Source organism: Ochotona princeps, chromosome 23 (assembly GCF_030435755.1).
Source record: "Ochotona princeps isolate mOchPri1 chromosome 23, mOchPri1.hap1, whole genome shotgun sequence".
In the NCBI taxonomy this organism is placed as follows: Eukaryota; Metazoa; Chordata; class Mammalia; order Lagomorpha; family Ochotonidae; genus Ochotona; species Ochotona princeps.
Genome location: NC_080854.1, coordinates 37692066 through 37764154, shown reverse-complemented (window position 1 = coordinate 37764154; position 72089 = coordinate 37692066).

Genomic DNA, 72089 nt, shown 5'->3' with positions numbered 1-72089 from the left:
GATTACTTGATTTAATCATGTGGTAATACTTTAGAGACACGATTTTTAATTGAAAGGTGTGTGATTGATCTAATATTTAAAACATAAATCAAAAGAAAAATCTGTTAAGTCAAGAGCAGTCTAATTAATGTTATTTTCAAAAGAATCTGATTAAAAACCACACACATGTAAAATGCACAGAATGGCACAATTCAAGACTTTTGCAATTATGCCATAATAGAAAAACTGAATTTGACTTTTCTTTGTTTGTATTTCAAATGCCTGCAAGTACATACGCTACAAACATGCTTGAGACTTTCAAAACATGCACTCAATTATCTAATATGTGATAAAATAAGACATCTTTCTGAATCAAGGAATTTACCAAATTACAGAAAGTTACAATTTTTAAACATTTTATGTTTTTTTTGCAATTGGATATTTTACCCATGTAAAATTAGTCATCATTTCCTATTCAGAATTTTTATTTAATAAAGATTTCACCGCAGAACAATTAAGACTTACAGCACTTTCCACTTCATGTTAACTTTTAACTGCACAAGTTATTAAAACAAACTCCTTAGAAGTCCTATGTGCGTCATTCCACCACACACGGAATATCTGAGTGTCCCCAAAGTCAGAGTTCTGTAAGTCTCACCACCACAACGCACAGCAGAGCTATGCCACGGGAAAGAGCTGTAAAGAGACCAAGCTGCACCAAGACACTACAGAGAGCCTTTCTACGTTCTTCCTGAGTAGTTCAACAACTGGGGTCCTCCTGCCACCGGCTTCCTTATTGCGTGACTTTGCATGTAAATAGGTATTAGAATAACTTCCTAATTAAAAAGCACAAATCATGCTCCAACAGCAAACTCAATGGAGAAGGACTCAGGTAATTTCAGGCCCTTATATATTGGTTTGGAATCCTGGAGTGCACAAGATTGCATTTTAAATGGTGTCATTACGCTGGCCCATGGTCATTTGGGGAGCGACATTCCAAGACACCCTCCCAGGTCCCCAGTGTGGTACAGCATGAGGAGTCCGGAGGCAATCCGCTGTCCTTGTGGCTGACTTCTGAATTCGAATATTAGCATACACAGCCAAGGATCAGAAACAGCATTTACTGGGCCCTCTCCACAGGAATGAGATCTGGAGCAAACCGGCAAGACAGTGGTGATGACATATGCGTTCAGCTCCAAGCCAGGAGCCCCCACCCGGCCTGGAATTGATGTGCTGAGGACTAGACAGATCATAATGAAAAGAGAAAAGTCACCTGGCATTTGCATGGCTCCCTCCAACGGGAGCCCTGACTCGGAGACTCCGTAATTAGAGCGCTCTCTGTGCGGGGGAACAAAGGCCTGTCAAGATGAAGAAAAGCCCCAAGCCAAGCAAAACTCCAAGTAGTTACATCGCTCAGCTCCTTCTCGCTGCCTTGAAAGGAGGAAGCCTCAGAAAACAGGTGCAAGATGCCTGTCCCTAATGTTTGTATTGGAAGGATCCCCCTTTCATTCATGCTATTACACAGAATAATTATACCTTTGTCAGGCCAGAGGACAAGCCATGGCTCAGGAGGCCGAAGAAGCGTGGTAATGGGATTAGAAGGGTAAGTCACAACACAGCGCACTCCCGGGTCTTGCTAATTTTTCAAGATCTTGAGGAGGGGTTGATTGCCTTCTCTCTTGAATTCACATAGTGTTTTTCTCTCAACAGCACAAAGTTCCATGGCATATCCGTGCTGTCAAACTGAGAACAAGGAGAAACACGAGTGAACTGGAATATACACATTGCCAAACAAACTTGGCGTACTTACTCCACTGACCTCAAGTAATAGCAACATATGTTTCTCCAATGAATCTGCTATCAGTTTTATGTATGTATTAATGACTTCCCTATATTCATTTTAATTCTACATCTCTCAAGATAAAAATCTTCTGTTCTCAGAGTATGCAGATAACAACATTGTGACTGAATATTTCTTACTTTAGTGAATTTCAACAAGAATAACTTATTCTCAAGGGACAAGAGCTGACTATGCACGAGCTCACGGCAGTCATGGCCAGTTAAAAGCGTGGGTAATCGTCTCATTGTATTCTCTACATACATACTTAGATCAGTCAAACAAACATTTGTAGTATCATCTCGCTTCACTTTCCAGGCGACTGGTCACGTGCCAACACAGAGATTCCTCCTCTAGGTGCTCCAACAGGCCATGCATGAGTAAAAACATGCACAGGGCTCCGCGTTCAGGAAATGTGGACCGCCAGTGTGTTCAAGTGCAGCGCCCATCGCATCTGCCTTTCCAATTCCCATCACCCTGGAAGAAAGAGTTCTCACGCATTCCCTCCGACTCTGCTTAGGAAGGCACAGCATGATTGGGGTCTAAGGTGATGTTCCTCGCAGATTCAGTGGCAGAATGGCCACATCTTGGTAGACACACATGAACTGCTCTGGACTGATACAGGCATGCATGGTTTCCTTCGGCAATGTTCCTAGGGCTGGGGCGCTTGTACTACACCTGAGTTTTGAAGCTGCTCAGCATCCTAGCTTTAAAGATACAGAGAAGATATTTGGAACAAATTTCTAGCACAATTTGTCTTGACTTTGGACTCTTTCAAAGGCCACATAGCATGCACAACTTGGTTGGTTGGTAGCTGGCCATAGGCAGTTTCATCCTAGGAGCTGAACTTGAACATCCTACAAATAGAGTTAATGAGACCGACCAATTCCACTCTGTTGGGAGCAAAGGTAGAAGAAGGAGAGATAGCAAAGCCATTTTTCTGCATGTTGTCAAAAGATTATTCATGTAATTATAATTTCATTCCAGCAACATTTTATATCAACTAAACAAAGGTCAAATAAATAAAGCAAACTAGATAAAACAACAATGCATTCAACATAAAAAGACCAGTATGAACGACCCTGATGTATGTACAGGAGCATTATCTAGGTGACAAAATTTGGGGGTAAATTTTTCTTTGTTCAAGTACTTTCTACTGCTATTTTTTTGCATAAGTTTATGTGTAGATAATTAAAATATTTGATGCATAAATTTTTTGTCTTATCCAAAAATAAAACAGATTGAGAAATTTAATCAAGTTTTATCTACATGTGCATACACACGCACAACCTGTGGGAAACCTTCTGGTCCCGTCCCAACAATACTCAGGCTGAGGCAGATCACTGAGCCTCTATGGACTGGCACTTTGATTTTTGTTTTTAAGAATCATTTGTTTGGGCCCGGCGGCGTGGCCTAGCGGCTAAAGTCCTCACCTTGAACGCCCCAGGATCCCATATGGGCGCCGGTTCTAATCCCAGCAGCTCCACTTCCCATCCAGCTCCCTGCTTGTGGCCTGGGAAAGCAGTCGAGGACGGCCCCATGTGATGGGACCCTGCACCCGCGTGGGAGACCCGGAGGAGGTTCCTGGCTCCTGGCATCGGACCGGCATGCACCGGCCCGTTGCGGCTCACTTGGGGAGTGAATCATCAGATGGAAGATCTTCCTCTCTGTCTCTCCTCCTCTCTGTATATATATCTGACTTTGTAATAAACATTAAAAAAAATCTTTAAAAAAATCATTTATTTTTATTGGAAAGTCAGATCTACAGAGAGAAGGAGAGACAAAGATCTTCCATCTGCTGGTTCATTCCCCAAATGCCTGCAGTGGGAGCTAAATCCAGGAGTCAGGAACTTCCTCCAGGCCTCCCACATGGGTGTAGGATCCCAAGGCTTTGGACCATCCTCAACAGGCTACAAGCAGGGAGCTGGAAGGGAAGTGGAGCAGCCAGAATACAAATCCACATGGGATTCTGGTGTTTGTTAGGGGAGGATTATCAAACTGAGTCATTATCCTTAGCTCTGAATTTTTGAAATCTAAGTTAAACGAAGGTAAAACAAAATGATCCTTAAGATTTTAAAATTCTAAAATTTAGACATTAATAGCATAGTGCAATATAAATCAACATGTGGCAAGTTATAAAATTTGAATATATGACACAATTTTATATATAAAGTGTTTTATAGGTATACACATTATTCGTTTATATGATACTGAGCTAAATACATTTGCCTAAGTATATATATATATATATATATATATATATATATTTAATTATTTATTATTTAACTTCAGTAATTACATTGTATTATGTGACACAGTTACATAGATACTTGGGTTCTCCCCACCCCTCCCCAAACCCTCCCACCATGGTGGATTCCTCCACCTTATTGCATAACCACAGCTCAAGTTCAGTTGAGATTTCCCCATTGCAAGCGTATACCAAACATAGAGTCCAGCATCTTATTGTCCCGTCAAGTTCAACGGCTTCTTAGGTATACCCTCTCTGGTCTGATGACAGAGCCAGCAGAGTATCATCCCAGTCAATTGAAAGCTCCAACATACCATCAGCAAAAATTTACATCATTATGGAATTAATTGACATAGTAATGAGTAACCAATATGTTAAAAGTAAATGCGGGTTCCCAGCCACCTTCTGTGACCACCTCACCTATACTTCAATTTTAGTTTATACACAACATATAACATTCAAACCATAACATGTTATACATAACATCATATCATCTTAAATTAAGGCAAACATGTGGTATTTAACCTTTTGGGATTGGCTCATTTCCCTTAGCATTATGGTTTCCAGTTTGGCCCATTTGGCCACAAAGAACTGCATTTTGTTTTTTTTAATAGCTGAGTAGTATTCCATGGAGTAGATGAACCATAGCTTTCTTATCCAATCCTCTTTTGATGGGCATTTTGGTTGTTTCCATGTTTTTGCAATTACTGATTGTGCTGCTATGAACATAGGAGTACATGTTGGTTTCTCATAGAACAAGTGTTCTGGATATATTCCTAGGAGTGCTATTGCTGGATCATACGGTATGTTGAATTTGAGTTGTTTGAATATTCTCCATACTGATTTCCATAGAGGCTGTACCAGCCTGCAGCCCCACCAGCAGTGGAGTAGGGTTCCCTTTTCCCCGCAACCTCGCCAACAAGTGTCGTTGGTGCTTTTATTCATGTGGGCCAGTCTTACTGGCGTTAGGTGGTACCTCATTGATGTTTTAATTTGGATTTCCCTTATTGCCAGGGAACTTGAGCATTTTTTCATATGTTTATTTGCCATTTGGGTTTGTTCCTTTGTGAAGTGTCTGCCCATTTCCCGTGCCCATTTCTTGAGTGGGTTGTTTGTTTTGACATTTTGGTTGTTTTGTAGCTCTTTGTATATTCTGGATATTAGCCCTCTATCACCTATGTCGTGTGCGAAGATCTTCTCCCATTCTGTGGGTTGCCTTTTTACTTTGTTGATTGTTTCTCTAGCTGTACAGAAGCTTCTTAGTTTGATGAGGTCCCAATTGTTTATTTTGGTCTTGATTTCTACTGCTTTTGGAGTCTTTTTTAGGAAGTGAGGGCCTACCCCTAAGTGTTCCAGTGTGTTTCCAACATTTTCTTCCAAAAGTTTGAAGGTTTCTGGATGTAGGTTTAGATCTGTTATCCATTTAGATCTGATCTTAGTGTATGGTGAGAGATGTGGATCTATTTTTTTGGTTTTTTTTACTTTTTTTATTTATTATTTTTAATTCATTAATTACATTGTATTATGTGACACAGTTTCATAGGTACTTGGGTTCTCCCCACCCCTCCCCAAACCCTCCCACCATGGTGGATTCCTCCACCTTGTTGCATAACCACAGCTCAAGTTCAGTTGAGATTCCCCCATTGCAAGCGTATACCAAACATAGAGTCCAGCATCTTATTGTCCAGTCAAGTCCAACGGCTTCTTAGGTATACCCTTTCTGGTCTGAAGACAGAGCCAGCAGAGTATCATCCCAGTCGATTGAAAGCTCCAACATACCATCAGCAAAAATTTACATCATTATGGAATTAATTGACATAGTAATGAGTAATCAATATGTTAAAAGTGAATGCGAGTTCCCAGCCACCTTCTGTGACCACCTCACTTATATTTCAATTTTAGTTTATACACAACATAAAACATTCATAACATAACATGTTATACATGACATCATATCATCTTAAATTAAGGCAAACATGTGGTATTTAACCTTTTGGGACTACTGATAAACAGAAAAATCCCTAAAATTCCAATTTGTCACAAAAACACTTTGTGCATAATTGGGCTGGAGTAGGGATGGATGTCTAGAAGTGCCATCCAAGAAAGGGAGTTCAGGTCACAGAGTTAAGTGGGAACCCTCAGAATCCAGACTGAACAGAGAGGGACCAACACAATGGCTCCCATGGCTAATCCTCCTCCTGCAAGCACCAGCATCCCACAGGGGCGCTGCTTGGTGTCCCAGCTGCTCCATTTTCTAGCCAGCTTCTTGCCCGTGGCCTGAGAAAGCAGCCACCTCTGCCCCGATGGTACTCACCACTGGCCGATTTTAAACCAAAATCAAAATAATTGCAGAGTTCGTTCAGAAAGAAAATATATAAATGCACTAATGAGAATTACGAATGGAAGTACATGAAAGCTTGTGTGACTTATCAGATAGCAAAATGCGTGTCAAGGTAAGCAGCTATAATGGTGTGTATGCCTTGGCGTTCTCAGAGGTGGTGGAAAAGAAGTGACCATGAGTCCCAAATTGATCGTGTTGCACATGCAGACCCTAGATTTGACAGAAATGGCCTTTCAGCCCCAGGAAGGCTCTCATTGTGTGTGCCTGGACTGCTCCGTGCAACACGCACCCAGCATTCACAGGAGACTGGACCCCCTCAGGGAGGCTGTCACTGTGTGTGCCTGGGCTGCTCCGTGCAACACGCACCCAGCATTCACAGGATCCACTTCCGGGATGCACACTATTTTAAAGGACAAAAATAATTGCATGCTTCTATTTTATTTGTGTTAAAGAGTAAAACAGATGTGCGACAGTGATAGGTCATCCACAAGTTTACTCTCCAAATGACTTCAACAGTCAGGCATGGCCAGGCTCAAACCTAGAATGTGGAACTCCACCCAGGTGTTCCATGTGGGTGGCAAGGAGTTGGCACTTGGTCTAGCGCCTGCTGTGTGGCAGCAGGATCCAGCACCCTGGCCTTGTGGCCCTTGGCCAGCACTACCACAGAGGAGGCATGTTTTGGGGACCAATTACTAATTTATCTGTGTTTCTTTCCCATAGAATATTAGTAGTAATAATAACAACAGCTATTGTTACTCTTGTTGATTACTGCAAGATTGTGGCCAGGAGCAGAGTAGATGATATACTCCCTAAGCTTAAGAGAAGGTCTGGTTTACACAGCAAAACTGAAAGAGTTTGTGGCACAGTGAACCAAGCCTCTGATGGTTACAGTAAGGCATTATTGATTTCACATTTTTAAAAAATTGAGAGATCAAAAGTAACATCTAAACCTACAACAAGGAATTCAGAGTCAGAGTGTTAACTTCAAGTCCCATTCCATCCTGGCGTTAACACCTGGCTACCAGTGGAATGCCAGTACCCACCACATTAGAAAATAGCTCTTATATGTATTTACTTCAAATACGTATTCTGAGGATTGTAAATTCAGCATACTCACTGTTGACCACTTCCCTTTAAATTTGCATAAATTAGAGGACTTTTGTAAAACTAATCCCAATATGAAAACAGTGATATTTTCATTGGAGTGTTGTCCGCAGCCCTTGCTATCTTTCATGCCGAGCTGGGACCTTTCCACTTTCCTACTTGTTGACTCTTGATTTAATGGCGCTCTAAACCTCTGATTATTATAACTCATTATTTCAAGAGGTAAGAGAGAGAAGAAAGGATATCACATTCTTAGAATTGTACCTAGAAACTGTAGTGAATCTTCTCTGTTTATGTTATCATACAAACATGAGAATTGAAGAGTATGGCCTTGTGGTTATGATGGGTTTGCTCTGATACTGAGAATCTAATGTACTAGTAAATTGGTTAAGTAAAATTTAAAATTTATGAACAATCCAAATAGTTACCACTCTGAGCCATAATTCCTTTGATTTTTATCAAATTGTTATGCAGTAGGTAAGTACAGGCACAGACATGTGCACAAAGTGGTGAGGTTTAGTTGAGTGATGAGAAGGCAAACACACAAGGTGTGGCTGAGGAGTGGGGCGGGCCAGGAAGGGAAACCCAGGCAAGAAGGAAGTGGCAGTAGAGTGCCTAAGAACCCAGTGTTGGTCCTCCTCTGCAGAGAGAGAGCCCACCTGCCCTCCCACCTGCCAGCATCTTCTAGGAGGCTGGATGGGAACAGCACATTGCAGCTGCCCAGTGTCTCAGGGGATGGGAACTACATCCTCAGAGAGGGGTTATATGACTAACAGATAGACAGCTTACACAGGCTGGGGAAGTGTGGCTTCCCCTCCTTCGGGCCCAAGCCTAGCTACTTGTCTTACCCAATATCACTTCCCAATACGTCGGGGTAAGTACAAATTTATAAATTACAGGTGGTTTATGAGAATACAGCAATTATTTTCAACAAAGAGCCAGTATCGGATCACTGATTCCTCACTGAGCCACGTCATGTGGATGATCACAACAACGTTTTGTTTCTGCGAAGAGCAAGCCTCAGAACTTCAGCATAACACCCTAACCATGTAAAAGCAGGACCTGGCCTCTTGGCTGTCCCCCTCAGCCCAGGATGTCCTTGCCTGCCCTTTGCTCCCCTCCTCTGACTCATGGGAGTGACCCAGCTCATCTCAATGTTCTAACCATCTTCTTCTCTAACAGACAAGAACTTTGATGGCCAGTGTTGTCTGAAGGGGTGTGGGGAAATGTCAGGACTGGGCAGAGTGCAACTGCCACCTTCAAGACACTGCCAGATCCAATTGAGCCCACCTGCCATCAGAGAAATTCCATGAAGAGCATGCATCACTGACCAATCCAATGAGGATCATGAGCATCAGTGACCAATCAGGAACTTGGACACAGCTGATCACAAGCCTCTCACCCCCGATTTCAACCTGTAAGAATCTTCGCCACCATTCCGTGGGGAGCCTGTGGGGAGCCCATGGGGGCTGGGTCAGCGAGAAATCACCCCCATTTGCAATGAACACTTGCTTTCTCCCACCAGTCCCTCAGAGATCAGCTTCCCATAGGAGGACCCCGTGGAGGGTCTACAGCAATGCCTTTGCCTAGTGTAGGGTGTTCCCTGACTTGGCCTGCTCCATGGTGAGACATGCTGGTCTTACCTTCTGCTACTCTATGCAGTTTTTTTTTAAAGATTTATTTATTTTTATTGGAAAGTCAGATTTACAGAGAGAAGAAGAAGAGAGAGAAATATCTTCCACCCACTGGTTCACTTGCCAAGTGGCCACAAAAGCCAGAGCTGAGTTGATCTGAAGCCAGAAGCCAGAAGCTTCTTCTGGGTCTCCCACACAGGTGCAGGTCCCCCATGTGGGTGCAGGGTCCCAAGATTTCCAGCCCTCCTCTCCTGCATTCCCAGGCCACAAGCAGGGAGTCAGAAGGAAAGTGGAGTAGCTGGGATCCAAACCCACGGCCATATGGGATTCTGGCAGTTGCAAGGCCCTACTCCGTTCAGTTTTAAGTCAAACAACACTGCAGGGTGGCTCCTTGCCCCAGTTGCCTATGTCTGCAGAGCTGCTGGGGTCTGCAGCCTGAGCCACCTTCCAGTTGAGGCCTGGTGTGATCCTGGCTTCTGCATACACAGGGCCAGGGTGTTATAGAGCAGGAGGGGTCGAAACCTCGTGGCTTCCTTTGAGAGGGGAGGTAGCAGCTGTTCTTGGGGCTCCATCTGTGTGAGCGGACATGGCCGGCCACTGGCCACAGAAGACAGATAATGGTGGCTGAAAGGCCTCAGCGATGGAAGGCCCGGGATGGGAGGCCCCAGGCTGGTCTTGGCGGCGGAAAGCCTGGCCGTCACTGCTCCTCATTAGGGGTGACCTTGGCGACACAAGCTGTGGAGAAAAGCAATTTCATCTTTGAAATTACATGCCACTGTTCCTCATTCGTCTTGATAAGCACTTTTAAGGAATAAGGAATAATAAAAAGAAAGAAAGAAAGAAAGAAAAGAGAGGTGGGAACATTGCTTCTTCTAGGGTTATAGGGGCCAGCTTGGACTCAGTCAGTTTAAAGTGAATTTAGATGTTGAAAGATGCATTTTATTTCTATTGTGAGTGAAATTGGCCACCTTAAAAAGGTTGAAAGGAGAAATAAAAGAAAGAAAAGATTTTCCTTAAAACAAAACAAAATTGCATTGCATTCTGTTTTTAAACTGCACACATATTCTGATTGTAATGTTTATTTAATCCCAAAGCTATGGCTAAATACTTTGTTCTACATAGAGCTGAGGTGTGTGTGTGTGAAGTCACAGCGAGCCTTTCCCACACCTGCCCCTGACCCAAGATCTGCCGTCCCCTGTGGTCAGCCTCGTGCTGCTGCCAGATTGTGCACCTGCCTTTCCCACCCTCTCTCCTCCTGTTGTCTCGATTGCTTAGAATGAGCAGCTGAAAACTTATATATACTTTTTCTTTATTAACCTAGAACAGGCTGTACAGGAGACGTGGAGGAGAGGAGTTCTGAATAGTACCTGCCGTGGTCGGAAGGGGGTCAGGCCAGCCCTGGGCTCGTGCCCCACAGTGCAAAGCCTGCAGCTGGTCTCCAGGCCTCCAGTAAGAAAGGCAGCAAGGGCCCTGTGTGGAAATTCTCATAGTTAAAGGAGAATAGAAAAAAAGACAGCTCTAAAAATGGTGCTAGTTTCCTGAAGGCCCCTTTGGTGAGCATTAGAAGGAGCTGCAGGGACCTGCCAGGGCTTCCCGATCACCAGCCAGTCCCAGAATTGCCTGTCCTACTGTGCGTGCTGACCCCCATACTGAACGAAGGCGAAGAGTGACAGCTGCTGCTCAGTGCAGAGTAGAAGACAGAAAGCCCAATAGGCTCTGGCATACCCCACCTCCTATGCAAAGATCAGGAGGGAGGAGGAAGCTTCTGGAGCTGTCTCCTAGTACATTCTGGGGTGGACGGTAGTATCTGCTCTGCCATGCACCTGGGAGATGTTTGCATAGATCAGCTTGCTGATACAAAGATTCTCTCATCATGGGCAGGAGCCAGGCAGGACAACCCTCCAACCAACCCAGAGTCATGCAGGTCTCAGAGAAGCTGGTGGTGGGAGCCATCCTCCTAACTGCCGGTGCTGCAGAGGCCATCTATGTGACCAAAAAGCAAAGCACAGAATAATTTCTTGGCTGATGCTTTCCCAGATTCTTCTGCCAGCCACCAGCTCTGGGATTTGGAACAAAGTGCGTAATTTTCTCCCGATCTTCTTTCTTTTGTGTAATGGGGATAAAATCAGTTCATGTTGCACAAGGTCCTGTGGATTTGAGTTGCCTGGGGTGGCATAGGAGGAAGGTTCGTAACATGAGAGTCACTGCTTTCTTACAGAGATGCGTTAACCTAAGGGGAAATCCCTTGCATGAAAGAACTTTGCTTTTTTCCCTAAACTCAGAACTTTAGCCTAACGATGGTAAGAGTGAGGAAAGATAAAAGTAGAAGAAGGGCTGCTGGAGCAGGTGTGGTGGTGCAGTGGGCTGAGCAGCCGCTGTGAAACCAGCGTCCCACACCGGAGTGTCTAATGGATTCACATTTCTGTGACTGCACCAAGGAGGGAAGCAGAAGATTGTCTAGCTGTCTAGATTCCAACACCCACATGGGAGACCTGAGCGGAGCTCTCAATTCTGGACTTCAGCCTGATCCAGCATTGGCTGTTCTGGGCTCAGCTTGACCCAGTAGTGTCTGCCGTAGGCATCTGGGGAGCAGACAGGAATCAATCTCTCTCTCTCTGCCTTTCAAATAAATTAATCTTAAAAGAGAAGAAATAGGAGTAGGGGAAGGATGAGAAGGAAGAAGAGGAAGGATGAGAGGGAAGGAGGACTAGAAGATCAAAGCAGAACCATAGCTGTGACCCTCTGCGAAGATGCCCCCTTTGGACATTGCTGTGCTAGATGTTTCCCAGCTTCATCTGGCACCATTTCTTCCACAGTGAAGGAGCGTGTGCAACACTGATGGGAAATACAGATAATTATTTTAATCAGCTCTTCTATTCAGTTCATTCTTGCGTGCTTAAGAGACTTCGGTTTTGAAGTGAGGAGGAGCATCCAGACCCTTCAGAAACAATGCCAGGGCTTAGGCACCTGCTAGCGGGAGTGTATTCCCGGTGAAAGAAGTAGTCCTGGGACTTTGCGCCACTTCCCAGGTGACTCCAGGAATTCCCCATGGCTTTCTTTGCCTGGGATTTGTTTTGACACCTTGAGATGCCTCAGCAAGTGTTCTCATAGGAGAAAAGAAGGAAGGTTATTTATTGTTGGGAAAGAATTTATTTCCCTTTGAAGATAATTATCCTTTTCAAAAGGTAAGAAGCTGCTCTCTCCTTTAAAATCTCTAAAAACTCTGTTCTGAGAGCTCAAGTTGTGCATGGCACTCTCCACGGCGGTTGTGGTTGACGAGTGATTCATTTCTCAAGAATCAGACATAAGGAGCAGATGTTGTTACACTGGGAATCCAGGAGCTGGTGAGACAGGCACTTTATGAGTTGACTGAAGAGATAATCTGTAGACAGAACTGGAGAGATTAGGAAAAGAAATGACTTCTTGGATAATAGGATATTAATTTAGTGTTACTAGGGCATGTTTAATATCCAAAGAAGTATTTTCATCATATTTTAAAAACATTTTTCATTTAAACTGTCTACACAGTGACTCATCTTTGATGACTGATTGGAATAGCATGGGACTGGGCCTTGATTTTGTGTGAAGCTGAGTGAGTTTGTAAGATGTGTAAGGCAGGATTCATTCCTAAAGGTTTGATCTGATGTGAGCAGCACACACCCTAGCTCAGATGGAGGCTAGTTGTTGCAGCAGTGCAGTAGAGACTTTAGACAAGGTACCAGTGGGAAGGAATAGACCTGCCCAAATAGAACAGGGATTTGGAGATGTCTAGTGGAACAGTAGACCAAGCACTTGATCCCATGACAGCCACTGATAGCTACAGCGAGGGGATTACAGCTGTGTGTGAGGTCAGGAGGTCTCCTTCAAGGCACGCAAAGAATGTCTCCTCTCCTAAAAGGAACAGAAAATCCTCAATGCTAAGCCCGGGATACAGTTGCCAGAGTGGCTGAATGTAATTAAAACAAAAAAAAAAATAAACAAAACAACAGCAATAACAATAAAACTGTGCAAATACCCAGCTAGAGCTGGTGTGTTTTGCCAAGGTTAGAAACTTGGCTGGACAAAACCCGGGGCTCTGCGCCATTGTCTAGAGAAACTCCTTGGAAATTGGTCCCATGTGTTTTTATATTCAATCTTCAGATGGCCGTTTCACCCCACTACACCCATAAGGGAGGCAGTATGTCTCCCTGTGTAGGGAGAAAAGGACACGAGTCCTTCCCCAAAAGGCAATTTATATACCTTGAATCATATACACATTTGTGTCTTCAACCCTCCCACCCCCTCAATAAATTGAACACCTAATCCCCAGGTGGTGATGTTTAAGGCATGATCCAGCATTGAGGGAAAGCCCTCTTGATGATGTTAGAAGCATACAGAGGTCGGAGGCGTGGTCCCTCACCTTCCACTAGGCTAAGGAGATGCAGCGAACAGCTGCCAGGCATCAGTGGGGAGCAACCAGACCCACCAGCACCTCAGTCTAGACTTTCAGACTCCAGAACCATGGGCAGGAAGTGTCCGGTATTGATGTTGCACAGGCATTCCCAGGAGACCAAGATTAGCTGCACTGCAGAGGAACTTCACTGCTTTGCTTGTGGCCTGGGTTAAGTTTCAGCATAACCCATCTGGGATTCTTATGCTAGGTGTCCTGGATAGAAATGTGTCCACGAAAAATAGGATATGCGCAAGTCATGAGTAGGATAACGTTAAAGTAATCTCTGCAGGATGGCTCCTAACCCAGTGTAACTGGTGTCCTTTTTGGATAGGGAAACGCGCGATGGCATGCAGGATAAAGCTGTAGTGAGACGGGGCAGAGACTGAACGGAACACCTGAGTTCTAATGAGCACCTGCTGCTTTACCCAGAAGCTCCGGGAGCGGGCCCCACTGACACCTTGGTCACAGACTCGAAAACTCCAGAGTGAAGACACAAGAGATTTCTGGTTTTTTAAACTGGTCTGTTTCAGAAAATTTGTTATAGCACCCACAAGAAACTAAGAGGAAAGGGACTGAACGTCAAAGCTGCTTTCTAGCTGGTTGCAGCAGGTGCCAGAGAATGCGGTCAGAACTGAGTTGTGAAGGTGTTTAGACCAGGACGCTAGAACATGTCTGTAGGAGGCAGTATTGGCTGCTCCTTGCATTCCTTTGTCAGACATATTCCTTTGAAACTGCAGGGAATTGTAAAATACATTACTAGAATTGCTCATGGGAGCCCAAGCATAGCATTGGCCCAGTCTGCAAACAGCCAAGGTGCCAGAACAACATGGCAGGCTCAAGCAGTGGATGTGCTACACATACCAGGCAATCTGACATCCTTCCAAAAAGGAAAGAAGACTGGCTCTTCTCCAAAACTGAGAAGGGTACGGACCAGTCAAGGTTCCAGCGGTGGCTCTCCCCTGTAGGCCTGGGCTGATGGCAGAAGCAGAAGACAAAATGGAGAGATGGGTATGGCAGGCCCTGAAGTGGCATCATCTAGAGCCTGGCACACAGATGGTGAGCAGCCTACAGCTGCCCTGGATAGGCTCTGGCTAATCCTAGAACATAATGGGGAGGGTCCCAAGGGTGGGTGACAGGGAGTGTGCGGACAGTCACCATGCCCTGCCAGGATTCTTGCAATGAGTCAGCTGAAGACTCAGGATGCGCTGACTGAGAGGTGGTAGCTTCCTGCAGAAAACTCCTGGGGATGGCACTGCTAGTCCTTCTTAGAAGACGTGCAGCCAATTACTTAGAAATGGGGAACACAGGGCTATTTTGCAATGACTACACTCTGTAGCTGAGACCATGTTGATATCCAGAGACCAGAGCAGGCATACATGGTATGAACTAATATCCTCCAAGATCCGAATTATACTCAGCCTCTTGGGTCAATGACCCCAATCTATGTCAACGAGTAAATCTGTAATTGGGATCAACAACCCCGGCAGTTGATTCACCTGTCAAAACGTGTCCTTGGTTTGTGCAGGAAAAGCTATAATAGGTAAGGGCAAATGAAAGCCCTTCCTCATCGACCACGGCCAAGATAGAAAACCATGGGCACTGTTGCATCCGCAGTATATTTGATGCACGCCGATGACAACACTGAGGTCAAAAGGAGGGAGCAACAGTGACCTCCCTCCCAAACTCTGTACAAAGAGGAGGCATTTGGAAGATGACATAGGCTGTAGCAAGCCCAAGCATGCAGTCCACCCTGCCCCAGTCACTCTATCCCATTTGACAGAGCAGGTGCACGTGGCACATGGTATATGGTCACTGACTCAGCATTTTCCCCATCACCAGCATGACAAAGTAACTTGAGCGGTTGTTTGTTTTCATATGGAAGTGACAACAGTGTGCATTCACATCTTTTGCCCAACAGCTATATTCGCTAAACCATCTGCCATCATGGAGCCCATAAATTCTGATTACTTTGACATTAATCTGTTACACTGAGACCATTATTATGTTGACAAGGCCAGTCCCCCCCCCAAAAAAAAAAGGTGTTTGAAGACAACTTGCACACCTAGACTGTTGGATAAGTCCTCAAAGCTTCGGAGATCTGCCATGCCACAAGCTCCCTCTAGTCTGGTGACCAGGAGCTCACTAGGACAAGAGCTTGCATCTTGGTCTCTCCCTTGCAGAAGAGGCACCACACCAGCCGGCCAGTTCAGCTGTGCAGGGGACATATACGGTTCCTTGGCACACTTCTTCAGTTCAGAACCTGAGTGGCACCAGGAGCAGGAAGGAGACTGGAACAATTCTTCAGAATCAGAAGCCTCCTGTCACACGCGAGGGCAGATAGCGATGACGGGAACATGTTGTTTGCCAATCTGAAGTTGCAGAGAGGGCTCTGGGGGTCTGACCCAAAGCCACAGCCCGCGCAGCAGACAATCGTCCCTTTTTGTCACATGGTGGGTGTGCTGTGGGCTCTGGCAGAGAGGGCGAACTGGGTGTCAATGACTGACCATGCCTGCAGACTGCTAGGGGACCTCATGGGCTGTGGAAGAACTCGGGTGAAGAAACGGAAAAGTGTTTAAAGGTTTATGAAAAATTCAGACGATGAGAAAATTATTTGTGCCAAAACAAAATGTCTTTTAATTCTGTTATCCATGAACTCTTTGAAGTGCGGAAAAAGATGGTTTACATCACACTTGGCATAGCCTCGCACCAATGCCTAAGTATCATGAATTTAAGCATTGTATTACTGTATGGATATCCTAATTCCTACTCTAATATCCTATTTCCCTGTAAGGGAAATGACACTCCCAACTTTGACCCAAAACAATGCAAGTGGAAATTCAAAGCCTTCAGTAAAACTCATTATTTGCTATCTCATTTTTTAACTAAAACACTGCATTGAAGTATGTTCTACGCTCCTTTTGTTCTAGCCTGTCAAAGTTACTTGATGATGAAAATTTCCTCCTTACTTTTCTCTGTCATAAGGGCTCGGGGCAGTCTTCGAGACTGCAGCCCTTGCGGGAATTCAGTGAGACCAGGCGGGGTGAGGGAAGCAGGAGCCAGGAGGTCTGAGCTGCCCACAGGGGCTGGGGTCTGCCCCTGCGGAAACCCAGCTGAAAGACAGCACTGTTTGCAGGACCTGGAAGGGATGCAGAGGGGGCACTGGACGGGGAGGAGCAGCTCCCTGATGAGTGAGGGAGCTGGAACACTCGAATAGTCTTTCCTAAACTCACCTAGTTACCCACTCTGATGAAGGGGGCTGCAGGTCAATTCCTGCTCTGTGGAACAAACTCTATTTTTCTGTGGCAGGCAGGAATGGAGGCAAGCTTACACTTTTTTGCCTAAGCTATTGACATGCATGGAACAAAGCATACCTAAGATGGGGCAGTAAGACAGGCTGTCATCCCCATCAAACACTCTTGCTCGTGGGTTCCCAGCCCACAAACACCTCTGATGCCATGCCCAGAGTGCCTGTGACATGCCACATGGTTGCTCCCCAGCACTGCTGCTCTCTGATGACAGCCAGGAAGTGAGTGCAATAATGATGGGTGTTTGGATGGAGAACTGTGGGCTCCGATACAATGAATGCCGGAGAGTTGCCGAGCTCATCCTGCACGAGGAATCGGGCTTTACTTTCCAAGGAGGATGTGGGTCCCAGTGAACACGTGAAGGCACCCGCTGCAAGCCTCTGGTAGGAGGAAGCCCTGGTGACCCCTTCCTAAAATTAGCTACGGACACAGAGCGTCTGCCATGCATCTGGGTTCGCAGCCCCATGCTCAGGCCAGTTGGTCTCGGATTCAAGGGCAGACAGCGTTGTTTTTGAAAGGAACTTGATCTCTCCTGGTTTTACTGCAAACCAGGGAACCCAGGTCACAAAAGACTCCTTTCACAGACAGGAAGAGTTTTCACCTGGAAAAATAAACCGACAAAGCCAACATTTACATATTGCTGATGATATAGTGCCCTCAGAGGAAACCCTACACTGCCTGGCCGCTAATGGTGCATTCTAAAAGATGAAAATGCCGAGACGCATGGTAATACATAATCTGTCTGTTTCCTGTCCAATGTCTGTGTGTTTCCCACTGGGCACACTTGGGGAGACGGCCTCCCTTGCCTTGGCTCGGCTGAGCCAGCTTGTCTTGGAGAGCACAAGGCCTGTGCCTCTCCCAGCAGATCTTCAAACACTTGGCCTTGGCCTCTCTTCTCACGCTTCCTTCAAAAGGTAGGCACCAGCTTCCAGTATGGAAAACCTCGAAGGGTGGTTAAGACCCATGGGAAGCGTGTGTCCAAAGTGAGGAATGCCTGGGTGCGGCAGTCCAGCAGGGCAGCATTAGCTAGGTCCTGCTGCAGAGGAGGGACCAGGGCAGTACACATCACCGGCGAGGACAGGACCCTTGGACTCTCATGGTCTACCCAGGACGGTTCTGTGTGAATACAGGAGCATGTTGAAGATTGGCTACTGTGGGCTGACCTACAGATGGCACACCTCATCCTCGCGGGATGGTGAGGGCTGCAAACTCTGCTTTCATTGATACTCATCAAATCTGACCTTACTGTTTCACAAAATCACATGCGTATTTTCAAAAGGCCTCGTGAATTCCTGCTGTAGCAAATACACAGGTTTGTGCTGAGAGTGATTCGAAGGGAAAGGGTGCTGCAAAGCCCCGTGACTCCCCTGGCCTCACTCTGACCCCAGAGGTCCTGTGCTGTTCTCTCACTGGCACTTTAAGGCGCCATGCAGAGCAGCCAGCTCCAACAGGATCCCTCCCCCCCAGGAAGCCTTGGGAAGCTTTCAAAGCTTACATCAAAAGCCCAGGTTCAAATCGACAGTGCCTGCTTCCAGAGAGGCAACAAAAGTTCTTTTTTATCCCTTGATCACGGAGCTCACCTGTAGGAAATGTTACACCTTTTTATTAAACCGATGAATTGTCTCTTCTGCATGAACTGGAGACACTCTTGACAGGCCGAAAGTCATTAACACCTCCCAGGAATGCCGGGTGCAGCCGGGAGCACTCTCCTGCCCTTGCCTCTGCATGTTTGGAAACCAACCCCGCTCAACCCGCAGGACCCTCCAGCATATTTTCCTCTGGATACTTACCTGGTTGATTTATTGAAATGAGCAAAAGCTTGTCTGTTGGCAGGATGGTCCCTGACACAGATGTGTGCCATAAAACACATGTGATGTTTTCAAATAAAGACCTTGCTTTAAATTAGCAAACGATTGGATTACTCTGACAGGTTGGCAAAACAAATCGTCATTCAACGGTTGTCACGGCCTATCTGGACTCATCTTCCCGGGGCCTGGCCAAGGCACTCGGCAGAGGGGAGCCGGGAGGGCGGGGGCTGAGCAGGGCGAACAGTCAACACTGTGCCTTTGTTGCTTTCCTTGAAAGATGCTGTGGAAATCAAACTTGCCTCGCTGTAAAGAACCTGGTGAAAGCAGTCATTTTATTTTAATCTACTCTCAGCCAATAAAGAGTGGTTTGTTCTGCCCCTCTTCCTTCCTTCCTCCCCACTCCCTTACAAAAAAAAGCAAAAAACCTAAGTCTTGAATGTTTTCCAAAGAACAATAAGTTGCCATAGTGACTCATGATCATACCTCCCTTTTTTTTTTTGCCAAAAACAGCTTCCTATACTGAAAAATACATTTATGAATTTACTTTCAGATATTCAACTCAACAGGTGGAGCCTTCCTGCTTCTCTTGTTGGAACTGAAGGGATTTTTTTTTAATTAGGAAAGTGATTGGAGCAGAGCTCAACACAACCACTCATGGACTTCAGAAACCTTTACATCAAAATCATTCTCTGTCTTGAGTCCACTGTCCGTGTACTTGGAAACAGCATCATTTATCGGAGGACTTGAGTGCCAGAGTGAACAACCGACTGCAAAGCTCGCACTGTCTCGTCCATCTGCTGCTTCACCTACGGCGCCTTTTCCAACACACTTCTTGAGTTCACAAAGAGTTCATCAGTCTCTTTTCTGAAGGTGATGTTCAGTGGGATGCCATCTTGTCTTGGTATTTAGGGTGTGCTAAAGCCTTGTTAACTTTATCACAGCGGAGTTTGGGGACAGAGAGGTGCCAGGGCACACCCACCGGGTAAACACACAGAACTGTGACAGACCAGCAGGCACCACAGGCAGCCACGAGGCAACATCTCGTGTGCAGTGTGAAGGGCAGACTCAGATGCTGCATCCACTTGGTCGCTGGAGATGCCATCCAGTTCAAAAGATGGTTCGTAAGAGCCTGTTGCTCCATGCCTTCTGTGCCACTGAGATTCTGGAATGAATGGGAAGGAGAGAGGAAAGTAGCAAGGGGGCAGCTGTCTCCTCCCCAGCCTGGGTTGGTCAAGAAGGAATGATTTCCTGAGTCTGGCAAGGCATCAAGTGTAGGCAGTACCTGCCCCTTCGGCGCTGCGGGTGTTTGCCAACCATCAAGCTGGCACCACACGGGACCTGAGCTCTAAGGACATGGCACAACTCCAAGGGGCATCCTCACGTAGACACTTTCCACAGAAATCTCTCAGTGGGAAAAGCCTCATTTGCATGTGTCATGCACCCTGTTTACAACATGATGACGTCATAACTGTGGTACTGACTTAACTGACTTAACCACTGTCAGAGCTGGCTCTCCAACACTCGGAGGATCTATGTGCATGTTGGGTGGAATCTGGAGGGAGCAGGAGAAGATACAATTTCAATAAGTTGCAATCACATATAAGCACCCCTAATGATTTTCTTGCCCTACACATGAAGCACAAAACAGATAATAAAGTTAAAATGACTTCAATCACTAAACTGTGCAAGGGGTAAAACAGGGTTTTCCATTCATTGTTGTTTCATTTCATCCACATGTCAACTCCATGTCCCATGGAAAGTTTAAGGTCAGACCCCACTCCTGCCCTTAACTGTGCTGTCTGTCCAGCACCTGGGTTGCCTGGGTCATGAGCCCCAGTGTCTATAGGCATTGCTGCGCTGTCTGAGTCACACACTCTCAGCTCACTTGAAGGCAGCAGGGCAGAGGGCTGGGGGGCATGGAAGGAGGCGCTACCTTGCTTCTGAGAAGTCTGCATAGATGGACCAGCAGATTGGTATCCACAGCTGGTTCCAGGCTTGTTCCTGTATTCCCAGCCTCCTCTTGGCTGCACCAGGCAGCCAGTCATGGGCTTGCTCTATCAGAGCTCTGTGTGCCCAAGGACCTGATGGATTCCTTTGCCCATTGTCCATCTCCACCTCAACAGCTAAACCCCAACAGGAAAAGGCTCTTGGGGCCAATTACTCTTCTTCATAGAGCGAGAGTTGGGTGATGCAGAAATGACACTGAGCTACCAGCATACAGCTTGCCTCCTAACTTGGACTGGGTGTCCAGCAAGTGCGTGTCATAAAAAAAATAGCTCTTTGGATCACCAAGTTTCTTGTGTCAGGATGAAGAAAAGTAAGGGAGAATGAGAAGAAACAAAAGGTGGGACGGAGGATGGAGAGAAGTTCTTCCTGGCCCTGGTCATGGCCTGAGTACTTGGCGCACATCTAGTTGAAACAGGTATCATTCTAAAGACTTTCAGTCTAAGATGATTTCATTTCACCTGCAAACTCTGGCAGAAGTCTTTTCCTTCATTTTGTTTTATGATTAAAAACAAGTTAAGGTTTAATATACATTCATTCTAACCTTGACAATCTGAGATGAAGGCAGAGGGCACGGGCACTAGACCCGACAGCTTCCAAGAGACTGGGCTGCATATGCAGCTCCTGCTCCTGAGCTCAGCTGCCTGCTAACACAGCCCCTTGAAAGCAGCAGAGATGGTTCCTAACGCTGCATGGACCATCTGTGCTCAAGTCCCAGGTCCCAGCTGCAGCCCAGCATGACCCAGCTGCTGTAGGCACTTGGTGAAGGAATCCATGCATGGGAGGTCTCTGTCTCTCTCTGTCTCTCTGTCTTTTAAATGAATAAACATTTTACAAAGACAAGAATGCTGGAAAAGCTCTTGGCAAACAGAGTGGTCTCCCACATTCCCCTCTAAGAGTCTTGTGACATCGCTATCACCTCAAGGCACTGATGGCCACGCCCAGGCCACATGCATGGAGGGCATGCGGAGAAGCCTTCAGTCAGGGGGTCCTGTTGGGGACCTTCAGCCCCCACTACTCTGCTGGCCCCAGCAGCCATCTCTGCATCCTAAGGCCTATGGCAGGAGGGGTTCCCCAAGCCATTGCCACACAAGCACCCTGCTACCCCGGGTTTTCTGCAGGAATGGTGTGCCGAGAATGCTGCAGCTGGACAGAATTCCATCTGCTGTCTGCAGCCACAGTTCTCCAAGTCAGGTTTTCCTCGGTGTGCTGAGAGCTCAGCAGCCCAAAGCCAGCCCTGGAGCCCAACGCATGGGCTTACAGGGATAAGCGCACAGCAGAACAAACCAGGAGTCAGCCAGTTGTCAGTGTGAAAGCACTCACAATTAAAAGAAATCTTTGTTCCATGCCGACATCTTCCATGTCAGAATTCAAGGCAAGTTTCTACCAGGTTTGCACAAATTTACAGACCTAATTATTTTAAGTTCAATGGGAAGATTAGGCAGAATTTTGTAGCTAAACTTAGGAAACACTTGAAAGGAACAGCAACAACAGGCCAATTACATAGGAAATTCTTGTCCCTTCAAAGGGAGAGGAGTGGAGAGTGCAGAGGACTCAAGAGAACAGGAGCATTGGGAGCCTCTGCTCAGGCCAGTCCAGAGGGAGCACCCCTCGTGAGCCCGCCTGGTTGCAAGCATGAGAAGTGCTCCTGGTTTCTGGCAGCCGAGGTGAAGTTTCACACACTCCAAGCTGACCACATTCTTATCCTCTGTTTCCCTTCTGAGACTTCCTTGCCCTTAGCAGGGATGAAAGTGACAGCCAGTGTTTCCATAGTGGCATTGCATCATGTTGACACTGAAGGTGTTAACCTAGCTGATCTGCCAATAATACCTTAGTGAGACATGGATTTAATTAGACTATTATGCATGAGGAAACTGAGGCATAAGAAAACGACGGGCATACCCCATGGCTATGCAGGATGTATGACTCCACGCTAACCCTGAATCTGGAACCAAAGTTCTCTTTTCCCAATCAGATAAATGCACTTTGCACCTCATCTACATAAAGGATGTGAGGAAGATGGACTCAGACCAGCAGACCAGTGTTTTGCTAATGGAATGAATAAAGCTCTTCTACAGAAATTTTAATCAATTCAAATCTTAAGATTTTTTTTTTCCCTCCTGGGTATCTTTTATTCCCAATTTCTCCTATACTTAGCCCATTTCTGTCTTGGCACATTTTTAAAAATTACAGATGAGTAATTAAGTGGTTTCATTGGTGACACATTCGAGGAAATCTGCAAGTAGTATATTCATTCCAGAAATTAGTGTCATAAACTCTCCTGCTCTTAAGGATTTGGTTACTATGCCCCCCCAATTTTTTCTCCACACATGGACATAAATGCGCCAATTACCATTCCCAAGGAATTGTGGTGCTGAAGTCAGGAAACACCAGCGCAGTCATTTACATGCCTTAATTCAAGTGCTGTTCAAGCCAGGAGTTACAGTGAGAGCTAGCTGCAATTAAACAAAAACGACAAAAACAAACTTCACATCCCAAACTGCCTTCCAGTCACCCTCTCTTGGAGCAGTCCCCCTCCCTTGGAGCTCTGGACCATGATAACGTGAGGAGATCAAGCAGACACCAGAACAGGAAAGCCATTCCTGAGCACAGACCTCTCCTAACTCCTTCCAGTTAGAAGTCCAGCAGTCGCCTGGCCACAGGCCATTCTGAGTGCTTTGCCTGACTTAATGCTGCTTTTAGCACTCAGTGCCAGAAATACCTAGAAAATTATCTACTAATTATCTAGCATTATCTGTGTTGGTTCATGTCTAAAAAGCAGCTCATCTAATTACAAGCCCCCGTGCTATTTGCCTCCGAAGAGTGGGTTTAAGCCTAGAGTTTCTCCAAAGGGGCTTGGGCTGAAGGTCGGTAATTACTTGCTTGCAGTCCTTCAGAGCTAGCACAACAAACACGGTGAGTCACAGGCAGCTTTCCCAGCAGGTGAGCCATGAGCAGTAATTACCCACTGACATTTGCAGTGTTTCCCCTGCTGGACAAAGAGCCAAGATATGCTCACTCATCCCCTGGTGTTCTGTGGAGAACCATGGACTGTCTGACCACCCTCCAGAGCCCTAGACACACGGTCACAGTACCAAGCTATTGTAGATTGTGCTGCTGTAAATAGAGCATTACAAATCACTCTATCATATACACATTTTATTTTCTTTGGATATATTTACAGAAGTAGGATAGCTGGGTCATATAGAAAATCAACCTGCACTTCCACCAAAGAAACTGTGGTACATCTGCTCCATGGAACACTACTCAGCCACTAAATGGAATGAAATTCTACCATTTGCAACTAAATGGCCCCAGCCAGAGATCATTATTCTCAGCGAAAAAAGCCAATCCAAAAAGGACAAATATCATATGTTCTCTAGGCAACTTTCATGCAAAATACAAGATCAATGGCTGTATAGGTAAACATGTATGTACATATTATCATCAACAGGAATTGTACAAGGGACTATCATATCGAGATGTGAAGATACAATGCATTATGCATCTCTACTTCCAAATCAAAGATGATGAAACTGTCAAATATATCTTGACAATAGGATGCCGGACTCTGCCATTGTTCATACTACAATGTCAGGGTACACTTAAATCGCAGAATGATGGACTAATGACTGTTTTTAAAGGACTATACTATTGTAATAACATAGGGGAAATCAGTGGGTGGGGAGAGAGTTTTGAAAGGAAGTTAGGAAATCCCAGAGCCTTTGGAACTGTATCATAAAATACACTAATCAATTATTTAATTATAAAAAGAAATAACTTTATTGCATTTTTCTGATCACAACTGCCCAACTGGCATTTTATAAAGGCTCACAATTAATTTTGTTAAAAATACATAAAGGCAAAAATTATACCTATTTTCTAAAGCAAGGAAAATCAGGACAAGCTATACTTAAAAATGTCATAGACATAGTAAACTAGTTAAGCCTGGTTAGCAACATTGAAAAGAAAAAGAGCGTCTCCTCTCGATCATATTCTATCAGCATCCTTGACACCCAACACCCGTTTTCCACCCCCACGAGGCTGTCCCCTCCTCACACCCCACGCCCTTCCAGGGGCTCGGGGCTGTCCCCTCCTCACACCCCACGCCCTTCCAGGGGCTCGGGGCTGTCCCCTCCTCACACCCCACGCCCTTCCAGGGGCTCCTGGAGTGCATTCTGGGAAGCCTTGTTTCCTCTCCTACTGCAAGTTCATTTCGGTTCCCCCGCCCAAAGCACTCTTAGTCTCTCCCCAGGCCACCACTGCTGAGCCCCTGAATGTCTGTAAGAACTTTTGCAGCTGTTGTCTTGGCTCCCATTTGGCCTGCTTACAGCTTGCTCAACATGCAGCAGGCAACATGCCCATGTCAACAAACTTCAACCCAGTCAGGGTGTCCCCTGCTGGAAAGTGTCTGAAGGTCTGCTAACAACATAAGTGGAACTCCAGGGTTAGAACCACGTGTGGCAGAGACCAACAGTGTCAACTGCCTAATAGCTGCTCTCTCTTGAAGCTGCAGTGAGAACCAAGTACAGTTTGCATCTATAACAAATCATGCAAAGATCAAGGAATACCCCTCGCTTCCAGTCTTCCACCTAGGAGTCGTGAGCCTCCTGAAGCAGTTCTGGCCAATGATACAATGACACTTCCTGCTAGCAATTCCTGTAGGAAGCTCTACTTTCTGGATGTGCCTCAGCCCCTAGCCAGGTTGCCCTTTTTTTCTCTTTTTCCAACGCAGGATACAGTTGTGATACCAACAGCTCAAGGGGCCACGCAGCATCTCGAAGGAAAAGTACGTGAGAACTGCTGAAGTCTTGACACCTTTCAGCTCTCATCGACGATCACTGACTGATCAAATGAGCTCATCTGTCCTAACTCACGGCAGTTCAGTCTCTGCTTTTCAAGGTCTGGGCGACTGATGCCTGTATGCCCAGAGGACCTGCATCAACTGACTGCTCCCCAACTAGCCCACGACTTCAGATTCACCCTGTGTTAACATCCCACTCACACATAATCTCATCCTCACGCCATCGCGACTTTAATTTTCGCCATACTGTCATTCAACTGTTTATTCTGACAACTGAGGCTGGGATGTGACATTCCTGTGTATGGGGATTCTGAATGGATTTGTTTTGTTTTGTTTCTCTCTTTTTGCTACTAATTATCTGCTGTTGAAAACAGTGGTGGACACCTAGGGAATATGCAGTGGTGGACACTTAAGGGATATTTATTGCATTGCAGAACAAACAGATTACACTCTCAGCTACACTGTATCTGCCGACCAAACTCCTGAACATGAGCTACAGCTAAAAGAAAGATCTACGGAAATGCAGCCTCTTGTGACTGGCACAACCTCTCTTCTGGGTCCATCCACAGGGGAGGGATTGCATGGTTGATTTTCTAATTGGTTTGTCATTACATTTTATTATTTAATTGTGTGTTTTGGAAGGAAACAAAGGGAACCTACCACTGGTTGCTCATCTTCCAAACGCCGCATGTCCCTGTCTGAGTGAGACCAAAGCCCGGAGCCAAGAATTCATTCGTGCTCTCCCGCGTGTACAGCAAAGATCCAACTGCTTGAACTGTCACCTGCTGACCCTAAGGGTGCACAGAGGCACAGGGAGCTGGAGGCAGAGTCCTCCGGCAGGCAAAGCACGTGTTCCAGTGGGGACTGAAGGGCTCGCTCCCACGCTGCTTACCTTCGGTAGCTTGGGAGATTTTCAAAACGAATGAGTAAGTCACTCTCTCCCTTGCTATCTTAGGATCACATGCCCCCAGGTTTATTACATCTCTAATTATCCTTTCTTAAAATTTCTGTGCTTAATTTTCTTTCCTTATGTCTGTAATTAGGATTCTAACATCAAAACTTTCTTTGTAATCTTCTCTAACTCTCTCAAAGTTGTTTATAATTCTCAAATTTATTGTCTCCTTCACTTAATTATTGGTTTTTTCCCCTAGATTTTCTTTTTTTAAGATTTATTTATTTTATTGGAAAGTGCGATCAACAGAGAAAAGGAGCGACGAGAAGATCTTTGGTCTGCTGATTCACTCCCCAAGTGGCTGAAATGGCTAGAGCTAAGCCGATCTGAGGCCAGGAGCCCAGAGCCTCTTCTGGGACTCCCAGGCAAGTGCAGGGTCCCAAAGACTTGGGCCATCCTTGACTGTTTTTCCAAGCTGCAAGCATGGAGTTAGATGGGAAGAGGGGATGCTGGGACAGGAACCGGCGCCCATATGGGATCCTACTGTATGCAAGGTGAGGACTTTAGCCACTTCACAGCTTACTTTTGAACATTTGCCAAAATGTGTATTCCTTACTTACTCAATGCATTTCATATGTACTTTGAGATGTAGATTTCTGAACATATTGTTTCCATCTTTTATGTGTTTTTTACTAATGTCCTTTCAGTATGCTACTATCATGCTAATTCATTAAAGAAATGAATATTTAGTTCCCACCCCCCCCCCTATCTTGCCTGCTGATGTTAAAGCAACACATGTGCACTCATGTTGGAGATTTCACATATTCTGACGAATCGTTCCTTACCAGCAAGTAAAGCCGTGTTGCAATCCTACGACTTTTCACTTTTAGATGGCAAAGACGAAGAACTAAGGGTCTGACGGAACGTGACGCGGAGGAGACAGATCAGCAGATCCACTGCAGCTCTGAATCACAGCAGTGTTCTAGAACAGCAGCCGCAGGAGGACACTCCGAACTTCTCAGAATGTGCAATTTCTCTCTCTCACTCACATACACTGAAAGCAGCAGCTAAAACTTGAAACAGGGTGATAGCCATTCAAAGGTAAATACCAGATAGCCAGGAAGCCTAAACTCTCAACCTCACGATTATGCAAGATAAAAGCAAAGACATTTCTGGATTTGAATCAGAAACTAACGCTAAATGGAATTAATTATGTTAGGATTCAGTTTAAATTCTAAGAAGATTAGAACTAGTATTATTATGAAAGGAATCAGAAAATATTAGGTGGGGAGTATGCCAAGGTGTCCCCGTAAGGATGTGTTGGAGTTAATTGCCCCCTTCACACACCTGCTTTTACTTTGGTCCAGGGGAAAAACATAATTAACACGATTTGTTCTAAAACTGTAATGCACACATTTCCTTATTAAATAAAAAAAATCCCTTGATTTACATATTGGAGGAATCTCAATGGACAGAGCTCAGCTGATCCAAAGCCAGGACCCAGGACCCAGGAGCTTCTTCCAGGTCTCCCACGCGGGTGCAGGATCCCAGAGCTTTGAGCTGTCCTCTGCTGCTTTCCCAGGCCACAAGCAGGGGGCTGGATGGGAACTGGATGAGCAGGGATGTGAATTGGTGCTCTTATACGATGCCAGCCCTTGTAGGTGGATTACTTTGATCCGCTTAACTGGCTAGTTACAAAGCACGTTAATGAACATGTAAAACCTGGGATGACGTTGTAGCACTGCAAGTTAAGCCATCACCTGCAAGGTCATATCCCATAAGGCAGGGGCAGTTTCAGTCTTGGTTGTGCCACTTGGTATCCAGCTTCCTACTGATGTGTCTGGGCAAGCAGGGAGGCCTAGAGGGAGCTCCTGGCTCCTGGCTTCTGGCCTCTGCCTGTTCCAAACCTGGCTGTTGTGGACATGTTGAAAGTAAACCAGCACATTAAAGATTTCTCTCTCTGGGCCTGGTACATTAGCCTAGTGGCTAAGATCCTCATCTTGTATGCGCCGGGATCGCATATGGGTGCTGGTTCTAATTCTAGTAGCCCCGCTTCTGATCCAGTTCCCTGCTTGTGGCCTAGAAAAGCAGTAGCGGATGGATTGAGGCCTTGGGACCCTGCACCAGTGTGGGAGATCCAGAAGAAGTTCCTGGCTCCTGGCATCGGATTGGCTCAGCTCCAGCCATTGCAGCCACTTGGAGAGTGAACCACCAGACAGAAGATCTTCCTCTCTGTCTCTCCTCTGTAGATCTGACTTTCCAATAAAAATAAATAAATCTTTTTAAAAAGATCTCTGGACACCCCTCCTAAAACTGTTCTGCACCTAAACTGTTGACAAATTCCTTGTTAGAGTTACAAGCCAAGTTCAGCAAAATTATGCTTCAACACTACAAACTGCTAAATACTAAAATGAAAACAGACACAAGACAGCTGAATAGTACCCTATAGCCATTTTAAGGTGTATAGAAGCCGGTTGTATATAAACTAAAATTGAAATGTCAATGAAGTAGTCACAGGATGTGGTTAAGAACTTGCATTTTTTTAACATATTGATTATTCAATACCATGTCAATTAATTCCATAATGTTATAAATTGTTCTTGATGTTGTGTTGGGGCTTTCAATTGATTGGGATGATATTCTGCCAGCTCTACCTTCAGACCAGAGATGGTCTCCCCAAGAAACCGTTGAATTTATCTGGACATAGGATACTGGACTCTATGCTTGGTATATGTATGCAAAGAAAGAGCCTTAATTTGAAGTGCAATACTGCCCAAGGTGGAGGAATCCACCAAGGGGGGAGGGCGTGGGGAGGGGTGGGGGGAATCCCAGAGCCTATGAAACTGTGTCACATAATGCAACGTAATTAATAATAAGAAGAAAAAAAGATTTTGCTTGTTTTTTCTCTCCCTCTGTTTTTGTCACTATGCCTTTAAAAATGAATGAATAAAAAATAAATTAACAAATAAATAAATATTTAAGATAATGTAGAAACCAGTGTGGTATAGGGAGTAAAACCTCTACCTGCACTGCAATGTCCCTCCAGGTGCCCAGTGCCTGAGTCCCAATTCTTCCACTCCCATCCCATTAGGAACTTTCCATTAGCAATTCCCTGCTAATATCCTGGGTAACGAAGCAGAAGACAGGCCAGGTGCTCGGGCCCTACACCTACGTAGGAGACCTACGTGAAGCTCCTGTCTCTTAGCTTCAGCCTGGCCCAGCCCTGCAGCTGTGGCTAGCCAGGGAGTGAACCAAAAGATGGAAGTTCTTTCTCTGTCCCTTCCACTCTCTCTGTAACTCTGATTTTCAAATAAATAAATAAACATTTTAAAATGAATAAAATAAAATAACATGAAACCTAAAACATATGCAATATATCAACCTCTATGTATAAGGTTTAGGACACTTAGAAACAAACAAACAAAAAAATAGTAACTTGCTCTCAGATTCATGACAGCAAAAACAGACCAAGAAAAGGATGAAGCTGGAATAGAGGATTATTTTATTTATTTATCATAGTATGGTTCCATTGGCACAGGGCCTTTGCCTCCCAGTTACTGCGCAGTGTTATCTCCTATACTGTGATCAATAGTATAGTCCTTCAGCAACAGACAAGGAGAACTCTGTACTAGCTCGGTGTAAGATGAGATGCTATTATGAAACACTGTAGGATAACGTCATTGAGTGAAAATCAGAACATGGTTATGGTTGAGAGTCAAGCAAGTGACATAGGGCATATTTATTACGTGCAGGAGCAGCCATCGTGGCCCCTTAGAGAGTGAGCTACATCGCTTCTCGGCCTTTTGGCTAAGATCAAGTGTAGAGAGTGAGCTACAGGATGGAAGATCTTTCTATTTTTTCTTCCATTGTGTAAATCTGTCTTTCAAACACAAATAAATAAATCTTGAAAATAAAAATAAAGAAAGAAGCTGACTTGCAGAAGCAAGCGTTTGTCACAACGCTGTTTCCCTGAAATGTTCACAACCCAAATCAGGGTGTCGGGTTCTGGCCTCTGTTCCACTTCTAATCTCAGCTGTCCCTGTGAGGGACAGAAGGTGGTGACTCAGACGGCAGCACCCCTGCCAGCCACACAGCAGACCAGACTGAGGTCCTGGGGCCTGCATTCTATGTCGATGGATGCCTCAGAACAGAGGGGCGAATACTGTCGCCAAGGAAGAATCAGTTACCAAGGTCACCTGATGTGAGGCACTTTCTGCTCGCTGAATGTCAAGGACGGGAACTACTTGTCCTGAAAACACCATGCAGGAGTGAGCAGTGGAGCTTCTGTTTTCAGGAGATGCCGGAGCCTGAGACCCGCATGATGCAGTCATGAGCCAACCAGCAAGTGCAAGGGAACAAGTGAAAAGTGAACTGTCTCGATTTCTCCAAAACGTTCAGAAAGAACGCTCTGAAAGCCTGAGGAGACGGGAGCCGTCTGAGGTGCACAAAGACAATAAAGGGAACCAGTGACTGTGAGCTTGACAGAGCAAGCTACAGAATCCCGGGAAAAACACAGAAGACGTGTGATGGTCTGGGATAAACGGACACTACAGACTCATTGCAATTGCATTTGCTGTGATAACGGGGTTTTATTCCTGTGTGTTTGTGACTTCCCAAAGCACTTATCTTCAAGATAAAAATAAAAAGGTAAGTACAAAAAACACAGCAATGTGTTTACTGTTGAATTGGAGTACACATTAGTCTGCTGATTTTCCTGTATTTTTAGAATTCGTCATTAACAAATGAAAGCTTGATGTTCATTTCAGTTCAGAATTGAATTTGGGTCCAACTGAGTACAGTTTTCAAAGAATCTATTCTGTTGAAATCTGTGAATAGACATTAGCAGCATTCAAATACTAAACATATTAGGAGCTGACATCCAGTACTCAGAAGTTAAAATACCAGAACTCATGGCTTCAAATTCTTGTTGTTTTTACAGCATTGTTTTTATACCCCTTCTTTGACTTCTCTGATGAGTCACCTACAAACATCATTTAATAATTCAAATATTTCACCATATTAAACTCTAGAAAATTATGACTCCACCTGTCTCTGAGATAGATCCTTCTTATCTTCAGATTTCCGGCTCCCTTGATCCCAGGTACAGGCATAACCCCTTTTACAAGGGTTAGCTCCAAACGGCCCTAGGATAAAAATAACTCCTGCATGCATGCTTGCGTATGAGCGCACGTGTGTGCGTGTGTGGGTGTAACACTTGTCACTGGAGCGGATCTATTTCCCAGCTCCTGGCAGGGAGTGACACCAGCCGTGAGCGGCTGGGCTGCCATAGCAGCAGGCCTATGTTTCTCTCTTCTCTCTCCTAGGGTCTCTAGTTATGGTCATGTCGTCAGAAACATTTACATTTTCTGGGTGAAGACAGTTGAGATTCAGCGGAATAATGGAAGTGACATTAATAACATTAAATGTCATAACTCTTGACAACCTGATGCAAATGAGCGCCTTACTAAGCAAGCAAGGAAAAATAATTCATGAATATATCTTTTTTAAAGGATATTCAGCATTAAAAAAAAATCTTGGGCCAAGATGGGAGCCAGGAATCCTGCTTCAGTGAGCTCAGCTCCACACATTAGTCAATTTTTCCAGCTGTAATCATCTCAACATATGGAACAGGACAGTTTTGATATCAAGAACTATGCAAATGCTTCTTTTATTTGTGCCTTTCTCTGTAACATTTGCCCCAGTTGTTCTTAATCTTTGAGTTTTTCCTTTCCCCTTAGTGTGATGGACAGGCAGAGGGGACTAGCTAAGCCCCTCCAGGCCCCGCACTCCCTCCTCCTCCCTCTGAGACACAGCGAAGGTGCCTTCGGCCATCAGGGAAGCAAGTCCTAGCATTCCTTTCCTGTTGTCACAACAGATTCAGCGCAGCCCTCTGATGTGGTTTCCCGCTTTCTCATCTTCCTGGCCTTGTCAGAGGCTGCCATCTTTTAGAGAGGTACACAGTATTTTGAAAGGATTAGAGGATAAAGCACAACTCAATCCTTTATAAAAGGGAGGAGAGGAGAGGGGTGGGGAGTCACATCAGATGTTCTGGAGCAATTGGGCAGGTATGTGGCTTGCTGAGAGAACCAGCGAGCGCTGGGAGTCCTGTATCACACCTGAGTAGGCAAAGATGGCAGCTGGGAGACACTGGCTGCATGGAGGAGCCACAGGCGGAAGAGCTAGGAGCTCGGTGGTGGCAGTGTTTGAAGTCAATGAAATAGGGAAGCATGGGACATCCATTGGTACTCGCATCCTGCCCACCTTTTCAAAAAGTTTTCCAACACAGAAGGAACACAGGTCAACGTCATTGCTTGTATCCCCTTTCCCAAGAGAGGAGAGACCCACATTCTGAGGAAGTCAGAGCTGAGAGAGTTTTGCCAAGAGCACCACCAGGCAGAGGTCTGCTCCCTCCTTTAGTCCCCAGAAAGCAAGGCAGGGGTTCCCAGACTCTTGGGGGAAGGGGCTTGTGCAGCCCTGCACCCTCTTTACAGAGATGGGGAAGCAGGGTGTCCGCAAGCCCTCCGCGGTTGACCTGCTAGGCCAGCTGAGTCAGGTCTGCACCCCTGACTCCTTCACCGGAGACGTGGAGCCCTGCGGCAAACAGTGCACCCTCTCCTGCTCTTGCTTTCACCTTACTGCCATCCCACAGCTCTGTCACAGAAATGCTTTCATGTACAAAGTGAGCCAGGAACAGGATTGCAAGGGATGGTCGAATGCTCAGTGTTCTCAAACATCTTGTAGATTTTCTAGGCAGTCAGTTTCAGCCACTTGGTAACAAGTTAAACCCACTTGTTCCCAAAAAATGTGGACCTAGATAAAGCTGCATTTTAAATTTTTTATCTATCTATCTATCTATCTATCTATCTATCTATCTATCTATCTATCTAATTTATCTATGTATTTATTTTTAGCATGAGTTAAAGACAGGGTCCTGGAGGAAAGACCAAGAGGAAACCCTTGATGCAGTTTGAAGAATAGCAATAGCAACCAGGAGCTAGTTCTATGGGATGCTGCTAGCAAGGTGCTTACTACAAAACGGGTAAGAGCAGACAGTGATCACAGAGCTTCCCACTGTAACCCCAGGTGATGCGCGCAGAATCTGTGCTGTGCTGACCAGGGTCTTGAACAAGCGGGGATGTTTTTAGTGTCCAAGCACTAGATTCCCAACAAGGTATGAGTGCCTCAGCAGAGAAGCCCTTTGAGAGCAGGAAGCCCAAGTGGAGCTGCTGTGACACGGGTACTTCCGGGGCTGACTTGAAATTGGAGACGTCAGCAGAAATGCAGTAAATTTATACACACATAGGTGGGGAGATCAGTGCCAAGCACCTGTGTGTAGGTGGCATGGTACACACCAGAGAGGCTTGAAGACCCAAGAGCAGCAGGCATTGTCTGTAGCTGGGTCTTGTTCTCTGTCGTTCTTCAATAAAAGGAGTCAAGATATCACGAAAGCATTTTTTTCCGTGTATGTGTGTGAGTGTATGTGTATTTTAAAGGCTATGTCAAGAAAAACACAAGTGCTCCTGGACTGAGATCTATGTGTTCCAAAACCTTGGGGTCTGGCAGAAGAGATTACCCGGTGGCCAAACTGAAAGCTGTCTCTTCAGGGCTGAGGTGCCAGGCACGTTCAGACAAGTGGGCATTGTCTCAGTTAGTTGTTTCTGAGCAAATCCACACCCAGTGCCTCTATCCCAGCCACGGGGTCCTGGAGACCCCAATACCCACTGCTCAGGGTGAGGACCTGTGCATGGGACGGCAAGAAAAGGGTCAAACCCAGGCATGGAGGGCAGTCGAGGCTGAAGAGGAGAGATGGAGGGTAGTCGAGGCTGGAGAGGAGAGATGGAGGGCAGTCGAGGCTGGAGAGGAGAGATGGAGGGCAGTCGAGGCTGGAGAGGAGAGATGGAGGGCAGTCGAGACTGGAGAGGAGAGATGGAGGGCAGTCGAGACTGGAGAGGAGAGATGGAGGGCAGTCGAGGCTGGAGAGGAGAGATGGAGGGCAGTCGAGGCTGGAGAGGAGAGATGGAGGGCAGTCGAGGCTGGAGAGGAGAGATGGAGGGCAGTCGAGGCTGGAGAGGAGAGATGGAGGGCAGTCGAGACTGGAGAGGAGAGATGGAGGGCAGTCGAGGCTGGAGAGGAGAGATGGAGGGCAGTCGAGGCTGGAGAGGAGAGATGGAGGGTAGTCGAGGCTGGAGAGGAGAGATGGAGGGTAGTCGAGGCTGGAGAGGAGAGATGGAGGGCAGTCGAGGCTGGAGAGGAGAGATGGAGGGTAGTCGAGGCTGGAGAGGAGAGATGGAGGGCAGTCGAGGCTGGAGAGGAGAGATGGAGGGCAGTCGAGGCTGGAGAGGAGAGATGGAGGGCAGTCGAGGCTGGAGAGGAGAGATGGAGGGCAGTCGAGGCTGGAGAGGAGAGATTAGAGTGATCAGCATGTTAGTGTGCAAGGAGAGCAACAAACTATGGAAGTCAAGGCAGATTTTTAAGTTTTTATCTAAACCTAAACCTTTGTAGTATGCATACTACATACTATTAGTATGCATACTATTTATTTTGACAGGTACTGAGCAGTGAGTTTTACAAAGCCATGAATACTATCTAAGGGGGCCATTGCCATGTGCAGTACACTAAGCCTCTTCCTGAGGTGCCGGCATTCCACACGAGTACCGATTTGAGATACAATGGCTCTGATTCGGATCCAGCTTCTTCCCAATGTTCTGGAAAGGCCCAGGGTTTGAGTTCCTACATCCATGTGGGAGAGCCAGGAGAAACTCCTGGGTCAGATGGGTCCAGCTCCAGTCATTGAGGTCATTTAGGGAGTGAATGGAAGATCTCTCCCTCTTTCTCTCTCTGTCTTTCTCTTTCCCCCCCTCTCTCTCTGTAACTCTGCCTTTCAAATAAAATAAACCTTTTCAAAAATGCTGTTTAAGTCTCATCAAGTTGGCAAAAGCTCACTTTCTAAAACAAACCTGATGAAGCAACGTTGCAAGCTGAGGAGTCGAGTATTGCATCAAAGAATGCGATGACCGCATCTGCAGCAGGTGTTCCAAGAACACAACACAAAACACACTGCATACATGCATGCACACATACACGTGGCAGGAAGCATGTGGAGCACACAGGAAGGGGATTCCAAGTAAGAAGCTGAGTCCTGCATATTCAGCACAGAATTGTGAAGACACAGTGGGCACAGGGCAATTCGAGGCCTTTTCCTGGGACTCTGCGTCAGTGGAGCCCTGCTGTCCCTCTCTCCATGGGGGCCCATGAGCCCCTGCAGGCTCATCGAGGCTGCTGCCTTCTTCTGCCTGAGGTTCCTTTTCTAATGACCATTAGAAGAAATGAGGACTTACAGTTTGAGTGACCATTGAATTTTACTAAAACCACATTTAGCTAACTGCTGTGTTTGGTGTAGCCACTAATTTTGGGAGCCCTGGTAAAAGCTCTGTACCCTCACCATGTCATTCTGGGTTGTGATTTTAAAGTTCATGTTGGGAGAGGCCTTGGGCATGGTTTGACTGCTGCATTCACATTTTGGCTCTCTTCCCATCCTACCAGTGTGCACCCTGGGCAACAGAAAGCAGTGGTTCAAGCAGCTTTTCTCTCCAGCCATGTGGGAGATTAGAATGGAGCTCCAGGCTTCAGCTTTCAGCCGTGTCCTGCCCTGGCATTGCAGGCATCGGGGAAGGATCCAGGGAATCTCACGATGCTGTCTGTCTCTGTGTGTTTGTGTCTTTCATATAAATAAATAGAACCTTAAAAACCATAGACCATGAAATTGGAAGAAGAGACAGAAACAAGTGCTCATGTGTCTGTTGGGCAAAAGGCCATCTAAGTGTCCCAATGCCATGAGCTGCTGCTGTGCCTGACGCAACACTGTGGACCCAGAGGGGCCTCTGCCTCAAAAACCCTTTTTACTGATTTGTTAGGCAGGAAGAGACACAACAAAGCACCAATAGTTAGATTCCATATGCTGACTTACTGCCCAGATACCCACAATGCAGCTGTGGTTGGGACAGAGTCCTGAGTCAGGAACCAGGAACTCAATCCGACCCCCCACAAGAATGGCAGGAACCCAATTGCTTGAGCCGTCACTGCTGCATCCCAGAGTGCACTGCAACAGGAAGCTGCGGTCAGCAGCACCCCAGGAAAGGAACCCACCACAGGCATTCCAATCCCTAGACCACTCGCTTCCCAAATTCTGCATGCTAGAATTGACGAAATGGGCTGGGAACATTGTTTAAAACTAGACATGGCTCCAGTAAGTTGTAACCAAATCATAGTTTTTATGTACCTGCTGGGTTTAAACAATTCAAGCATGACTTGTCTGCTAGGACCTTATGAGGTCAAAGGAGGAAGCCAGTGAGCCTGTGAAATAATTGCTTTTGTTCTGTTTATCCACACCATACAAATCTACCTTCCAATGAGACACGTTGAGACTACTCATTGTTTTGTAACAGAGTTTATAAATACAAGAAACTGCCAACCTTATACATATCTTATTACCACAAATGAGGCCGAGATGTTGTTGGGAAGTTTAAGTAGAGGCTGCTATGCCTCCACACCAGCCTGTCTGTCATCGCAGGAAGTAGTAATCCGAGGCACTTGGCTTGTTGACCTGGGGGGTAGAGTTCAAGCTGCTGTGAAGCAGCCGAAGGGTCGGCCTCTGTGCATTCACTCAGCACCCAGGGAGCTAAGCAGAGCACATGGCCTTCCTCCCTCCACAATGTCTTACCCCACACAACAGAGAGAGGGCTAGATAGCCAATTCTGAAGGAAATGGAATAGAGACAAATTTGTCACTCACAATTGGAAAGGTGGACTGATTTGCCTGATTATTGCACATGCGCTTGAACTGTTTCTTCTCTTTCCCTCTCTCCCGGAGAAAGGAAGATGAATAGAAAGCTTTCCACACCCGTTGTGCTAGGTCTTCCAGCCACCTGCAACAAGGAAGCGTACATCACAGGATATTCCATCAGACGTAGCAAAGTGTTCCCTGAGTGACTGGGTCGTACAAGATGGAGGGTTTAGTGACAAGAGAGCTAGCCTGGGGACATGGCAAGGGAGTTATTAAAATCAGCTGTGGGGTTAGTGGGGGATTCTAAAGAGGACACGTTGTCCAAAGGAGGGCTGAAGACAGGTGGGTTTGTGCTCTACCTGGTGGCTGCAATTACTGCATGGCAGCCCTGAGCAAGCCACGGACGTCCATCAGAGGCACAGCTACTCACTTGGTGAAACAAGTGGTGCTGTCTGCCACAGACTTCAATTCCCCAGTGCAGCCAACAAAGGCAAGCAGCAATAGAGAACAGATTTTTTGACACCAGGAAGTGAAGCAAGGGACCAATCTTTGCTCAATTCCATCTCTGTTGAAACAAGCTGTGGCCTTTGCAGCCTATTCCAGGCATCAGTCAACCCCCACCATGGGCACCAGACGGAGCCTGTAAGTGAAGCTACAAAGGAAACAGAGCTGAGCCAGGGGAGCGGAGGGATTCCAGGCGACCCCCCACTAGAACAGAAACTGTACTGTGGCTGGGGTCAGAGACCCCACAGCGACAACCTGTTGGGGGGGGGGGCGCATGGCCAGCGTGCCCTTCCAAAAGGTGCTCCCGTGTTGTCTATTAGTTGTCCTTTACTTATTTCAATATTTATTTTTTATTGTTATTGGAAACGCAGATAAACAGAGAGGAGGAGAGACAGAGAAGATCTTCCATCCGATGACTCACTCCCCAAGCAGCCTTAGTGGCTGGAGCTGCGCCAGTCTGAAGCCAGGTGGATCTGAAGCCAGGAGCCTCCTCCAGGTCTCCCACACGGATCCAGGGTCCCAAGGCTTTGGGCTATCCTCGACTGCCTTCCCAGGCCACAGGCAGGGAGCTGGATGGGAAGTGCAGCACCCGAGACACAAACCAGAGCCCATATGGGCTCTCAGTATGTGCAAGGTGAGGACTTTAGTCGCTAGGCTACTGTGCTGGGCCATGTCCTTTGCTTTTGAACTGGTAGACGTGGTGATATCAGCGTGTGTATGTGAGGGAATGCTGGGATTTTCTGTAACTGCTAACAATTATTTTCCAGAAGGTGCAGCGTACTCTGCACTGTTACTTTCTCTCAGTTTAAATTACAACCACACTTTTCTGAGCATTATGTGTGTCAAACCTGGAAAAGGTACAACTAGCACCTCTCCTGCCTGTCTGTGTACTAGTTACAACTACGGGGAGTGCAGGCAAGGCCAGGAATCAACCTCAGTGCACTTTCATTGTTGATGCCCCTAGGATACTTTGATGTGCCAGTTCTCACTCGTAGGTCTGGTCTTCATGCTAGTTAAGGCTGCTCACCCACAGGAGATAAGAGGGAACTGTGGCAGTATTAGTTTACAGCATGGAAAGCAATCAATGCACTAATACAGGAATAGTGTCCAAGTGGATACTAGGTGGGAGCTGATGGTCCAACAGCATCCCAGCAACTTGTTCATCTGCTGTAGCGAGTGCAGAGGGAGCAGGTTGCTGTAGGGCAGTTAGTGCATGGTAAGTGAGCTGACCTAGCATAGTGAGCGAACAGGAAATGTGTTCATTTATTGTGGAAAGCACATGGGAAGTTCTGATATAATAACTGTATAGGAAGTATATTGTAGTGTATACTAAACTTACAGGCAGCATGTTGATCAGCTTACCAAGTTCACTGGGATTTGATTGAGTTTGGTGAACACACAGGAAGTAGGTTGACCTAGGGTAGCAAGAACATAAGAAGGGTTCACCACGAAAGAGGCTCCTCACATGTGGTATCATAGCCTATAGAATGCTCCTCTGAGCTTAGCCAAATGCTAACTGTCCAGGTGCTCACTGATAGTGGACAGTGAAGAATAAAGCCAAGTGAATTCTCTCTAAAAGGGTCCCACACATAGTCATAAGGGAGTTAGGTCAAATCTGCACACATCCAGGCTCTGGATGCTGGTGCCAACGTACCTGCTTCATTCTGATTCTCTGTGACAAGCCTGATTTTCCCTTCATGGGAATCCATCCTCCCCTAGACTTCATGCCTCACCCCGTGACTGTCTGAGTTGCTTTGAGTTCACACAAGCCCTAAAGTTCGTCACTGAAGCCTTTGTCTGTGCTATGTGCCACCTGGTACACAACATTTTCCAATGGCAGTCTTTGACTGTGTTGCATCAGAGATAACCAAAATGACTGTGCCAGGCTTGTCTGTCTCCAGCTGCAGGAATCCACACATCACAGCTAGGCTTGCCATGTGGAAGCGGGGACATAGACTACTTGGTAGGAGGTGAGAGCAGAGAGTTCTTGAGAAGACTGCCTGGGAAAGATTGTTAAGCCCCCACAATGTTTAATATCAGTGAATGTTCCAGTGTGCTAACAGATGTGCTCAGTACCATGCATGCACAGGCACGCGCGCACACACACACACACACACACACACACTCACACATACACACACTCACACACACACACACACACACACACATACTAGGGTACAGAATGAACAGTAAACTTCATGGAATGTATTTTTAAGATCACAATCATGTTGATAAAGCAAGACTCAGACCACAGATTTGGGATCAGTACAGAACCCCAAGTTACTCATGCAGATGGTAGAGTCTTCCTCTGCTCTTCTTGTCTCAAAAGCCAAGGAGGAAGGCAGATCTCAAGGGGTCAGCGGGGAAGGGTTGTTGACAGGCTGGGTATCTGCCAGGACGGAGGGGGACAGAATGGGAAGTGGCAGAGGGCTCTGCACCAAACTCCACAAGCAGCAAGTGCATCAGAACAGCGCACTGGCAAACCGTAAGCACGGTGAGCACGAGACACAAAGCAGCAAGGGATGCTTTTCCTTCTCCTTCGATACACTTCGTGAGTCTGAAGGGAAAGTGAAGAAGGATTAAGGAAAGAAACCAGATCCCAGGTGATGCTGGGGACATCACCATTCAGGGTGACGCAGTAGGGACACACAGTGCCTCATTACTTATAGAGCCTAATGGAAATGGACTTGGTCACACATTTCTATCCTGACCTCATGGCTTTAAAACACAGGTGGCCAGTGGACACAGCGAGTGCCAGCAGGGGTCAGGCTATCTGGGAAATGCATTCGCAGGGCACTCACTAGTGCAGAGCTGGGCTAGATCTGACACCAGCACCCACACCAAGCACTGCGAGGCTCCGTGTGCTCCGAAGAGGCCAGACCCAGAGCCATTTCTCCCTGGCTAGGGGTCAGTTATACTCGCCTTGCTTTGTCCCCATGGTGCATGATGGCCGAGTGTGCCCCAGCCCCTTTAACATGCTGGACAGATGGCAGAGCATCCTACGAGGACTCCTGCTCGCGGCACCACCCCTCTGTGTTTAATAGGAACCAAAACACCGCAGAACAACCGTCAGAGCCTGAACATCAGAACTGAATTGAATTCAGCACTGGGGATCTTGCTGGCAATTAGAAAACAATCGCTGTGTCTGGGTCACCAGCAGCTTCATAAGGACTGCCTTGAAGGGAAACTTAGGGTCTGAGCTCTCTGAACAGCTCTGCACTCATAAATCACCACACCATCCCAGCCGCCACAACGTCCTACTCCCCATGCATTCCAAGATGACATTCAGGTTTGAGAGTCCGCTTTCAAACTGTCAAGACGTTACTCCAGTTGAAAGTGAACTTGATTAAAGGGCACACAGCTGCATGTCTGGGGTCTGGTTCTGATTTCTTTCAGAGAAGACAAGAGTAGAGAAGCGTCAGAATGCAGGGGACTTCTCAGCAGCTGAATGGATGGAATCCTGGCTGAGAATGTCGCGAACAGGGGGTGGAATTGCCCTGCTTCTGCTGCCTGCCAAGTGGCCCGCAGTGGCCACAGCTGGTGGCCTTTCTAGTCTGGCAGACACCAAGGAGCAACGCCAGGATAGCCCCATTTGCAGTGAGCAAACAGGAGCACAACGGTTAGGCCCCTTGCATGTAAGAGGCCAGAAAGCAAGTGACACAAGCAATATGAGAGCCCAGGGTCCAGGAAGCCCCTGCCCCTGTGCAGGAGACCAGAATAGGGTGGCGTTTCCATGGAAATGCACCCAGACAATGACCGTTCCTCTGTGATCTAGGACCATGCAGTGTTCATCAACTCAGGGCCAAGTGCAAAGCCTGCCATGTAACTAGGCAGGTCCAGAGCTGCTTGAATCTTCACCTTGAAGCCAAGGAGGAAGCCTGTTCCCCAGAAATCTATAGGCCTGTCGCAGAGGAGATGCCGCTGCATGAATCCAAAGAGTATGCATTAACATCACACAGAAGCAATTGCCTCTGGTTAAGAATCAGCTTTCTCCACAAGTATTTTGAGATGACCTGGTCCCTGACTTGCTAGACATAAGGAACAAGGTGGTGAGAATGTTGGTAGTCTAAACAGGAGGAACAAGGGTTTGCCAGTCATGTGTGTCAATCACACATATACACCCCTGCCCTGCTCCGCACCTGCCAGCCAACACTGACAATGGATCCAGCACCCTGGGGGACACTTTCTATGAACATAGAAGTTTTCTTAACAAGAAAAGGTTTCCAGCAATGCTTTCTCCAGATTATCTGGTTGGAAGACATTCTTGCCCTTACAAAAAGGAACCTCAGGACAAATGCACTCTGCGATAGAGAATTCTGAGGGACTGAAGAGACAGCGTCAGCGCCATGTTAAAGAGATGCTCTTCTAAACTAGGAAGAGACTCAGCTCAATCAAAGGGCTTTTTGATTGCTTGTCTCCTCCAAGCCAGATACACAACCAGCCCGAGCAGTGGGTGATTTGCAAACCCTCCAAGTGACCCACCATAGGGATGACTAGTAATGCCAGTTGGACACTAACACCCCAGTGCTTGAGTTCAGGTTCCTGCTGACGCACATCCTGGAAGGGCCAAGTTGGGATCCTGTGACCTTCAATGGAGACCTGGGTGGAGGACACACACACACGCATGTGCCTGATCCTGGCTTTGGACTCTCAGGAGACGCTGGACCTCAGCAGTCCCCGAGAAAGCCTCCGTGCAGGCAGCAGAGGCACCTCTGGCAGGGCAGATACGCTGAACGAGCTGATGCAAGTCTGCTGCAGGCGTCTGGGGAGTGAATCGCCAGGGAGAAGACTGAGCTCCCTCCCCTTGTCTCTGTCACTCTGCCTTTGTGATGAAATAAAGTAAAATACCCACTGTGCATTTCTGCATCTCTCTAATTAAAATACAGAACCAACAGCAGTGTAGTGGCTAAGTAACAGCTTGTGATGTCTGTAACCCAGGTCAGAGAGCCTGCTCTGAATGCTGCGTCCTCTGTTCCCGAGTCAGCGTCTTGTTAACTCATACTCTAGAGTTGTGGTAGCGGAAGTGCTGGGTGCCCTGTTGCCCATGGGAGACCTGGACAAAGTTCAAGACTTCGGGCTCTGGCTGTTGTGGACATTTGAGAAATGAATCAGCACATGGAAGATCATTCTCTCTCTTTCTCCTTCTTTCTTCCTTTCAAATAAAATGCAAACGAAACGAACACAACCCAACTGCTGAATAAAACCAGGGACAGCAGCTCATGAGGTAGTGTGACGGTTTCCTGTGGTTGACCTGGATATTCTGGAGAACACATGTCAGTTTCCACATACGCTGCCGCTGGTCTTCACTCACAGGATAGATCATGCTTTCTTGTAATGTAAATATACATTTTGCTTTCTGGCTGAGTGCCAGATACTAGAGATTCAAAGAAACAGAGCAACGACCACTCCCTGGAGCTGAAAGATCTGCTGCCATGTTGCATTCCTTGACTGGACCTGATATTGGCTGTCCCAGATGAAAGAGTAATTACCAAATATGTGTTCGGTTTGGGGAAATGGTTGAAGAAATATCAGGACACAAATTCTCATCTTTTCAAACTTGTGTCTTCTAAGCTATCCTCATGAAAAATGCATGACTTCTTGGTACACACATGTTGAAAACAGTGCTTTTTTAATGATTCATCCTTGGGTGCTGTTCATAGTTACAGTTTCATAAATAGCTACAATTAACAAAATCATTCCACTGCATCAAACCTGGAGGCCAAAAGTTGTCCTATTTTGGGTGGCATCTTTAGGAAAATTTTGTGGAATGGGTACCATCTGACAACCATGGTGCTTTTGTAAGACTTGGAACAGTTCAGAGTAGGGTCTGCCTGCGTGGAGTAGGTGTTAGCCTCTTCACTAAAATGCCTTCCAGATGGAGGCAGTGTTTAGAGGGCCTGAGGCACCTGCTAACAATGCAAACTGATCAAGCAGTAGAAATGGGATTCGCTGCCAAGCTCTGATGTGTCTAAGTTGAAAGAACCCTCAGATTGTGCCATCATAAACTGGATGTGAAACACAACAGAAATGGCAGACGCTGAGAGTGTAGCCTGAGGAGTGTGACTTGCTCGGGAAAACTCATTGCTGTGTGCGGAACCCCCGAGGCCCTTGAACTCCAGCCTGCTCCTTGAAGGCGATGGTTATGGCACACACAGGAGACTGCCCTGCACTCTGAGGTGAAGACAGTGGTGAGGGGAGACAAGCACCTGTAGTGAGTCTCTGGATTCTGGGCTGAGACCAAAGAGTGGAGTGATTAAGAGGGGACATTGGAAAACACATAGGAGCAGAGAGAGCTCTTGCAAGTTTCAAGTTTCACAATATGAACTCCGATATGGAAGTGGAGCCCAGGACCATTGCAACCTTGAGAAGACAAGGATGTACACCACTGAGCAGCCACTGGCTTCCACCAGCAAAGCCAGTTTACACAGTCATCCCGCCTGCTACTCCCAAATCCTTTCTGCTCTGAGACCAAGCAGAGACTGTGGAAGTGCTAAGCTTGCAGTAACCCAAATTAGTGATAAATCTGAGTGACCCTCAAATACTCACATACTATCTCTCTCTCTCTCTCTCTCTCTCTCTCTCTCTCTCTCTCTCTCTGTCACACACACACACACACACACACACACACACACACACACACCTGATCCTGGCTTTGGACTCTAAGGAGACATTGGACCTCAGCAGGCCTTGAGAAAGCCTCCGTGCAGGCAGCAGATGCACATCGGCAGAAGAGATATACTGAAGGAGCTGATGCCAGAGATTACCTTATAAGACTGCAAGGAATGGCTGTGCCCACTCATCCTCACAGGGCCAGCCAGCAACAAGGGCAGGGTGCAACTCCAGGGCACAGCATGGGATTTCTGTAGGTAGAAACTCTTGTGGGAAACTTCAGCTCTGCTCTTGTAGCCTGTTCTGCTTGGATCGGGCCCATGGTGATTACTCATGACCTGCCCTGCTTGGGTAAGAGTGTAGGCACTCTTACTAGACACCGCACATGCAGGATGGCACTGTGGAAAAGAGAATCAGAATCCAGTGGCAGTTTCCACCAGTGGAGATTTCTCAATGACATGGGGGTCCACAGACTCTCATAGGTTTGCCTAGATGAAATGTTTCTCTCTGGTATGGGCAGTGTGTAGGGGCAAGGTCAGTGCCTACATGGGGGTTTTCACTGATGGACAGCACATGCTGACCCAGACCTGCCCATTGGCCATGTCTTCAGACAGCACTGAGATGTGAGCGGGGCTGAGCTTGGTCTAGTGTAACACTCTGTGTACTGGAGATTAGGTCCTTCTCTAACTTGCTTGGTGTAATAGCAGTTCTAACACATCTGTTCTACTTGCTTACTGGTTTGAAAACTCAAGTCTCTTATGAATGATACTGAGTTAGGAAAGAAGTTACCTTTGTTGCTAGAACTGCCCTGGCTGAGGCTGAGGTTGGCCGGCCAGCTGCTGCGTGCCCTTGAGTCTGCTCTTCACAGAAACTCCTCCAGCCAGGGGTCGCCAGAGCAAGTGAGGCGGCAACTGCTCTGACTGCCTATCTACACTGGCCTGTCCAGGACCGCTGGACCTCAGACTGCAAGGATTCCATCTTTTGTCCTATCCAGTTCTTTTTTGTAGTGAAAGGGATTTATATGCACACATGGGGATCATTACAATACTGTCATTTTGTTTCTTTGAAGAATCGCCAAGACATTGCAGTGACAAAACCTGTAAATCTTGAATTGAGAAAAAGGAAGGGGAGTGAAATATCACCACCTTATGGAGCAAACTCTGTGGTGTGACATTGGAAAGGACAGCGACATTTCAAAGAACAATGTTGAGTTTGAGGGTAGCAGTAAAGATAAGGGGAGTCACATCTCTGCATGCTGAGACACTTAGAGGTTTGGCCCACGTGGGTGCTGCTGGGAACCTTGCTTCTCTTGGTTCATGTTTCCATATGGAGGGACAACACATAGGGAGGCACACGTGGCTGCTTCCTGCCCCTCTCTCATTCAGCTCAGGGGAAGATGTGACTTACCAGGAAGGAAGAATTTTGTTCCTTCATTCTGCTTCCCCCCTCTGCATGAAGGAGTCAGGCCTCAGCTTGTACTACACGCTCAGCTTTTCTTCGTGCCAGAGGACTGAAAGGAACCAGAGACACTGGCTCCCCCTCCATATGGTGACTCTTAAAGGGAGAGGCCCTGCCCCTCAGGCAAAGGAGGGAGGGGAGCTGGTTTGGGGCTGCACAGTGCAGCGCAGGGCTGTCACTGCTGGCAAGCCCCCAAGCCATATTTCCCCCCAAGCTTTATTGGGAAGAAATCTGGCCCTTTGATGTCCGTGGGCTGATCCTTCTGTTCTTCGGTCGGTGCCATGCTTCATTGGAAGGGAAGTGTGTTACACATTAAAGCCTTCCAATAACAAGCCCATCGTCTTGCATGACTGTCATCCCCAGTGCTCCGTCTTGGTTGCAGGCATGTCTCTAAGTCCGCCCCCCTACAGTGTTCTTTCTCCACCTCCCCTTCTTCCAGAAAACGCTGTCTTTCTGAGAGATCGACCCATTTCTCACAAAGTTTCATGCCCTGAGCATGCAGCACAGAGACAGATGCTCTCAGTAACCTGTCACTGACGGGCAGGCTCACCAAATCCTCCCAGGGCACAGGGGTAGGAATTGCAGTGCGAGTGTTTCCAATGCCATCTCCCATATCAGAGTGCTTGGTTCTAGTCCCAACTGCCTGGTACTGCTGTCTGAGCTTCCTGCTGAAGTTCCTGGGAGATACCAATGGTGCAGACCTGGAGGGAGTGACAGGCCCTGGACTCCAGTCCAACCCAACCCTCACTGTTTCAGACATGTGGTAGTGAAGCAGCTGAGAGAAGGCCTATCTGCCTCTCCATCTCACCGTCACCCTTTCAAATATATAATAAAACAACAGCAACAACGAAATACCTCACCAGTTGTCACATGACCCACTCTCACAGTCCCCTTGTCCATGAGAGATAAATGCCAAGGTGGTCTGCAGGTGCCTGTGCCATGTGGCACCAAACTCAATGCCTCTGGGTTCTTTTCTCTCTATATATATATATCTATGATAAAGTTTAATCCATTGGCGAGGCACAGATAGAGCTTAACAGCAAAATCTGAAAATAAAACAAAATAATTATAATAATATTCTATAGAGGAATTAATGTGAGACTTAAGAAGCATTTGTTACTGGAATTTTCCATTCAAACTTGTCGACTGGAAGGTGACCACTGGTGTGGAAAGTGAAATTATGGACGGTGTGGGGCAGGATTTCTGGATACTGAGTGTGTTTTTCCCAGACTCCACACCACAAAACCTGCTGCTTTCCGCAAGGCAATTGTCCACATGTTATGGACGCCATGGGGTGGGGTCCTGCTTGCTCTCAGAAGCTCATATTCCAAGTTCCTGGCCAGGGTCACCTCCGTCTCAATGCCCCATCCTGTCCTGCTACCCTTCTTATGGCTCTGAAGAGAGCGTATGTGAAATAGGTGTGAATCTGTGGCACAATGGAAATGCATCTTTCTCTAACCTCGCAATGGACAGTGTGAGAACTACAGTTTTTTTTAATAAATTGTCATCAGACATCTGAAGACAATAGTGTTTTCTCCTTTGGTGCTGAGTCACGCCACTGGAAGCTGGTGCGTATATTCAATGTCCAGACTTTCCTTGCCATCCTCTGGAGACACTGAGCGCCTTTACCTGCAGTCCCGGCGCTGTGCCTGTGACAATCTTTCCTCTTTTCCCTGTGGGGCTCAGAAACACTAGCGCCCTGGCCAAGCAGGAGCCTAAAGTCCTTCCCAGGAAATCTTTAGGTTGCTGAAACTTCTACACTTGTTTTTGTTGCGTTTTGTTTTAAATTCCACGTGCCCCACACATGCACGTGCACTTTGTTTCCATGCTAAGTGACACTTTGCTTTTTGCAACACACCAAGATGTTGCGTTTATTGCAGCACTTAAAGCACATGTGCCTCCCAGCACATGGACAGTGCCATTTGGTCAGGTGCCTGGCGCAGCCCAGGGCACTTCTCACGTGCTCATGTCCTCTGCCTGCATCTCTGTAGTTCTTGGCTCCATCTTCTGCCAAGTCCTTTACCCACAATCAGACCATTTTATGTACAAGTATCTATCGTGTTGACCCATTCATTCTCTACCCTGACAAATCTGGTTCCAGTCCTGAAAAACTTCCGTGGGTACAACTCCCCCATGACAGTACATATTATGACAGTTTGGGGATATATGTGTGTGATTCAACAATTGACTGTTGGTACTGCTGTTTCTTTTTAAGAGATTTTTCTTTTAATTGGAAAGGCAGATTTACAGAGAGAAGGAAATACAGAGAGAAAGATCTTCTATGCATTGATTCCCTCCCCAAGTGGCCGCAATGGCCAATGCTAAATGGATCTGAATCCAAACAGAACAAATTTCACATTTCCAGAAACATCCTCTGGAACTGTTTTTAAAGCCCCATTTCCTTATTGTGCACTCCAAGCATAACAGACACTCCTCTGCAGTTACACCACGTGTTAGACACGGAGTAGCAGAGCATGCTGCATGCTTGTTTCAAGGACTTTTTGTCTTGTTTTTCTTACCAATCCCTCCCCTCCCGTTGCTGTCCCCCAAACCCACCTTTGTGCCTGGGTGTGGATACAGCAATCCTATGGAGTCAGTATGGTCTGAAGCTCCTCATGGACGGGTGAGGACCAAGGGAAGAGATCAAGGCCAGGTTGTCACTGGCACACAGAAAGTCCTCACACTTCTGAAGGAGCGATTCCATCAACTCCAGCCTAGACATCTGCTACAACACTTAGTGTCTCCCCTTCCTCAGCTGTACCCAGAGGAGGGCCCGCCCAGCCCTGCCCCGTCCATCAGTAATCTTCCATGAGCATTTTTGGCTTCTTTAAAGGACTCTACGTGATTGTTTCTCCTCAGATTTCTATCTGTCCTGAGTTGCCTGTCCTCTCGTCTCCAAGGTTTTCTGCTCTGATAATAACTTTACCTGTTACGGCTCCGTTCTGTTTTGGTAAAAACTTCCCCCCGTGAGAAATCCAGAGTGTGCAGCAGATTGTGCATTCCCGGGATGCCCCATTTTGGCTGTGCGATGAGGCTGTGCCTGCTGCTCTCACCGCCCCTGTCGCCACTGTGTCAGAAAGGTGAACCTGTTTCAAAGGCGCTGTGCTCGCTGTCAGCCAGGGCTCCTCTCGACCTTCTCAGTGGCTCCTCAGTCACTTAGTGCTGAGTCCTTGGTTGGTAGAAGAGGAACCTCTGCTTCACTGTCCAGCTCACAGTTTCTAATCTCTTCCCTCAAACTGGCCCCATCTCCGAGTACCTAGAGCCCTCAGTACAGGACTCAAAGACCATGAAAAGACTTCCATTGACTTCATTAGGATTCCAGTTTCACTCAGCTGTGAACTTGCTAGAGTGTGTACAACTTCAGGACTGAAAATATTTTATTCTTTTCTGAGTTTTGGATGTCGACAACAGTCCCAAGAACAATATATTCTCTCATGTATCTATTGGACCATGGAACAGACAACTGACTGATGAAAGTCAAATTGCATGATGGGAGAAAAAAGATACGAATTTGTTAAAAGTTACCTGCTGATGCAAACGCTTGACTGAAGAACCATGAAATGCTAACCACTCAAAGTGAATTATATCCTTTAGGAGATAAGCTAAATGCCTCTGTGAGAAGAATCTGCTACTTAGATTTCAGGGTGCATGTATCTATTTTATGGAAGCTCCTCATGATGTTGCCATAAGCTAGCTCCATGGCCTTTGGAAGCATTTGAATGAATGTTGATGCTCAAAGTTCGGTCTCTATAAAACAGCCAGAGGCAGCAAGGCCAGGATGTTAAGGACAATTGTACTGAGCAATGATCTTGCTACAGAGTGCCTCCCAATGGCACCACTTGACAAGAAAAGCAGGCCCACCACTTCCCTGTTTGGGCTTTGCTTTGGAAGGTAGGGCTTTTGCCAAACTTTTTCCTAGTGTTGCTCATGGACTGTGACTTCATGTTAGCAGCCTGTGTCCGTCTCACCTGCTGAAGACTTGGAAAGGAATCTCAAGACCAATTATGCTATTTCAGGAGAGAAAGCATTTCCCCAAGCAGGGCATTTGACAAAAATGTCTCAAAGCCATTTGAGAAAAAATGTCTTAGTCTAAACATTGTAAGATACAAGTTTGCAATTATTTTCTGTTTTAATTGGTATGAAATGGTCTTTTCTCAAACTTTGCTGTTTTTTAAAAAAAAATACTTGGAGCATGCCCAAGGATCATGATTAAATATTAAGAGGTGAGAAAGAGCCATCTGGTCACCTCAGAGGGATTGCCAGATCTTGATGGCACTCCATCTGCGTCCCCGGCAACTTCCTCATTCCATCAAGGACAGGGAGCGCTTCAAGAAGGGGCAATCTGGGGGAGGCAGCTTGAGACCAGCATGATGCTGCAAACGCTGGACTCGGGTCTTCTTCTCTGTGAGAGAGCCTGCTCAGACTACAGCGTGTGCCCTGCTTACCCACTAAGGTGTGGCTTTTCCTTTGGTGAGAAGAAAGTTTCCATGGTGTGACATCATCTGCTTTGCACACGGGTACAACGCAAGTACATATGCATTAATGATTGACTGACTTATTGTGAAAGTCAAGGCTACAAAAACGGGCGAGAGAAAGAGAGAGAGAGATACAAAGAAAAATACCTTGCATCCTTTGGTTAACTTCCCAGGTGGCTACGAGGTTAGGGCTGAGTCGCTGAGGCCAGCAATCAGGAGCACACAGCTACAGTTGGGTCCCCCAGATGGGGGCCTGGGACCCAAGCTTTTGGATCATTTTCTGATGCTTTCCTCAGGCTACTAACAGGGAAGTGCATTGGAAGTGGACTGCCAGGGCAAGAACTGGTGCTCATGTGGGATGCCAGCATCAAACACCACAATATCGCCAGTTGTAACACAAGACCATTCCTATCAAATATAGAAAACGTTTTCTTTCCATGCCCACGTGGCTTTGTATCAATGTCACACAGTGGTTGCAAAAAAGGAAAAGAGAAAAGAAAATAAAAGAGAAAAAAGTGAAAACTTCCTGAAGGCTGAGATGAACAGGTGAGCAGCCGCACGTCATCTGCCTGGGCCTTGCTCCACTGAAGCCGTGGGAGGACACGTGACGACCCCTTCTGCCCCATGTTAATGCCTTGCTGCCCGGTCCCTAGCTCTGGCCCAGGGTCTCATTCCATTATGCTATTGAACTGCACGTGAATTTCATATCTCAAGTCAAAATTTGCACCATGCCCGACCCTGTGAACGAGGGCGAGGATATTAATAGCTTCTTATTAGCAGTTCGCTCTGTGTTTGCTTATCTCCCTAAATCCACAGTTCTCGAACCATCTAGCTACCCATGCTGCTGCCAAATCTAGGTGAATTAATTCGGCTGACTTCACTTTGTAAATTAAGTGTTCTGGTTCAGCAGAGATCAGCAACTTGTCCAATATCTCCTAATGAGTAAGTGGCAGATCGTGAATCCAAACCCAATATTCAAGCAGCTGAAAGACTGCACTTCTTTTATTACTTTAGAAATATAATGAAGCCTGGGCAGACCATTAAAAGAATTTTTTAAAATTTATTTAGGCTGTCCCAAGACAGACCATTTAAGATAATTTACAAGAGAGTTCATAGAATTCAATACCCTGTGCCCGGTGCGATAGTGTAGCGGTTAAAGTTCTCACCATGAATATGCCGGGATCCCATGTGGCTGCCAGTTCTAATCCCCGTGGCCCACTTCCCATCCAGCTCCCTGCCTGTGGCCTGGGAATGCAGCAGAGGATGGCCCAAACCCTTGGGACCCTGTACCGAAGTGGGAGAACTGGAAGAAGCTCCTGGCTTCGGATTGACTAAGCTTTAGCTGTTGCGACCACTTGGGGAGTGAATCATCAGACAGAAGATCTTCCTCTGTCTCTCCTCTTCTCTGTATATCTGACTTTGTAATAAAAATAAGTAAATCTTTAAAAAAAAAAGAATTCAATACCCCACAAGATTTAGTTTTAGATTTAACATGGAAACTGTTCTGCGAATTTAAAAGGAAGAATCAGGGTCCAGCACAGTAGCCTAGTGGCTAAAATTCTCACCTTGCACATGCTGGGATCCCATATGAGTGTCAGTTCTAGTCCCGGCACCCCACCTCCCATCCAGCTCCCTGCTTGTGGCCTGGGAAAGCAGGCTAGGACGGCCCTGAGCCTTGGGACCCTGTACGCACATGGGAGACCCGGAATAAGTTCCTGGCTCCTGGCCTCAGATCGACCCAACTCCGGTCATTGCAGCCACTTGGGGAGCAAAGCATCAGACAGAATATCTTCCTCTCTGTCTCTCCTCCTCTCTGTATCTCTGCCTTTCCAATAAAAATAAATAAATCTTAAAAAAAATAGGAATAATCAGTAGCTATCTGTGAGAGTCTGTTTAGTGAGGACTCTGTGAGTCTTGTGTGCTGGCCATTATTAATGAATTCAAATGTGTATGTTATTTATGCTGACGCTCTTGAATAAATGATACAGGATAGGTAAAATAATTGGATTTGAAAGCATTGGTGTTTTCAATCATAATCAACAAGTTCTAAAAAATCTTACCTCGAGCTTCTAAAGGACCACTTGGCCCCATTATTGGGATGGTCCTCATGGTAGGACAGACTGGACAGTGTTCCTAGAGAAGCTGCCAGTTGGCTGCAGCTCAAACTCCTGAGTCCACCAGTGGGACCACAGGCGAGGTCCTCAGGCACTGTCCACACTCAAGTTCCATCGAGTGTCACCCTGAAAGTTCCAACGAGTGCCAGGGCTCCTTTCTGCGCCTTTCGAAAAGCCGTGTCTTGGAGGGAGCAAGCTTGGACATAGGACTTCAAAAAATTCATGTTTAAAAATATTTTCATATCTTTAGATCAGCTGACCCAGGATTTGCATTTCTTTTTTAAAAAAAAGCCTTAATGTTGGAATACATAGCTAACAAGTGTACTAACTTTCCAAAAAATTTTCTTTATGATTTTAAAGAAAAATTGAAATGCTGGCTGCGGTTCCCAGTCTGTGGGAGAGCACATAGTGACGTGGAAGCATTCGGTACCTTGTCTTTCCCACTGGCAGTGTGTGGTATCCAGCCCTGGTTGGCCTCGGTCTATGTATATTTACTACATCAATCAGCAGATAGGCTTTGTAACCTGTCAGGTTGCTGTCCAAACACTACCACTTCTTACCAGAGCAAAAGGAGAGCACAAATTGTCTAAATCTGTGATGCCTTTGCTTGGGGTGGGAAGGGCGTTGGAGAAGCGGCAGTTTTCCTGGCCAATGTGTCCTGGGCAGTTTCTCCAACACAGTGCTGCAGCAGGAAGCAGGCAAGGACCAGGTTGTTCTCCAGACACTTCCGCTTCTTACCATTTTTGCTGGGACACAGTTTATTTTCTTGCATATATGATCTTCCATCTGCAATGCACACTTGAGCTCATTTTTAAAGGCTCCAACTGGTGGATTTGAATAATTTTCTCCAGGTGAGTGACTGTTTGTTGCAGAGAGAGTCCAACGTGTTGTTCACGCCCCCATGGTGGACGTCAGTCACGGTGCTGCCGGTGGCAGCAAGAGCTAATTGAAGTGCCCTTTGAGTGGGGTTGCTTAAGGTCACCTTGGCAGCATTCTCCTGAGTTATGCAGCTACTCCTGTGTGATTTCTCTGAGGAGCAGGGGTGCAAAGGGGTGAGTCAGGGAATCGTTTTACATTCAATTTACCTTCCTAAGATTTCATGAATCCGCATTAAGACTTAGACGCTCGGCAAAATTAACTTTATTAAATTGCCCAAATGTCCATCTCTCATCATTGTTCTTTTCTTAAATCTGACCTTCAGGAGAATACCAATGCTTCTCTCCCCTGAGAGGCCTGCCCTCCTTGCTGGGCCTGAGGGGAAAGCAGAGCAGTTTGCATGAGGATTCTAGTCCCTAAGACTTGTTACTCAAGATTCGTCTTGAGGGAGTTTTTCTTTCTTTCTTTCTTTTTTTTTTGTTAGCATCATAATGCATTCAGATAAGTTTAATGCAATCAGAAAAATTAATTAGAAGCAAATCTGGAAAAATATGTGGCAGATTTGGAAAATAAGTGGCAAGAGTTGAAAAATAAAGTCTGAAATAAATGTGTATTTTGGAAATGTGATGTGCAAATTGGTCAAGCAGAATGGGTGTTGTGGTTCATCAGGTTAAGCCAGTCTGAATGATCTGAACCCCACAGAGTGGAAATGGTTTGAGTTCTGGTTACTTCACTGCTGATGTGCTAATGCCTCTTGTTAGGCAGAAGGTGGTAGTTCAAATGTCATGGACCCTGTTACCTACATGGGGGAGGCAGGTGGAGTTCAGGGCTCCTGCTTTCAGTCTAGTGCAGCTCAGCAAGTGGCAGTTCAAGTGCCATGGACCCTGTCACCCATGGGGGAGGCAGGTGGAGTTCAGGGCTCCTGCTTTCAGCCTAGTGCAGCTCAGCAAGTGGCAGTTCAAGTGTCATGGACCCTGTCACCCATGGGGGAGGCAGGTGGAGTTCAGCGCTCCTGCTTTTAGCGCAGGCCAGATCAGGCTGGTACAGTCATTAGGGGAGTGAACCCATAAACAGAAGAACTTTTTCTCTGTGTGTGTCTTTCTTCTGTTACTTTGCCTTTCAAGTAGACGAAAATAAACATTACAAAGAAAGGGAAGGAGAGAGACAGAATGCAAGATCTCCAACAACAGTCAAGGCTGTGATGGAAGGCTGGCCGAGGCATCTCAAGACACATTGCTGGCAAACAACAAACTTGGAGGACCAACATTCGCACCTACCGGGAGGTCTGCCGCAGCCGGACACTTGCACCTAAACTTGTAGCCAGCACCTCAAGACAGTGCACACTGGCCTGACAGGCCTGCTCTCCGCGTGGCACACAGGTCGTTGTGAGCAGAGAGAAAAAGCTAGAAAGAAATCTTCCATCCACTGGCCATTCCCCCAAATGCCCACATTAGTCAGAGTTGGGCAGGCACTCCATTTGGTGAAGGAATCCAAGCAGTTAGACCTCCACCCTCTGCCTCCTGTGGTGCAAAAAAGCTGGGAGCTAGAATTAGAGCTGAGTTAGGACTCCAGCTCAGCACTGCCATGGGGGCACCCAAGCAGTGACCTGCCTGCCCTCCCTCCACTTAGATATGATGGGTACAGGATGCTAGCACAACTCAGACTGAGGTGTAGGGCCAGGAACTTCACACAGAGAGCCTGCTCTTCTCCCGGCAGGGCGTGGGACATCTCTGGCCAACCGAATCCTAACCCTGGCAACTAGCAAACAACAGCCATACTGAAAGTCCTGGAGTGCTCGAGTTCACCTGTCCTAGAAGGACACTGGATGTCCCAACCTGCTCCACCAGTGTGCACACAGATACACATTTTAAATTGTATGATTACTTACTCTTACTCAGAAAAACTGCCTGATATACTCACAGTTAGGCATATACTAGCAAACAGTGGGAATTTGCCACAAAGTCAGAGATATTTGTGTAGTTTGGTGAACTGGTAAGAATACAATCACTACACTGTTATTCATAAACTTTCCAACAGGTTAATGGTGCTTAAAAATGCCCCTCCATTACTGAAAGTGACTCTGTGAATAATTAGTAGCCAAAGAACTGTTGACCTCTAAAAGCAATAAATCAGCTACCAACTTTTTAAATCAATTTTTTAAAAAAGTTTGCGAGTTTGACAGATCCGTGTGAAGTTGTACAAAATCACTCAGGTCCCATACTGTTTTAGCAAGCTGACCAGAGGTGGTGGCTGATAAAGCTGCTATGACATCATTGAGAGTGTGTTGGCACTGGGGAAGCTGAGACGGGACAATCCATCACCACCGTCTGTAGCCACACACAGCGCTTTCTCACCCAGGTCTCCTCCTTAACACTTGTCAACCATTAACTGTTTTTTTACGTCGACTGTGTCACCTTTTAAGGAAGGCGCAGATGTAGACACATACAGCAATGGGGATGGTTTGGTGGTTTTTCTCCTGGATTACTCAGAGGTTCATCCAGGCTATTGAATGTAGTCATTCTTTGCATTTCTGGGTTGTGTCCTGTGGGCTGGATATTAGGTACAGTTGAAGAAGAACCCCTGAATATACCCAGGTTTTAGTTTAACACACAACATTTCCTTTATAGTTTCGCTACAGATTCTTTAGGGATCACATGTATTTGTGATTCTGGGATAAATACCCCCGATAAATATGCAATCATTGGATCATATGTAAAAATTATATGTTTCATTTTGAAGAATCTTACAACCTGTTTCAGAATGCAGCTGTGCTGTTTTGCCTCTCCACAAGCATTGTGTGGGAAATCCGAAGTCTTCCCAGTGTCGTCCCATGGTCACATGATTTTTGTGTTGGCACTATCTTGTTGGGTTTTGTTTTCAATTTGCTTATTTTGGTAGATATGTGGTGTTACCTCATTAGATCTTGAGTTGCATTCCCTTGATGGTTTGAATATTGTTTTATTCTGTCCTGTGAAACGTCTGTTGATCTGTCCCCTTTCAGTGTCTTATATTAGTTTTTCAATGATAGCTATTGTTTTCTGCAAATGGCACCACAAGTCCCAAACCAGTTTGTAAGTGGTTCCCCTCAGTGTGATGACTTCCAAGTACCGACTATGTACTAGCAACACAAACAAGTGAGGGCAGGTGGAAGAAGTGCGTCTGTCAGGGTCTGGGTTAAGAGCATAGGCGTTCCTGGTTGCTGGGCAGGAGGAGGACACCACTGCCCAGGTTAGTCCAGGACTTGGTGACCTTGAGAGCTACTACTTTTCTCCCAGGAACACCTGCCAGGCACTTGGGGGAAGGTGTCTCAGGAGTGGTCAGCTGCACTGTCACCTGCATGTGGGTCGCCAAATGAGCTGCATGCGGATCCAGAAAAGGAGAGATGGGTCGCTGTGGGGAGGCTCAGAGCGGGACTCAGGAGTCATCGTGCACGAGAGAGGAAGTCACTGCCAGCGGTTGTTCACTTCTGGGATCCTGTCTGCAGACCTGCTAGTCCTGGACAGGAGGTCACAGCTAGCTCTGAGAATTGTTGACTCGCTGCGAAGAACTTGCCGCATTTAGTACATACGATGCGGATCTTTCACTTCCGGAAAGCAGGACTGTGAGAAACGAGGAAGAGCTCTTTCTTCACCCTAGCACAGGTAAATTATTTCATAGATTAAAACAAGAAGAGGAACTTTGCAAATATTACTAAAACAATGTATAGTTTTAATTGACGTTCATAACTGTGATGGCATATGCACGTGCAATCCCTCTGACAGTTTGCTACGGCTACAGTACACAGATTTTGAACAATCTGGCACAGTTGAGGTTTATTCATGGGACAATTACCCTCATCTCATGAGACTCAAAGTTCTGAATTTTTCAAGCTGTCCCTTGATTGAATTTACCATGATATAGCTGTCATTCTATACCAAATGTAGTATAAAACTGTGGAGGAAAGTTTCTACTTACTTTTTCCTTAAAATTTTAGGCAAAAATGTCCTTGACAGGAAATATCCTTGATTTTTGGACACTATGTCAGCCAGGTGTTCTTTCAACACTTCTTCAGACAGCACAGGAGATCTGTTTCCTGGAAACACTTCCCCTCTGAGTTGACTTTGGAACTAACACAAGTGTCAAAGATGTATGAAAAGGGACCCTAAAGAAAAGGATGGGTTTTTTTCTACATTTTCTCTATCTGGATGAATAGTTTGCTCCTAGTCTGAAAGTGATCACATGCTCCTGGTGGGAACCTGAGATCAACAAATGTTTGCTTTGTTAGAAAACCACTGATGGCCAGCAGCATGGCTGCAGCTGTGCAACAGATCTTTCTGGGACAACGCTGCCTGAGCCATGGCATTGCAGGGACAGGGATGATGCTGCAGACTCCAGATGCCACATGTCTTAGTTTTACCACCCCACCTGAAACAAGTTTCTCCACACAGGCACGTTTTCATCTGCAGACTCCATCACGGGCTACGAGACTATTTGCTGAGCATTTTCTCTGTGTTAGGTGAAGGACTGGTGTGGGAGAGACAGCAAGGAGAAGATGAAAGTGAGTGGGTGTTAGGCTGGGCACTAGTCACTGGCTGGCAGGTGGCATGTCCGTGCACTGTCATTGAAGGACACACGGGGATTCTCTACATCCTTCCTGACTCTGTTCCCAGGAAGCCCTGCATTTTCTGGACTGTTACTTTTACTGGCTTCCTCTTCAGCTTTACTCCTGGTTTGTCCCTGGGACTCTGTCTTTAACCCATGGGATGCTCATTTCTGATACACAACTTCAGCTCAACTTGAGTTTGGAACTTGTAAAACCAGGCACAGCAAGGGAAAAGTGCCTCACCATGAGAAAAAGTACTGATTGCTTGCTCGTGTGTCCCTGGAGATGAGGAGAAGATTTGCTTTAAAAAATTGCATGCAATGCTGAAATTGCCTGAAGACAGACAAATATGGTTTAGACAGAAAGGAGGAAACAGGTTTGATGGGTTTCAGCAACAAGACCATGGTTTTCTAAAAACTTTTCCAATTGTAGATCCAAGCAAGGGGAAACCATTTGCACAAGGACAGCTGCTAAGCAGGTTCAAAAAGCAGGGAGGCCTGCAGGGTAGGAGGTGTGCCGCACACTGCCACCATGATGTGTGGCCAGTCTGTGGCACAGCCCGTGGGTGTTAATCCAACACGGCTGGATGCATCCATAAGGGAGTCATTTGGACATGAAATGCTCCCAAAAGGAAGTCATGAAGAGACACAGAGAAGACAGCCTGGTATAAGCCTTGGACACCCGGACCAAGCTAGCCCTCACCGACTCCAGAAGGAGCCCACCCTGCTTGCCATCTGTGCAGCCTTGAGAGCTTCAGCAGATGCGCTGCCATTGGTCAAGCCCCAGGTCCACGGCCCTGTGTTATGGCTGCCCCAAGAGAGGACCGTGGTCTCTGGTATGCACCCAGATTATTCCCACTGTTTCTGAGCATATTTGAGACTTCATTCCTCAGGCAAGGAAAAAAGTTGTTGAGGCCCCAGGGGTGGAGCCAGTGGTTGCCCTGAATGCTCAGTTATGGAGCATGCTGCTACACTGAAGGTCCAAATCTGTAGCAGTCACTTCTCTCTGGCTGGGTCCTGTTACAGCCAAATTCATAGATGGGTGAGTATTACATTATAACAAGGCATGAACAAGTCTTGTCGCAAAGATAGGATTTCTGATTTAAATCAGCTGTTATTCTTCCTCCGGACCTCAAAAAACATGTGGCCATGGTCATTTTACATCCACTTGCTTAATGTGCCACATTTATTATGGTGTCTTCCCAGGGACTTTCCTATCTTTCTCTGAAACAAAGTGCATTGGCTTGCCTTCTGCAATATCTTTAAGTAGGGCATTAAGAAAAGTATTTGGAGGCAGGAAAGGTCAGTGCCAGGCCTTCCCCTTCCAGTTCTGAAATTTATCTCCTAGGCTGTGACATTTTCTTTTAAGTTATTCAGCACACTTTTAAAAATTATAGCTACCAACACCAACATAATATATTATATCGAGTGTAATTGACATTTTAGAATTACACATCAGTTACTACATTTCTGTATTTTATATTTTGAAGTGAAGCCGTACATTTTTTTAAACGTCCATATTGTTTCTGCTCACAGCTGGATTAAGACAGGCTAGAGCGTCTCGGATCTCCTCGTGTGTTCCGCACTTAGGAGGTGCGTGCAAGTCTGGATTTTCTAACCTGAGACACAACGTCACTCTTGTGGTCACCATTGGAAACTTGACATGAAGGCTTTTCCCCGAGTTTGTCCATACCATGCAACTGGGCTGCACGCAAGTAGGCTACTATCAGCTACATCTTACCAGGCTAACAGTCTGGAAGCTTCTCTCCTAAAACAGCCCATGGATATACATCCCCAGCTGCCTTTGGGGAAGATCATTACAGAGAATCAGTGATTCAGAACCAGTACAGTGTTTACTCATTAACCCGCACGTTCACCAGAGCTATGAGATTTGCAAAGGCCAAGTGTTAAGCTCATAGATACAAGGACAGAGAGCTGGAGCTTCCAGTTGACAAATACTGGCCAGAGACTCAAGGCCACCCCTCTGACCCTGCTCTCTGTGTCTTCCAAATATAATTAAAAATTTAAACACACAGGGATGAGTAGAGGTGCACAGAAAGACACCCAACATTTTGATGTTTAAAAGAATAATACTGGGAAAGATGGTGAACACTCAATAAAATTCCATCAGGGGCCTGGTACGTTATCCTAGCTGCTAAAGTCCTTCCCTTGAAAGCTCTGGGATCCCATATAGGTGCTTATTTTTATTCTAGCAGCCCTGATTCCTATCCAGCTCCCTGCTTGTGGTCTGGGAAAGCAGTCGAGGACGGCCCAAAGCCTTGGGACCCTGCATCCACATGGGAGACAGGAAGAGTTCCTGGCTTCAGACTGACTCATCTCCAGCTGTTGCGACCACTTGGGGAGTGAACCATCAGATGGAAGATCTTTCTCTCTGTCTCTCCTCCTCTCTGGATATCTGCCTTTCCAATAAAAATAAATAAATCTTTAAAATAATAAAATAAAATTCCATCAGATAAAGATAATAATGCAAACACAACAGTGTTGACTTCAATTACAAACGAAACCAACAATTCAGTCCAATAGCTAATTTAAATGCCAAACATGTCACATGCAACGGCACTTGGAATCTTGTTCCACAACAAAGGTCTCAACTGAAAGATGGCTGGACATCTACAGAAACCAAACCAGCTTCCTAGTCCCTCCCCAAGTGCATCACCTCCAGCCAGGTCTAAGGGGATGTACAGATGCAATGTAAGAATGGGAAAAGATACCTAATTAGAAATAGTAATCTAAGTGCTGATTCACTAGGTAGATATAGCACAAATAAATACAAACATATCTTGCTAACAACAGTAACATTTGATTTACTTTTTATTTAACTGAAGTAAAGTGAAAGAGAGTGAGCTCTTCAATCCATTGTCTCTTTCACCAAAAGCCCTCATTAGCCAGGCTGTGTCAGACCAGTTGACTCAGTCTGGCTTCTCTGCATGAGTGACAAATCCAAGAACTTGAGCCAGTACTACTGCCCCGAGGCTGTGCGTTAGCAGGAAGCTGAAATTGAAATCAGAGCCGGGATTCTAACCCAAACACTCCAGTATGGGGCACACATAGACCAAGCGAGGTCTTCATTGCTCTTTCAAAATCTTGCCGTAAAATGGCATTTTAATGGCCTGAAATAGTGCATTATAAATTAAAATTTGCAGCACACAACCATTTAAAAAGCACTGTGAGTATTCCTGAGGTTTGCTGTGAAAACAAATTATTTTAGCTGAGATAGACAGCAGTTGAATGTGCAATTTTGATACCTCAGTTGGAGAGTAAATAAAATAATTATGTTAGCCCTATATCCTTTTATCTCGTTACTTGGCCACATTGTCTTTCAAAAAATTTGAAAGCAAGTAGATTGTGTTGTGATTCCAAATACCCTGCTCCTCTCCCTCCCTTCCACATGCTGACTGACCCTGAGATCCCGAGCTATCAGCTAACTCGAAGTCTCCACCTCTTGACACTGGTCAGGGAGATGCCCGCTCACAGTCCTACTGGTCAGGGAGACACAGGCTCACAGTCCTACTGTAAAACCCAAGGAATACACATGCGAATACGGAAGTAAGGACATCTGCATGAAACATATTAAATTTTGCTATATTAGTCTATAATTTTTAAAGTTTTTATTTGGGAAACCAACGTACTTTAGTAGAGATATTCCTGGAGAAATACAAATGGATTCTATAGAAGTAGTCTCTATTGCCCTTATATTTTACTTACAACTTCCAATGATATGAATTTATTTTAAGTACTGATTGATTTATTAAACCGTGGTACAAAACACAGAAAATCAATAGAAGAAAAATGGGTGCACAATAAAAATGGCCACAAAAGATCTCTTATGTGTATAACACAATTAAAGAGAGACATTTTGATATACATTTTTCTAAACAGCAAAGTTCTCCTTCATTGCAGGCTTCTTTAAATGTTGTCATAATACAATACTTAGTGGAAAAGAAGCAAAATAGTGCATCTAGTTGAACAAAAAAATTTCTCCAAATTTAAACTTAAGCTATTTAAATTTAAGCTATTTAAACTTGCTCATTTTAACATGTCAACCACAATGACTATTTCTTAAATGACTTATTTTCTTTTGCGGTATATGTAGATTGACAGATAGTGGTATAAAGCATCTAGAACCCATGCATTAGTTGCCAGGATATTCCTATGTTTCTTTTTCATAAAATTCTTATACTGTCGGGCTGCTGACACCACCAGAGTGAGAGAATGCCCCTCACTGCAGGAATGCCTCATCCTATCTTCCCAGAGCTACAACTTCCCCGCCAGTGCACACTCCCTTCTCAACCAATGATCATGGCCACAGGCTTCTTTTCTGAATAGCGTAATGAGAAGGAAGTCACCCAGGTTGTAACTTGGGAGGGTGTCCATTTTTTTCTCTTGCAGTGATTGTCTGGAGCGTCTTCTGGGCGTCTGTGTAGACATAAACATCAGGGTGCTGTTTCTCTGATCCATAACATATCTTTGTCTTTACTTTTCACATGTATGAAGATGCATCTTGATGCTTGTTTCCTGAGGTTTATCCTATTTGGGACCCATTCAACTTTTGTTTCAAAATATTTGCTGATTTATTCTCATTTTATTTGGAAAAAGCAGAGACAGAGAGAAACATGGAGAAAGCTTTCTTCCATCCTCTGGTTTATTTCCCAGTTGCCTAAAACAGCTGGGATGGGACTAACCAAAAACAGAAGCTCAGAACTCAATCGAGCGTTCCCACCGGGCATCAGGGACCCTAGCATATGAGTTATCAGTTGCTGCAGCCTGAGGTGAGCATTAGCAGGGAGCTGAACCAGACACTGAGACATGAAGTGACACCCCCACCACCGTGCCACCAAACAACTAAGTCATCTCCTTGTAGCTGCAAAGTTATGTATCTTCCCAAATTTTGGAAGTTTTCAGTCAGTTTTTTTTGGAGGCTTTCATCCTCCATTTTACTTCTCCTCTTGCTGGTTTGTTCATTCTTTTTATAGTTCTGCTGTTACCCAAATCACAGGGTTTTATCCTTGATACATTTTCTTATTGTTGAAATCAGAAAGAGCAGATTAATGCAAAAAGGTTTCCACTGTTCTCAGATCCTGTACCTCATCTTTGCAGAGCACATACATCCTCTAAAATTCAAAACAAAATCTCTGTTCATGTGTGTATGTGCAAACATGAATACACATGCTACAGCCTATGAAAACGTGTATGCAAGTGGGCATGGGTATGTGTTGCATTTTCCAAGGAAAATGTCTCTCTGCATCCTGGTCCGTCTCCTTCTGTTCTTATCTCCTCACAGACATTCTGTCTTTTCCACATCGTGCGATGTCCTTCAGTGCCCACTCTTCAGCCACATTCCCAAATCTTTTCCATGTCTGTCTTTCTTGCTCTTGGAGATGCTGTCTGTTGAAAAAGTACAGGACATTTCAGGAAGGACAACAGTTCGCCACTTGAGGCCAGATGACATGTATGAGAGCTACAGTCATGTGCAGATCCAAACTAGAGGCAAGGAAAGGTTCACATCCTGTGATGGTGCGGATGGATTAGCAGTGGAGGTGACTGTGGATGAAAGATGCCAAAAGGACAATTTCCCTCCACCCCCAGGAAAGCAGGATGTGGGCCCTCTGATGCCTCCTGCATCTGCGGCTCCTATGCCTGAGCACTTTGGGAGGGCCTAGTGCTCCTTGTCAGCCCCACAATGGCCACTCCTCCCTCCTCTCGATTTCAGTGGATTGTGAGTTAGAACTTAAAATGAGGGCTCCTCTGTGGCTTCATAAGGAAGATTAACTTTCATGAACACTTAAGTCTAAATATTATACAAAAAGGGGCATAATAGACCATTTAGAATTTTTATCTTGATTCATTGTAAGGAATAATTTCACATAATACCTCTCATAATCAGAGGGAAGACCAGTCCAGAATGGTCTTATCTGTAATGTGGTAAACTTACATCATGTTAAGCTTAAATGAGAAGGAATTTAGATTCCCTTAGAAGTTCACAGTTATTTCCATCATACTTTGAAAAGCACATTGGAGAATAAAGGCCAAATCATTCCTTAAAGACTTTTTTTCTTTTGAGAGAGAGAGATAGAAGGCAGGGGCATAAGAAAATACAGAAAATCAAGGCATAAATAGAGGAGATCACCAAATTTTCTCATCTTCACAAGCCCCAAGTTTCCTCCTACACACAATCCACCCTGGTGTGTACTGCAGAAGTGTGCATAGGTGATGAGGCAGAAGATTGTGAGGTGAACAATGAGTTCAGCAGAACATTCTACAGCTGTAGAAGATCAATCCACCAGGGCAGCAAAAGTCTCATGAGGGAAGCAGGGCTGTGGCCAGCTCTGGACACGAAGGACTAACATGCCTGCAGGGTTCTTACAGGCACTTGGCATTTGATGGGACCATTTCATTCCCCAGTGAATGTTTGATTGGAGGTTGGGTGTTCACTATATACTAAAGTCTTAGTTTTCACCAGAGAAGGGGTGGGAGAGAGAGAGATCTCCCACAATCGCCATTTGGTTTAGTTCCCAAATATCCTCAATGCCTGGGGTTAGACCAGACCAAAGTTGGGAACTAGGAACTCAAAGAAGTCACTCATAGATCAAGGAAACAACTAATTGAACCAAGACCTGTCTACTTCCAGGAATCTGGAATTGAGACCAGAGGTGAGCCGAGATTCAAACCTGGGTACTCTGATGTGGGATGCATCTCCACTGACAGTTTGACAGCTAGGCCATGAGTTCACCACTCCTACTTAATGGGTAAAGTAACCACAGGTGCAACTACTGATTACAAGTCATTGTGTAGTCTGGATGGTTTCTAGATTGGTTTCTTAGGATTCCTGGAGCAACCTGCCCCCATATAGGGTGAATTTAAACATAGACTTTGGTGGGAAGCTGGAAGAAAAGGAAGAACCAGTTGCATTCTCAGCTGGACAACCATTGCAGAACATGTCTGATGTTGTTCTGGATCCTGTTGAGGGCTTGAAGTTCACAAATGGTGATTAATTTCAGTCAATTTTAACCCTTAGAGTTTCCAACTTCCATCCCTGTGGTAGGTGGCCATGCACCCATTTTTGCACATAGCTTGTAAGATGTAAGATGTGCTATTGGAAGAATATGGATATCTCTTTTCTAATTGCTGCTTCTGGCACAAAGAATCAGCTAATCTGAGTGATCATACTGCTGTGCCTCCCTGCCTTTTGCCAGATCCTCCCACTTTATCTCAGGTGAGATCCAAGAAGTGTAAAGGTATAGACCCCTTTCTATTTCTGTTTTCCCACCCTCCCACTAAGAGCCTGACATTAAACGTTGGGACAGTCAAATAAGCATATATGAATCAAATTATGAAATGACAATGCATGACTTGGAAAGATCTAGGAAATTATTATTTTGTAACACAGAGATGTATTTTTTTTTATCTGAAAGGGTATGGGGTGGGAAGGGTATAAGACAGAAAAAGAAAGAGAGAGAGAGAGATTTTCTATCTGCTGATTTACTCCTCAAATGGCTCCAAAAGCCAAAGGTAGCCAAGCTGAAGCTAAAGACACAAGCTACATCCAGGCCACCTGCATCCATGCAGAGATTCACACACTTGGGCCATTTTTTGATCCTTTCCCAGGAACATTAGGAGGGAGCTAAAACAGAAGCAGAAGAGCTGTGACTTGGACTTGCGCCCACATGGGATGGTGGCACCACAGGCAACAGCTTAGATCAGTGTGCCACAACAGTGGCCCCCAAGCAGTTCTTGAATTTTACACCTCAGGGTCTGTTCCTTGGCACAGACAAAGCACATGATAACCAGAAAACACAACCAGCAAAGTCTGAAAATGGGAAGAGTCTAGTTGCAAGAGTTAATCAACTATTGGAGTCAAATGTCAAGTTTTTTTTTTCTGGAAATAAGCAAAAATAAACAAATAAAAAATCAGAACTCTGACATTGAAAGAAACAGAAAGTTTTAGCCAATCAAAATAAAATAAGTAAGTCAACAGAAACCACCCTGGAAAAATGTCTTATAGTGAAGAAAACCTTCAAAGCAGCTGTCTAAAACATGCATTAAGGCCTTGAGGAAAGTCTAGAGAAAGTCAGGAAAGGATGAATGAAGGAAGTGGTCATAGAAATAAAGAGACAGAAAAACCTCAAAAAGAAGTCAAAAAGGAAGTCTGAAGCTGGAAAGTGCAATAACTGAAATGAAAAATTGACCCAAGGACTTCAGAGGCTGATTGGAGCGAGCAGAAGAAAGACAAAGGTAGGACGATGAGAGTAGTGAAGATGGGCATTAGCAGAGAGGGGCTGCAGAGAAGTGAGCAAAAGCTAACCTTTCTGAACACAACCCTTAAGCAGACCACCACGTGCCTAACGGAGGCTCTTCTGATGAGTGACAGTAGATGAGTTTTCCAATTTGGTGAACTACGTTGATATAAACATTTAAAAGCTCAACAAGTTCAGATGAGATGAACTGAGACCACATCAAGATCCATTACAATCAAACTTGCTTCTTGAATACAGTAAGAGAAGCCATCCCCACCTCACCACACCCCACCATTGGGGCTCCTCAGTAAGATTTTCAACCAATCTCTCTTTGGATATGTAGGGTCCAGGTGATGGTATTCTACTAAATGCAAAGTGTTAAAAAGACATTTAAACAGTGAAAAGCAATCTTGCAATCCAGAAGGTTTTAACTGGCAAAGCAGCTCTTCCAAATGGAGGGAGAGTTTTAGACATTCCTAGAAAGAGAAATCGAGTTTCACCAGACCTGCCCTACAAGAAGCTGTTTTCAGTAGGCATTAGTCACCCTTTACCCCTTCAGTAATGTGGGGAAGTCAATGTCACTCATTTGTTATTGAGGAGAGCAAGGTGCAGCAGACTTAAGCCTGGCAGAGACCCCAGGTTCTGCCTACATGTCTTCCACTGATCATTCCCTTGAGCTCTGACCCCAGCCTGCTTCACAGCCTCAGCACCAATGGGGCACATGAACTGACAAGCCAAGGTATCGCTTGCCCCACACACTCCTGTGGCTCACTCAGACCACGTGAACACAGGACTTTTTCATGCATGTGAACCTGCCAAGGGCAATGTCCAGTGCAATTTAAACTATCAGGTGGCTTCCAGGTGGCATCCAGGTGGCCTGGGCCTTCAGGGTCTGTAACCAGGACATGACTGTCATCATGTTGACATCACCTGCTGTATAGCAAACCAACAGCAAGCTTAGTGACTCCCTCCTCTGAGAGAGTAGGCCAAGAAGCCTGGAGATTCCAGCTGAGGACACAAGCTTACTGACCCTCTCCTCTGAAGCAGTGGGCCAAGAAGCCTGTAGATCCTGGCCTGGGACTCAGTGTCCTGGCTCTCACCCTTTCTGGTTGCCTCTTCCAGTTGGATGAGGGTCCCCAGAGGAGCTGAGTAACTGGAATTGATATGGGGTTTGGAGTGTGGCGGGGCCTGGCCTGCAGGCTATGCTCTGGCCAGCCCCAAAGTCCCCACCCCTGCCATCCCAGTGAATCCCCTATGAAAACAACAGTCCCTTGCAAGCCTGCTCCAGTCAGACTCGTGCTGGGGCTTGTCCAGCCACCTCATTCACACCCTTTGAAGGTCCTGGCAGAGTGACCCATGGGGAGTGGGTAATCACATCCTTGGGAATTGGGTTCACAGCTCTGACTCAACCATCAGAACCCTCTAGAAGCATGGCTATTTTCTGTTGGGTTGCTGCCTCTTTCCTGCCAGGCTCCAGAGCACAGGAGGCTGCAGCCCCAAGGTTCCTCTGTGAGCCGAGCAGTTCCCTCTCCTCCTGGTGAGTCTACATGCTCCGGTAGCTTCCTTGAGTCCTTACAACCAGAGGTCCTGGGTTGGCCCCTGTCCACAGCACCCACTGGGTGACCTCTCCAGCCCACCTTGAAGCTGTGTCCTCATTAGCCGGCTGAGGCTCATTATGCTTATTACAGAAAATGAGAATAGCTGGGTGCTACATTTAATACAGGGAGGCCAAACTTGCAATTAAAGAAAGTAATTTTAAACTGTGGTAAAATATTAATATCAAAAGTGTTGCAAGGACAGGAACCTAATTAACACAAGTTAAAGAAAAGCTTTAAAGATTCTAATTTTATGATCTTTTTCAAATAAAAATTAACCTGATTAGAGTGCTCACTTAAAAGGTGACATTTCAAAAAAAAAAAATCAAGCAATTTAGCCACAATGGGTTTTGGCAAGACAGCTTCCTACCAGTGCAAGCTCGCTAGTTTTAAATTTTATGAGGCTTCTTTGGTTGAGTTTTGTAACAGTTAAGATGAAAATCCGAATGAATGGCATCCTCCAGAAGGAAGGGAAAAATAGAAGTGGAGGAGGATGAAAAAGAACGAAAATAATCAATCGGGTATCAAATTTATTCCAAACCACAGAAGTGCATTTTTTTTCCTGATGGTGGAAAAAAAAAAAAAGACATGCCGGGAGGTCAAAGGTCATATGAAGAGGAGACAGTATTGTGTTGGAACTGTCACGCCTCACCTCCTATTTTGACATGCACGGGGCCGTTTGTTGTCTGTCGAACATGCAAATTAAGTGGCTGCTGTCATCGCCAGCCGGTATCTGCAAGTGGAAAATGAGACCACCTGTAAGCAGTGAATGGCGTGATGGACAAGCATTCAGGACTCGTCATCTCCAAGGCCATTCACACCACCTCCGAATTGCATATGACATGTAAAAATCTTTTCTTAATATTCACACCCGGGAAGTTTGGGGAATTATGAAGGCTTCAACTGCAGCATCTAATGGGTTCTCCAGGCAGACAGCTGTGACTGTGAGCTGGCTTGATAATTAGGTGTCCAGGAAGATTTTATGCTACGAATCAGTTAAAAGGGAGAAAAGAAAAAGAAAATAATGGCAAGCAAAACTCGCTGGCATGGAAATTGCATTAACCCTTGTGTGTCTTCCTGCTGGGAGGCTTGCTCTGAATGGGATGCTTTCTCTAGACTCAGTGTCATCACAGCTCTTCCTGTGCAGGTTTAATTTGTAAACATGCCCTGGTGCGTGGGATGCAGAGCTGGAGCAGTTGGCCTCATGATAAATGGGCTTCCACTTTCTCAAGTCACACAACAATTGCATGTGACAAAGTCAAATTTCCAAGAGGTGCATTTCCCCAAATTAGACTGGTACAGGCTGAGATGGGTGTCTATCCGCACAACCACACATGTAAGGTGCAGCTGGTGTCTTGCAACGCTGCTGCATCTAGCATTCAGCTTTATTGATGTACAGGGAAGGAACCAGACAATAAACACTAGACTGAGAAAGTTGTGTCCCATACCATGAGCCCGAGGCCAAGCTGGGGATGTCCTGGGTTACTCTTGATTGAGCGTCAGTGCGGGAAACCGGTGGGAGTCCACCAGGGACACTCACAACCTTCCCTGCTACACCACCAACTCCCAAACCCAAGAGGAGTACAACTGCTGAAACCAAGACTGGAGAATCGGGGTCAGGGGCTGCCTTGTGCTTCAAGGCCTGCAGTGCCTTGAAGGCTCTCCGACAAGATCTCCTACCCAGCTGTAGTGGTGCCTGCCTGTCTCCCAGCTCTGCGTTAGGGCCTCCAAGTGCTGGCTCCTGGTGCATCTCACAGCCACTCTGTCAAGAGCAGCACTCTGCCCCAGTGGGGGTACAACAGCACAGAGAACATCGGAGGGAGCGGGGCACTCCCATCTAGGCTGATACGAGGCGTGGGCAGACGTGGAAAGAGGGAGCCAGGTCAGGATGTGGGTACCATGATTTCCACCCCAAGGGGAGGTGGGCAGTGCAGAGCCCCGTCCTCCTCAGCTCTGTAAAGGACTCCCTGTGGCACCTGGTTCAGGGTAGGGTGGTAAAGGACCCTGTTTCACACCCAGTCGGAGCAGGGCAGTTATGAGACTTGTCTGATGCAGTCTATGATGCTAGTATGGAAAAGACAGCACGCTAGTCACTGCCCAGAGACTCCCTGATGAGAGTTGGTACCAGGCTCAGAGGGGCCCTCGTGGGCATTGACAATGCTTCCAGGGACACAGGAAGCTGCCACCTGGACATTCGAAGTCCAGCAAAGGGAAAAGCTCCATTGCAGAGACAATCGATGTGCAGCCCAGATGAGGCACAAGGCGCCGGAGACAGCATATGTGCACCGATCCCTCGCCGGTGCTGGGGCGCCCAAGACAGAGTACAGGAGGGAAAACAGTAAAACCCCAAGCATTCACTATTTGCAGCTTCTAGAAAGACAGGGCATTTCTTTTAACTTAATATGTTAGAATACTTGGTGGAAAATATCAGAAATAACAGATTCCAAGTGGTATCGCGCGACTGGCCTGTTGCTGTGCCATGGTTACTCCACACAGCCATTGTTAAAGCATGGAACTTTCAATGTTATCAATGAAATCAACTGTGATACAGATGGGGTGTAAAATGCCCAACGCGTGCCACACCTGCAGTGCTGAGCTAGTCAGGCAGAGGGTGGTTTAGGCCCTGCACATGCGTGCAGTGGGCATCTGCGGGTGCCAGCTGCTGCATCTGGGCTCAGTGATATCTCCAGCTGACTCTGGTGGGAATATTTACAGCACACATCACTACTTCTCCCACCTGCCTGAGTGCTGGGGCTTCAGTCTCTGTCAGTACATCACCATGCTGACCCCATGCCAACTTCAGGACTTGGGGCAGGCCAGGCAAGGAAGCAAGCCAACGGCATGTCAAGGTAAACGGACCTGGAGCGTCAGAAGAACCACAGAGTGACACAGCTTTTGTGGAGACCCGATGCCACTCACAGCACTACTTTTTCTGTAGGGCTGTGGTCAGCCTTGTGGGAAATCTTCCCCTCTCTCTGGGCCTCAGAGTGACCATACCATCACTGTCAAGACATACTCCAACTTCTTCAAAGCTCTTCTAGCTTCCAGTGTCACCTGGGAGGCGATTTTTCTTATAGAGCAGCTAAGTTGTAGTTCTGACAGCTTTGCCTGCTCAGGACTTAGTTGCTGGACTTGCCTCAGGAGACCAAGCAATCTTCTCTGATGTGTCTGAGAGGATGTCCCTTGGCCTGGGCTGGGGTGTCCATGGGCTGTAAGCAGGAGGGAAGGTTTTCTTGCAAGCAAGTAGAAGTAATTTTGTCATTCAAAACGGAGGACGGAAGGACTCCCTCCTTCTTGGTCCTGTGTGGTAGCTGAAGAAATGAAATATCCCCCAGTTACTAGTTTCAATTAAAGGGAGCAAAAAGACTTTTTTTTAAAAAAAATGTGCTATACTTTGCAGTCAGTTCTGGTGAAGCACATGTGTTTGTCCTGCTTGCTCAAAACACCTCCACCAGACACAGCCACTGCCTCGGTTGCCTTCCGGTCTGAGAACACCTACGATTCTCAAGCATGCGTGTTTACGGCTTCAGTTAGTCGAGTGTGTTGGCGCTATTCCATTCACCTGAGGAAAGGCCCAGGGTGCCTCCCACCTATGGAAGGTGCCGGGCATAACAGCCATTTCGATGAATCTTTGAAAATTCCTTGATCAGTGATCCCTAGTTCACCTGCACTGGGCAGTCGGAAGTTTGGCCAACCCAGTGGAAAAACTCATTTCTCTAACTGATTCTGTAGAATGCTACACAGTAACCATGAAACATGACAGCTGTCCATGAGAAGTTCCACTTACAGTGTGCATTTCCAGGGACGTGTGGTTGCGCTGGGGGCGTTTGTCCCGCAGCATGTGGATCTGACATTGAGCTCCGTAAAGGCTTAAGCTGCAGACAGTGCAGAAGAGCTTAACCACATCCATCAGGCACTCGGGTTCCTTTTTGTGAAAGGGCTAAGTGACCTGGAGAATCCTATAAATGTTTAATTATAGCCTCACACTGCCCTTGGAGGGAGGGGCAGTGCCCCAGCACTGTGTACTCCAAGTAGGAATTCCTGCCTTCTGCCAGATCATGTTTGAGTTTTTAAAAACTGATCATTTTGCACAAACCTAAAAATATTTTTAGAATACTAGTTTTAAAGTACTAGCATTTTAAAATACTAGTTCGAGCACGGTATAGCAGAGCTTGTGGTGCTGGCTTGGGATGCTGTGATGATCGTTGGGGAAGAAATCTTGCAGTGCCTGGAGGAGCTGCCTTTCCCATCCTGCTCGCTGAGCACAGAGGACTGGGGGAAGTCTGCAGCACAAGCAACACCCTGCAGATGGGTGGAGCAACATGCAGCACTGACTCCCCCTGCCTCACTGATGTCTCGGCATTGTGCCTTGCAAGCAGGGAGCAGATGTACGGGTGTTCTCCCTGGAGGAAAGCTGAGGCACCCAGTGCAGGCTGTGATGTCCTCATGACA